The sequence below is a fragment of the Lygodium microphyllum genome, chromosome 16 (assembly GCF_053477565.2).
Source record: "Lygodium microphyllum isolate KBCC chromosome 16, Lygodium_microphyllum_v1.1.10, whole genome shotgun sequence".
NCBI classification, from domain to species: Eukaryota; Viridiplantae; Streptophyta; class Polypodiopsida; order Schizaeales; family Lygodiaceae; genus Lygodium; species Lygodium microphyllum.
Genome location: NC_141150.1, coordinates 120,066,686 through 120,138,774, shown reverse-complemented (window position 1 = coordinate 120,138,774; position 72,089 = coordinate 120,066,686). Strand labels below are relative to the sequence as shown.

General features: G+C 43.0%; 1 protein-coding gene across 2 annotated transcripts; it reads right to left on the bottom strand.

The window, feature by feature from the left end:
- Positions 1 to 15,670: 15,670 nt before the first annotated feature.
- Positions 15,671 to 68,293, bottom strand: LOC148023308 (ETO1-like protein 1). 2 transcript variants are annotated; one of them, XM_087696347.1, is made up of 5 exons: positions 67,714 to 68,293; positions 65,550 to 67,253; positions 65,176 to 65,467; positions 64,713 to 65,022; positions 15,671 to 16,628 (listed from the first exon to the last, which is right to left on the bottom strand). In XM_087696347.1, exons 1-5 carry the CDS (start codon positions 67,857 to 67,859, stop codon positions 16,414 to 16,416), a joined length of 2,667 nt encoding a protein of 888 aa, XP_087552473.1. In that variant the 5' UTR covers positions 67,860 to 68,293; the 3' UTR covers positions 15,671 to 16,413. The 2 variants fall into 2 exon arrangements, with proteins under 2 accessions (XP_087552473.1, XP_087552474.1); XM_087696348.1 differs by having other exon boundaries at positions 16,477 to 16,628; positions 64,727 to 65,022.
- Between the last annotated feature and the right edge of the window lie 3,796 nt (positions 68,294 to 72,089).

The following is a 72,089-nucleotide window of genomic DNA, read 5'->3' as shown; positions in this document are numbered from 1 at the left end:
CCAAACAGTTTTCAATCCACTCCAACATTGAAAAATCACACCCGCTATCATGGTGCTATCATTTTGGAGTTTTTGTGGCCAAATAAGGTTAAGAAGAGCTTAATTAAGCTTTATGTGTTAAGCTTAGTTTAAGCTTTAAGAAGCTTAAAGCTTCTTTATGAATTTTGTGGGGGGTGTTTTTTTTTTGCCGCCATCGAGCAGGTCGGTCGATGACATTCTTTTGGCCTACAAAGTCATTTAAAAAAAATACTAAGGCATGCAAGCATTAGTTAACTATCCTCTACTTCATAAACTCCAGGCTTCGTTGATCTGTCTAAATCACAGTTGACTTACAATTCTTGCGTAGTCACTCCAAGATTGTGAAACTTCATCAAAATACCATATAAGATTCCAGTCTTTCTTGCCTATTATGTCTCATAATTTTGTCAAGAAGCCGCTCTTTATTTTGGTGCCTACATGCCAAAATTTTCTCGCCCATGGGTGAAGCATCTCTTTAACTACAAGGTGTCTTTATTATTAAGATCTGTTCACCAAGCCGTAAGCAATCAACATGTCTCATGTGAAGAGCCGTTCGTCACTACAAATTTTCATTCCACATTGCCACTTTCCTGAACCAACCATGGAGTAATGCATGGATTTATTGGCCATGCAATTGAAAGACAAACGCCGACATTGAGTGCAGCTAGAGTAAGAGCTACGATCTCTCAAGCATCCTGCATCCCAAATTTCCTCTACCAACGATGCTTTGGTCTGCACCATCAATGCCACCCTTGAAGCACAATCCATCCACAAAGAGGTAAAGATAAGTAAACACACCTTTGAATTTAACTTATGATGGTCGTAAGGTTCTCTCTTGGCTAAGTCAATTCGACTCATATTTTGATAATGAAAGTTATGCTGAAAATGATAAAATCAAGTGTGCTTCACAGTATTTTATTGACAAAGCTTCTTTATGGTGGAATGTCACACGCAAGAGCACTGACTATCCTATTACGTGGGAGGCATTCCGTAAGTTCTCACTAATTTTCTTCCTGCCCAATTCAAGCTTTGGGTACAACAATAATGGGATGCCTTTATGTAGCGAGAGAGTGATAGACCATTCCTCAGTACATGGAAAGGTTCTAGAGCACTCTGCAACAACTTCAAATGGTTGAGCCTGTAGTCAAATCAACTTTTAAAAAGAAGTATATATCCAGCCTTATTTCATTTTTCCAATATGTAGTCAACATGTTTAAATCCAACACATTGGAGGAGGCTATCTCTTTGGCGCATGACACTGAAAAGAAACAAACTACGGCAACAACTTTTAGCTTCCACAAGAAATGATATGGGTAACAACTCTCGTTTTAATTCTTTTTGTGCCTCCAACTTTCAATTTGGAAAGAATCGTCCTAATTTTCGACCTTGGTTGAGAAATTTTATAATAATGTAGATCAATCTACTTCAAATTCTAATCCCAATATTTCTAATCTGCCTTCTAATTTGCATCTCGAGCATTGGGAATCGCTTTATCTCTTTCTTATCATGGGAATCCTTTCTAGTAGCTTGCCACAGCTCTTTTCCAATGTTGACATTATGAAGCTCTTGGAAAGATACACCAAGGACTTATTGGATGCTAAATGGCTCATCACTACATCCAAAGTTTGTGTTTCTATGATATTTGATCCCTTTTGGAAATAGTTGTGTTAGTTCCTTCAAGACAAATTTATGCCTACTAAGACTCCATCTAATGATATGTCCAAGGAACTATTCACTACTTCTAGAATGGTGTTTAAGGGCATAACTATTGATTGGATTTCCTATCTCCTTGCCAAAATAGATCAACACTTTATTAGGGTGACTAGGGGTAATGCGACTAATGTCACATATGGCTCTTACTTGTATGTTTTTTTGACATACTCTACCCTTGCAAAGGAAATTCAACCATGTTTTTAGAATCATCCAGTGGTTTATTCTCCTTCTATACTGAAGATACTAAACCTATCCCTGAAGATCATGACTCCCCTCTTCCTTTAGTCATTCAAAGGAAGCGCTTAAAGCATGTGGCTGAAACAGTTCTGCCTCAGTTCCTCCAATATCAACTCTTGCTATATTAAACAGTACCCTTCTTGCCTTCCTTACATCTCCAAATTTATTTAGGACGCACATAGATGGTAGTTTGGACATACCAATTCCTTCTCTGCATCACCTAATGGTAGGAGACGCCATTCCCTTCCTATGTAAGGACATTCAGAGTTCCATAGAAATATCAGTTATAGCTTGTGTTCAATAGCTATACTCTTTTTTCCACAAGGAGGAGTTAGACAAGGCTACTATTGATCTTGCCTCTGTTAAGGAATCTCTTTCTAATCTTTTTAAACAAATGGAGTCATAGGCGGGATTGTTAGAAGACTAGAAAGTGGAAATATACTCTTTATATGCCAATTTACTAAAGCATAGGCTCAAGTACCTACTATAAATGAGGATAAGGACAATCTTTTTAAGGAAAAATAAGAGGTTAAATATTTAATTGTGCTACCTAAATAGTGGACTTACAATCCGCAAATTATACACTTGAACATCAGAATACCCAGATTGAGGAGCTAGAAGAACAATTGGCTCAGTTATGTTCTATTCCTCCAAGTCCTAGTGTACTATAAGTACTTTCTTTATTAGCAGTGGACTTGGCTACTCTTCAACGTAATGCAACCTTGTGTTTTTTATTCCAAGCTAAGGTGGAAAGGCTTCAATCTACAATGGATCTTTCGTGGTCTTGTTTCGAGAAGTTTATGGAGAGTTTATGGAATATATCCCACTAGATCATTCTTTCTTTGTGCATTATCGACTGCAAAAGTTGGCCTTTTATATGAAGTTATCCAGAGGATGGATGGTTAGTAGCCACTCAGATTTCAATTTATAGATACAAAGCCGAAGAGAGTGGAGCCAAAACTAATTCATTGACATGACCTTATATTAATTGGCTTATGATTCCAAGGGATTGACATACTCCTATTAATCCTATGAGAATTATTTGCAGTTTGCCTAGATCTATCACCAATCTATTAATCCTTCAATTTTATTGACTTCTTATTTTTCTTGGTACCTAGCATATATGCATCGTCATTCTCATAATGATCAAAAGCAAGTACCAAATTTGTGCATGAATACCAATGTGGATGTTAATCCCTGTTAGTTGGACATTTTATATTTCCATGCTCTTTGTCTTTCGAGCAAATACATTGTCCTTATGGAGAGGATGTGATGTTTACAATTCTTTCAAAATCCTCCCAAGATATTTATGGATGAATTCCTTTCCATGGATAGTTTTTGAAATCATTAAGCCTTTAAAAGAGAACATATTTATTGATGATTTCTTTTGGGATGTAATTAATGGATTGAGATTTATCTTAAGTACCACTCATAGGTCTCTGTGAGGGGATCCTCATGCTCATGTTATTCACTTCATGAACAACGAGCCCCAAGTGCACCAACAAGATGTATGCAATATTGATGATTTGTTGTATCATATCTTTAGTACTCTTATATTTGTTGTTGTATTATTCCTAGTTTTTCATATATAAGACATTCAATATTGAATTGTATATATTTTCCATCATCATTATTCAAATAGTAATATAGTTAATAGAGGCAAAGAACGACTCCATGTTTGACAAAATAGTAGACATGGACAATTGGCGGGGGGAGATTTCTCCATGCTCATCAATATGTTTATTGAAATATTTCTCTATAAATGTTGGTATATGCATTGGTATCTACATCAGTATGTGTATTGATGTATTTCAACAGTCATATTGACACACATTCTAACCATCTTTGCAATGCATATATTAGTGTACCTATCCTGATGGACATATGGATGTACATTTCGATGGGGCAAGGTTTGAGATTTTAAAACCTTTTCATGACTCTATCAAATATTTATCTGGTAATACCCCTCATATGCTATAATGATCATCATAATACTTCTTACTATCCCCATCTTCAATCACTAAAAGGGATTCTCTCCTATATTGTTTACAAAAGAGCTAAGAAAGAAAGAGTTGGGGACTCATCCATTAGAGACACCTTAGCTTTCAATTGAACCTTGAGACATGAAATTATATAATATTCCCAACTTTTAACATAATTTTCAAATGTTATGAAATAGATGAAGAAGAATGCAATCACTAGGTCTGAGAAGAAGAGCATGAAGCATATTGTTTCTACATTCCCAAGAAGAATCCAATTGTTGTCTCCCTAGCACTACCAAACTCTCCCATAATTCGTGCAATACTTTGTGATTGCCTACATGTGGTTGTCCCACCTCATAATAGAGGCCACCACTAGAATAAGAATTTGTAGATTAATAATCTCCCTTGACTCCCTCAATGGATCTTTAATATCCTAGGAAGTTAAAATTGAACTTCAATGGTGGTGTGCCATTAAAGGTCCTCCTTACACAGACAAGTTTGCATGAAAACATCATAGGGACATGATTTGACACCAATATGTCAACTAATATTTGATATCCATTAGGAGGAGCCTATGAGTCCTCATCCAAAAAAGAAAAATGGTCTACCCAAGCCCCCTATCCAAGTGTAATCCTATGATTGATCTTTTCCATACCTATGACAAACACCTACAGTATAGTTGGTAATCAAGGATTTTTCCCTCACTTCAATCATGCCAGATTTCACATCCATATCTCCATTAGCACTTGGCTTCTGCACTTTGCATCATGCAAAGGACTCTTGCTCCCTCCTTCCCTAGCCCTCTTGGCCTACATTCATGCTAAAGAAGCATGAAATGTTGGGTTGTATTTTTCATGCATTCACTTGTTTTTGCTTTGTGTCTCTCTAATGGAGGATTACTTACGTGATTATGCATGAAGTAACTTGAGTTCTAGGACTTATATAAAAGAAAATCACTTTGTTAAGTTGTGAAATGCAATACATGTACAACATTCAAGTCAACTAATAAAGGGATATGTGAAAATTATATTGAATGCTATAGTAGATTAGATGGATAAATTAGTATAGCTACACAGTGAGGGTTTGACATGTGGAAGCTTGAATTCATAGTTGATCTTATCAATGTATTTTGGTGTTAGATGTATATACACCTTATATTCACTTTTTAAAAATGGGGAATTTTTACTTTCTATGAGCACCAATTTTTTAATATCAATGGTTTCATATGTGTAAGCTTGAATTCATGGTTAGGATTTTACATGTGTTTTGTGTAATATATATGTAGATCTTTGAAGTCCACAACCAACAATGGATACTCTTTAATTTCATGGGGAATTAGTGCACCAATATACAAATGGATTGATGTTTGGAAGCATGCATTCACAATTAGCATTGTCAATGTATTTTGTGCACTATGCATATACACCTTATATTCTTCACTTTGAAGACATGCAGCATTAATAATTGCATAGACGCTTGTTGCTTCAATGCACATTGATGTGCCCTATAGATTTGCATAGTGGCATACATTACGTCACAACGAATGCCACTCTTCACACATAAAAGAACTCATGTGGCAACTTTGTTCAAATATAAACAAAGCATAAAGTTTAAGAACTATGACATCAATGTGCATATAAGACACTCATTGCTATGATTAGCATACACAACACATTAGGCTACTTTAGTGTCAAGCTGATTAGCTCCTAAGGGTCAACATTGTGATCATCTTCTCATGTTTATTATACTGGGTTAAAATCACTTTTTGGCCAGATGTAAAGATTTTGTAGCTCTCTTTTCATTTTGAAATGCTAAATTACTATTTTCTTTCTAATTTTATGCTTGGAATGAGAGTAATGGCAAGGCTTAACAAGAATATTATGCACCATAAATGCGTATCATACACCAAAACCTACTTTCTAACATTTAATCACACATGAAAATGAGAATGGATTGTTTTAATGCACAAGTAAATAGGCCTTGCTCCTTAAAATAGAATTAGACATGATGCTCTTACACACATCTAAAAATTTTGAATTATCAACAAAGCTTTAGATATCAAAAACCCACAAATTTCGGTGTTTGCATCTATTAGCTTGCAAGTAGTTGAATTTTCCTATTGATTGTGCTTCAAGACTATCCTAACACAAAGAGAAACTAGAAGCAAGGAAAGAAAGCTTATTGAGTTCCATCCTAAGGCCAAGTAGCTTGGGAGCCCATCCTAAGTAACTTGGAGTTGCATCCTAAGCCAATCCTAAGTAACTTGGAATTATGCCAATCCAAGAGTGACTACTTGAAACTTCTTACATACTCTCCAATATAGTAGGGTTGGATACCACAATGCTTCATTGTAACATTGTCATAAAATTATTCAATATGTGCATAGTACATAGAGCAAAGAGAAGACAAAACAAGGGAGTCTAGAAGAGAAGAAATGGGCTCCATTATCACTTAGCATGCACATGCAAAAACACACACCAACTTCATATGTCTCTCGCACGGTCAAGAATTGGTAGACACTTTAATGCTTCATGTGTTAAAATACCAGAATGTTCTAGTCCCATTTCCCTTCTTATGATGAACCTTTTGAAGCCTCTAGCCTTTGCAGCACCCCTTCTAGGCTTCCCCTCTACTCTTTATGCATGATCAAGTTGGAAACATTGGTTGCATGCATTCTCCAAGCTTAGAATAGCATAGGGACATGCATTCTATGTTGTATATTCAAGCACAAAGAGCAACCACTTGAGGGTCACAATGTTGCTAATGTCTAACTTTAAACTCTATTTATTAATATGGCCTCGGTGTACCCCTCTACACACATGAAACAAATGCTACACTACAAAGGTAGCTCTTAAGACTTGGAGATTTTGCCAATGCATATGGTGGATTCCTTCTAGTGTAGGAGGCAAAAGTTGAGCCAAAAAATGCTCAATCCCTCACATAAATGTATATTTTGATTTTACCTTGGACCTCTTGTGAATTAAGATTCTCTAGATGAAGAATTAAGAAACAACTCACATCAAAGCACTCTATGGCTTCCTCATGGTGCCACTCAATGTGAGCTTCACCTTTACCTAATGCTTCTTTCAAAGCAAATGATCCAGAGCTTCTATGAATACCTAAGAACATAGGTTAAAAGGAAGAATTGGAATACAAGAAGCTCTCCATTTTCGCTTTTCACTCTAAACTCTCCTCCATTTCCCCCAACCTATTGCTCAAGCTCATAGGAGAAGGTATAAGGCTCTGACTCAAGAAGAAAATGCTCACCAATTTCCAAAAAGTCCAATGAACAATGAGAATGAATATAGTGATTAAGAAAACATTTCCATCCTCCCTTTTCTTAAAGTTGTTCTACTTTTTGGTGGTCGTTTAATCAAAATGTGGTGTATAGGGATATGACAAAAAGGCCATCATTGCATTGTAAATTGATCGTAACTATTAATACAATTATTTTTCGTGAATGTGGTCACTTGTATCAAAGTAAAAGTGTTAGATACATCACAACCTCTAGTTAAGGAGAAATAATAGAAATCTTAACAAGAATATTTTTCACACAATTATCCTTTCCCAAGACAAGCAAGCAACTCAACACACTAGTTTTAGTAACCACAAAAAACTTATCATCCTAGTTGGCTAGCACCCAAGTTGTGCCCTTAAAGGCCCTATTCCTAGCTTCCCATAGAGTAAGAAATTACATTCCCCTAAGAACACTCCAAAATGGAATAAATACAAGGGCCTTTCATATCTAGCAAGGCCTACTTCCATGCTATTACATTGTGGAACACTACTCTACAACAATCCATCTTTGGACTTTAGGCAAGCAAGCAGCTCAAGACACTAGTTAGTAACCACAGAATCTTATCAACCTAGTTGGCTAGCACCTAGGTTGTGCCCTTAAAAACCTTATTCCTATCCTCCCATATAGAAAGCAAGGTCATTCCCCTAGGCACAGTACAAAATGGAATAAAGCCAAGAGACATCCATCCTTTCACACCTAGTACGACTTGCCTCCATGCTAGTACATTGTGGAACCCCACTCTGCAACAACCCATCTTTGGACTTTCTTCCACTACAATACACAAACACATCTACACCCCAAAAATAAATGAAACATGGTCTCCTCCTTTTTGCCATGGCATAGTGGGCACATCAATGAAATTAGGGCCCATTTCCTTAGTTTATCCCTCGTGGCTATCTTCTTCATCACCACTTTCCAACAAAAAAAGTTGATCCTAGGAAAGGGGGAATAAGCTTATACTTTCCTAACCACCTTCCTCATCGCTTCTTCAAATCAATTGGGATCCTTCTACTTCCACTAGTCATGTATAGTTCTAAACCAAGTTATATTATCCTTATGCCTTTTGATCTTGATCTTTGACCAACAAGGGGGAATCTTCAATCTTGTAGAACAATCCAAATTTAGCTATGAATCTAGGGGAGAAAGGATAGTCCTCTCTTAGCAATGAAAAAGTTATTTCCATCCAACTTACTTCTTTGGGCCAACAAGTCATCTTGGATGGGGAGCCACTCTAGCTTGTGCATGTCCCAAGCATCTCTCCATTCTTTGATCCCTCTTTAAAACATTACTTTAGAAAAATTGGTGTTTACAAACACTAGGGATGTGTAATCTTAAATAGGTAGATTATTACACCAAATTGAAAGAGTCAAGCTTGAATCTAGCTTGCCTACTTATCCAACCCATTTGACTTTAAGAAAGACTTTAGACTAAGCATTGAATATATAATCTGCTACTTTACACTAATTTATTTTCAATGAAAGAGGTTTTGAGATCAGTCAATCCCACTAGGGTATAGAGATGCCAGTGACATTGAATGGCTTAATCCAAGCTCTGATAAGGGTAGCCTGCGGTTGGGGAGCTCCAAGCTACTAAACCATTTGTAGGAAAAGGTAATGGCATAATCAATGAACCTCAATACTCCCATCCCACTATCTTCTTGTTGTGTGGTCACTCATTCCCAACTAATGGAATGCCAATACTTCCTATCTCCATTAGCCTAAATAAAATCCTAAACAATTTTCTAAATTAATACCAAGTAGATTTGTAGAAAGGGAGGATTGAAGCCACAAAAACTATCATAAAATGAAGAACATGGTGAAGAACAATCGTCTTTCCAATGAAAGAGAGAACAAAGGATTTCTAGTAACTATAGATATACAATATTTGGAAGTATGGGGCAATACTTGAGTTTATGTACATATTGATAAAATATTTGGAAGTATGGGGAAATACTTGAGTTTATGTGCATATCGATCCATTATATAGTAATTGACAACAAATGAATCACACCTCTTTATGAGTTTTTGACTACTAAAATTTATTTGACAAATAACTTATAGTGTTATCAAGTGCTCATTAGCACACAAAATAGCATGATTTGTTGAGGTTTGTTGGACAACTAAGGGTATGATTATTATTAGGATAAGAATTGTATCCCTTAATGATTTTCTATGAAGGAGCATGACCTTGTTAATAGAAGTGCATCCACACACATTGGTCACATCCTATTTAGGGGTTGAAGAAGTGAATAGATGTTGGGTCCTCATAGGATGTTTTTAGGGTAAGTTGTACTAATTTAGAGATGGAAAATCTATGCTAGGGGAGTTTCATAGGAATTTTTACTAGGCAATAAAAGGGGAATCTCATCAAAATTTTTATTCTATAAGACCAAATAGAAATGGAATAACACATTGAGAGATACCCTTTTGTAAGTCTTTCAATTCTACATTACCACCATTGACTCCCATTTCATTGAGCATTGAACATCCATGTAAGCTTAAAAATGAAGCCTTGATGTTGATTGCACTTTCATTTGGAAAGACTTTCATTTTGCCTAAAGATCTTGGTCCTTGGTTTGTGTTTGGGCAATTAGAAGATAATTTTGCAAGTGCACTCCACTTTTTCAATACAAGTTAGTCTCTTCAAGTGAGCACAATAGAAATAGGTTTTTTTTAGGATACTATAGGTTCCAGTCCTCCTCGAATGAATGTTAAAGCGCTACCATCACCTACTTTTAAGAAGATTCATTGGGATAGCAATGATCTAGAGGATTGTGATTTGGTTGCAATTTTTTGTTATTCCACATATTCGCTCATGTGAAGCTGGCTAAGGATGATTGGGATATACTTGTACATTTATATCAATGAAGAAATGAGACTATGTTGCTTACCTACATAAGCAGTTAGATAGTGAAGATATGGATGAAGGTGACTCCATGGATAGTTTTTTTGAACAAGATCAAAGATCTTAAGGAGCAGATGATTGCCCTAGATGAGATTTTTCCAAACAATTCACTTGTATATATTGTTGTCAATTGTCTTCTTGATTATTATCAAACTTTTGTATCTACTATTTGCTTGATGATGAAAGGCAATTCGAATGATATGTCATTTGATGAGTTGTTTCTTTTTTGCTAGAAGAAGAACACTTTAGGCAAAATAGGCCCATTACGCATGTGGCATATCAAGTTTTCGTGGTGTGGCCAGTTAGAAATATAAAGAAAAAACTGCCTTTTCTACTATTAAGCAAGATTTTGCAAATGTTATTCAAACAAAGAAGGATGATAAAGATGAGAAGCAAAATGAGAATAAAATCTATTTCAAGTATTGTAAGATAAAGTATCGTGTCATTAAGAACTCTCCTAAATTGGCTATTTATAGAGACCATGCAGAAAGAGGCTAGGATGGTTGTTGTAAATACTTTTCCTTCTAATTCTAAATCTACAAATGTTGTGTAGGATGTAGACTTGGTATTTAGTGCAAAATCTAGTTATCACCCTTGTCTACATGATTATTGCATGTCTTTTGTGGATTCAAATCTATAGTATTTCAATAGTAGTGCGACAAAGTATACTACATCTCTACCCCTAACAATAGTACTATGACATATGCAAATTTTTCCTCTTATCTTATTAGAGGAGTTGGAAACATTGCTCTAACTACTATTAATGGTAGTACTTTCACACTTAGAAATGCTTTGTATGTAGCAGAGATTTAAAAAAAATTGTTCTCAATTTCTGTACTTGCTAAGATTGACTTGATTTTGAAGTTTGTTCATGACATATGTACAATTCATGATCTCTCATATGGTCATACAATTATCACATCTAGTTGACTATACGTGGGTTGTATAAAGCTCAATAATTATGTTAAACATGTGAAAGATATGGCAAGTATAGTTGCAAATTTGCAAATAGTTTTAGATCCAAAACTTTAGCATATGCATTTTGGTTATTTGAATTCTGTTGCTAAAGTTTGCTACGCCTATAGAAACTTGATCTTGTATCTTCATTACCTAATCTTCATGCACTTTTGATGGTTGCATATTAGGTAAAATGCAGGATGCTTCACTTCTGAGAGCTATTCATAAATTATAGCTCGTCACAATTATGTTTGTGGTACGTCCAACTGAGAGTGTCTTATATATCAAATATGAGACTAATGTTCCTCTTATCATTGTGGTTCATGTTGATAACATGCTGCTCGCTAGCCCTTTTGAGACACATACTATTGATTTTAAGCTAAGTTAAATTTATCTTTTGACATGTTAAATTTGGGTATACTACATCTTTATTTGGATATTTAGTTCATATAGTGTGATGGAGATATTTCTTTGTGTCAAACAAAGCATATTGAGATATTATTGTAGAGATTTGGATTTGAGGATTGCAAGCCTGATGCTACTCCAATGGAAACAAGTTTGAAGTTTGGTTGTCATGATGCCGAAGAGTGCTTTGATGTCTTTCTCTATAAGTAGGTTGTTGGATACTTGATTTATGTATGCATTATGAGGCCTAACATGTAGTTTGTAGTCCCACAAATGAGTAGATATGCATACTCGGTAAGTTGGGTTATTTTATTCCAAGGAGGTATCATTATCACCAAATTTACATGCTTTTTCGAATTTTGACTAGGCTATTTATTATGGCACTCGTGTATCCACATGTGGTTTTTGCTTCATGCTTGGTAGCTCATGCATATTGTGGTTGAGCAAGAAGCAACCTACTATGGCCACTTCTAGTTGTGAAGCTTAAGTATAGGGTAGCTTTCACATCTACAATTGAGTGTCTTTGGCTCATATACCTTTTGGGTGATTTAGGTGTTGGGTAGTCATCTACCACCACCATCTTCAATGATAGTAAAAGCGCATTTGCAGTTGCATGAAATCCATTGTTCCATGCACATAACATTGAGTTGCACTATTTATTATAACAGGAATGGACTCTTTGCAAGAGAGATCAACTTGGCTTATGTGCCAACACAAGAAAACCTTGCAACTATTTTCAAAAAGGCTTTGCCTTATAAGAAGTTCAAAGCTTTTTGCAAAGCTTTGGGCTCACTCCCCTTTGTGGATTGATGGTAATCCACTAGGCTTGGCAGTTCCCTAGACATGAGTGCGAGTTCTTGTTCACCACATCACTCCCAAGGGGGATTTGTTACCATATTTCAATATTGATGTGTGTGAAAACAGCTTAGTATCATCATGGCACTTTTTTTCCTCTCCAATAGGTTTTTTGCCTCAACCTTATATATATGTGTATTCACTTTAGGGCCTATTTAGTCTTATAAATATTCTCTATTAATATTTCTTAATACATGAGTTGTGCTCTATCAAGCTGCTTCTTCTCCAAGCTATGTATGTGCATTTTTGTAGCCCTAAATTCAACATCATGAAGTTCTATTACAAAAAAGAAGATTGCATTTCATGCATGTATAAGAGGCCTCCCTACTAAATCTCACAAAGAAACACAAGAGAAACTCGTTGATGGAGAGCACCAAGAATGTTCAAATACATGCAGTCTAGAGACTAAACTAAGGCCAATATCAGAAGAAAAGGAATTTACATGGATGGTACCATGGCAAGTCACTAAGCAAGGAAAGACTTGAGCAACTTTAGAGTTTGCAAATATGGAAGATAAAGTTTGAAGTCTTATAGCAATTTAAATGTTTCAAGGGAGCCAACATATGGATCATATATGAACTTAAACTAGCACAACTCAAAACACGACCAAACAAATTACTAAGATGAAGGCAACTAGAGAGAAGGGAAAATTGGCAATTTGTCAAGGTGGCAAAATCATCATAGAGGAGTTCAAAAATCCTAGGCATGAAGTTATTTTAGGAAAAAGTGGTAGTTTATCAAGGTAGCAAAGTCATCATAGAAGCACTAAGTTCCTATTGGTTCATAATGTATTAATTGTGATAGTGTTAGCAATTGGGTTTTCTTTTGTGCTAATGGTGCATTGTCGTGGATTTCTTTTTGTGCTAATAGCTCCCTGAAGTGGATTGTAACTAAAACCTTTGGTTTATGCATTTGTCCTATATACCTTTGAGGCATTTAAAAGGATGTTAATATAACTTTCTCTCACACACACATACAAAGAAACCTACTTTCACAAGTGATTGAAATACAATTACGCTCAACTATTATTATTAAATTAAAAACAAACTCCACATGGACAAGATGGTGATGTGATAGGAGAATTTAGTTGATGTTTGGAGAAATTCAAAAATGACCCTCATACTCTGTGATCAAGGTCTTGAAGAAGCAAGAAGATTTAGTATTTAATAATGATTGTAAAGACAACACACCAACTCGATGTGGGAATTTAAACTAGTGTTATTCGAGCATGGAAACTTAAAGAATGAGTCAAGTGAACATTTTTGTATGTGGTTGGCCACACATATCCTTCCATGAGCTTTTGTAGCATTATCTTGTAAGCATATACTAATATCCATGACCACCATCGTGATTCTATTCAACAATTTAATAAGCTTATTACTTGCACCACATTTACCAAAAGACCCATTTTTCTTCTTTCATGAAAGGAAAGGCATTTACTAGTACATATTTGCTTGATTTTTATCATATATGTTTGCTTTTAGAATAGTTAAACACTTGCGAGGATTCTCTCCATGAGAAAGAAATCTTTTGATGTATTTAGCATTTATATTCTCAAAGCCTTTATAATACTAAATGACCTTTATAAATTTGAAAGAATGGAGTAATTACAAATAGCCTTAACAATATAGACTATCTTACAATTGCATTATCAATACCAGAGAAATATTTAATACAAAAAACATATTTACATGAACAAAACTAAAACCTTATTAATGGTGTTATAAAAAGAAATATGGCATGATTATTAGCCCACTCAAAATAACCTCTACTAAAATGAGACCATGTTAGGACATACATTTGTGAGGAATCAAGAGAGAAATTATGATTATTGTAAACTAATCCTAGTTTGTGAAAGAAAATGTGCTTAATGTTAACATTAGATTGTGTCTTAAGGATGTAGTCATCCAATTCTAGAAATTACGTCCTCAACACATTGCAAATCGTGGACTAGAAGTTAAACTTCTTTGTTTTAAAGTTGGCTATTTGACATAACTCTGTATTCAATAAGTGCAACTAACATATGTCGAATCATTTGTGCCTTACAAGTAACCCAAGTGCTGACTTTAAGTGCAAACTAATGTCCATGCATCTAAGAGAAACATTAGAAAAAAATATTGATTAACAAATATGCTAAAGTAAATGCAATCCAATAAGTAGATCTAACAACTACTAGACTATAATAGACATTGAATATTTTGATTGCCAATGACCAATTTCACTAAGAATCTAAAGCACATCTTTTTATTAAAAATATTCACCAAAAGAGGAAAACAAGACAATTGCCTTCTGCAAAGGAATTGATTAGCATTCACGTACTGTGCTAAAAAGGCTTGTATGTATACCAACTACATTGTTAAAAGAAAATACGGTAAACTCGTTCAGAGGTATAAAGTTGATTTGGATGCAGAACAAACTACTCAAACTTGACCGTTGTGTTTATGCAAGAACATTTCCTTGTTCAAACATATAATGTAAACTAAGAATGTTTCTTTATTCAAACATATAAGTAATGGTGTATACTTTGACTTAAACTAATTCTAAGTCATTGTGTATAGTTTCCGTTTGATCAAATCACAAAGCTCGAAGTTCAACTTCATCACATTAATGATTCTTAAGCAATTCAAAAGGGCAATTATTATTCATGATTTAATAAGAACATATTGCACGACTTTCACCATGATATTAGGAAGATTCCTAATGAGAAACCAAGGTCATTGATAAAGAAATTGCACCACTTCAACTTTGTATTAAGAAATTCTTCAGTGCAAGAACCAATTATTTATAAGGTTGTTTATCCGCTTGTAATGTTTATTTAGCTTCTCTCTTAGAACTCCTCCACACCTTTACTTATAAGAACGGATTATTTAAAAGTTTTTTAAGTCAACATTTTAATGTCTATTTAACAATGCACACTGCAGGAGAGAGAGGAATCTTTGGGTTTTTTTTTTTTTAACAAGTTCATATAATGTTGCTGTACTAGCTGTGCCCTAAGACATTATGATATACATAGCACATAGAATAAACTCTAATAATGGCATCACAAAGAAGCTGGGTTGATTAGATGGTCTTTGGAGCATGGCTACAGAAAGAGGCCTTCATCTCTGTGAGAGAAAAGGAGGCTGATAGTGAGTCATGACTAAAGAAAGAGGCCTCCACAACTGTCTGAGAAAAGAAGGTTGATACTGAGCCATTCTTTTCAAAGGACCTAGATTTTCCTGTTATTTTTTCCAACTGGAGATTTCGCACCATTACACCCAACAATTGAGAACAAAAAAGTCCATTAAACTGGATAGTGGTGCCAAAAACAGGAAACCTTTGAAAGGACAGAAGACATGCTTGAGCAGATTAGTGCTACTATGCCTCGGAAAGTTGATTTTGTTAGCATTACTGAACAGGAGGATTCTCATTGTGGATGTCATTACAAGGGTAAGCTTAAATACATATGCAAAGCATGCTACCTGCATAGGCATTGTAACACCCAATTCTAATCATGTCCAAATGCAGTGGCAGCAAGCAGGTCTCAATGCCTTGAACAAATGTGTTGGGCTTCAATTACATATGGTATTTGATGATGCTTGCTAAATGAGTATAAATACATCAAAGAGCTGGCCGTTTTATCAGCAGTTGGCCTTGCTTGACATTTACTGAGACACACATTGTGCAGATCTTTGGTTAATAAAAAAGGTTAGCCCAGAGACAGAAGAGCAATGAACTTCCTATATAATATTACAGGTGATATCTCAAAGCCACTCTTTTAGGAAGAAGGGGCAGACAGATACACCACAGAGCCTGTTACATAGAATTACAACATGATACCAGATTATGGCATGCTAACTTACAACAATGGTACACTAAATGGTGCACTCAAAACTGGACCAGAAATGGTCATTCCTCTAATTCAGAGAGCTCAATAAATGTTTTCTGGAGGCCGCCTCAAAATCAACACTGCATGCACCCTTAGTTTCTGCATGGCAAGAGCTCATTTGAAAGAGCAGCTCCACAGCTGCCTTTGGGAAAGCCTCAAAAAAGGTTAACTAGAAGCTATGTCCTCTGCAGTCGCTCATGCAACTCCTTAGTTTCTGCATGGCCAGGATCAACTGAAAGAGCAGCTCGACAGTCTCTTACAGCACTCCTAGAATCCTTACAGCATTCATAGAAAGCCGCCCGTAAGTGAAGCAGGTGCAAGTCAGCTCTAAAAGCTATAGCTTTAGAAAGCTCAGCAATGGCTTCCTTCTCTCTATGGCTATCCATTAAAACTGCAAAGTATTCAAAACAACATCCAGTGTCTGAGCATTACAAAAATGACTGTTAACAACTTAATTGATTATGCACACTCCAATCTGCTCCCACACAAACTGCCCCGCCACACACCCCCCCCCCCCCCGGGCAAAAAAAAAACACATTTCGCTCTTTAGGCAAGGCTCTGCCCAGTTCTCTACCTATGCAAGGCTACTCCACGATGGGAAGTCTATCTGTGTTATAACCCTCATTCCAGCACACAAATACTCTTCTGAGCAGAGTTTTTTCTTTTTTGGAAAAGGGACCAAGGCTCTGCCCTGTTCTCTACCTATGCAAGGCTACTCCAAGATGGGAAACTGTGTTATAACCCTTGTTACACACAAATACTCTTTGAGCCGAGTTTTTTTCTTTTTCGGCAAAGGGGACCATTTTCAAGAATAATGCACCATTCTTCTCTCTTTAACTCTACAACTCGTGACATGTACAGCAGCAAAGTAGAGGACTTTTAATGATGATACACTGCAGGTCAATACTAATTGCTTCTTGTTATCTTCTCTCTCTAACCCTACAACTCAACAATTCAATCAAGGTCTACATGTTTGTTACACTTATCGTGTTCATCCAAAGTTTTGGTGTGAACACTCCCTTATCCACAAGCCCTTTTTACCTAACCACCGATCAAAGCAGAGGCTGATGAAGAAAAGTACTTAAAACTGAAAATGGCATTATGTAGATGCAAATGCAAATCAAGCCGATGCTGAAAATGTAAGAGTAGTAGGTTGAAAACTAGCACACAACATTCTTTGGGGTCGGAATCAGTAAGCACAGCAATGCAACCACTTGAAGATGATGCAGCTAATCATTGGTAGCAATGGGAGCCGAAATTAGGGTTTTTCTTACGGGATATAGAAACTCTCTAGGATAGTGTACGTTTTAATGAAACTTTTGATAATTTACATGTTTTAGGGCTGTTTTAAAGAGCTAATCAGTTTGTGATGTACTTTTAGCTCAATAACTTGTCTCTTTCAATTCTAGATGCCACATGTCAATTTTCTAGAGAAAGAAGCTTCTAAACCTTGTACTCTAAAAACCTCTCGAATGGTTAAGAATTTGAGATAGTTGTTGAAGAGAAGGGTTTTTTCTTGTGTGAACATACGTCAATAGGTGTGGTACTCAGTACCTTAGGAATTGTACTTTCAGATCATTCGCACATAGTGGATGTGGCATTCTAGCACTCTCTTCTTTCTTGCTGTTCACTTGTTCACTGTGTGTGTGTGTGTATGTGCATGCGCGTGTGCTACTAAATCCTAACCTAATGGTGATATTAAAGCCATACCTCTCAGCCACAGCCACTACTTGAGCTGCCATTTAGCCTCCAGCTTGGCTACTCTCTTCCTCACTGGCTATCCCACATGTTGCTGCCCAACAGTTCCTGCCTGCCTCAACTATACACAGGTGCCACCAAATCTGTCACCAGTGGTCCCGTCTCCTGCACGCCCCATCTGCCCACTAAATCTGTCTCCGGTCTCGCCTGTGCTGAAAGTCCCGTCCTGCATGCCAGCAGCCTGCGTCACCTGCGATAGGTTGAATCCTAACTGACCGGCTGCGTTTGAACTCGTGGGAGATATTCACTTGTGTGCATTAAGAGAAGAAGAAAAATGAAGATGGATTGAACCTCCATATCTTGTGCCATCCCCCTTCCATTGTGCATCTAAATCGAATTCTTTCAGTTGGTATCAGAGCAGGAGTGTAGGAGTTAAGAATTGGATTGAGGAGTACGATGAATTGAGGCCTACATCAGATTGAAAGCTTACTGTCTACAATTAAATCAGGTACAAATCCTCATCTAATCAATCCAAAACAGGTACATGGATTCGAAGACCCATTGTAGCTCAGATTTCGGGCATTAGTGCTCTTTGAATGCATTAAGGAAGCTATTGAAGGCTGGAAATCGTGGATTACAATAATGGTTTGGTTGGATGCCAGAAGCTCGGGGGACTGCTTAAGCTCAAGGCTTGCTTGAGTTGGGAGCTTGCTTGTGTCTGGAAGCACAAGGGTAGCTTACATTCGAAGCACATGGGCTGCTTACTTGCAAATTAGGGGTTTATACCATGACAAACAAAGAAGAGGAAGAGAATATTTTTTTCATATGAAGCTCAAGCATTTAGTGAAAAGGAAGAAAAGGAGAAGAAACTGTAGCTTAAAAGGGGTGTAGAAGGTGTAATTTGTCTCAATGTTGATGGATTGGGACAAATTTCAAAACCCCATATTTATTTGTTGAAATTTGAGCTTGAAGATGAAAAGCCCCAAATTTTTTATGTGAATTTGTGAAAAATTTTGTGCATCGAACACCATCCCCCCAAGGTTTGGGTGAAATTTTGGGTTTTTAGGCAAAAGCCCCAAATATTTTGATGAAATTGAGTGGAAATTGGAGTCAGCTGCAAAAATCCCCAAATTTTTTGCTTGCTAAGAGGGCTGTGAGTGAACAGGGAGCTTGTTTATACGGCTAATGTGTGATTAAGGCTGGAGGCAAAGAATATTTCAATAATATTATGTCGGGCAGATCTGTGAAACACGTGGGCAGGGCAGAAGGGGCTGTTGGCTGATGAATGGTGAACTGTCGGGCTGGAGACTAAACTGTTGGGGCAGAGTCAACAGGTGTGGATGGGCTGTGCGCTGCTGTGGGGGGAGGGGGGGGGGGGGGGGGGTTTCAAACACAGCCAGTCAGTTAGGAACTCTAATGTCCCTGTAGGTTCAAGTTTCGACTACTACTGATGGCGGTCTATTGTAATCTTGAACTAGTAGCTCCCTAAGCTCCCTCATCAATACTACCAAAAACCTCCATGCACGTGCATCATCCCAACACAAAAACCCAAGCATGAGTACCGGACAAGATATTTACTTTGTTGTACCCACCACCTACAACATGTGCTCTCCGTGCATGCCCCTCCCACTAGCAATGTCCAATATCACCCTAAACAAGATAAAGCATGCCTGTCAAGCATGAGCCATCATAGTTCCATGAGCAAAAGTGGTTTTGTGCACATCATTGGATCTCGTATCAAATTTCAGGTTGACACTCTGATACCAATGAAACATCCCTCTAGGATCCAATCTGCACATGATACACACCACAAGCCACATTCACATATAAGGGATTGGAGATCACTCTCACCTCCTAGCCATAAAGCCAAACAAGCTCACCCCCGAGCTTGGGAGCTAGCAATACTCTAAGTCATGACCACATCCCCAAGGGTTGGCATCCCATACCATCAACCCACACCATCTCCGTGTACGAATGTGTCGGTCAACCGGCCATAAGTAGTGATTACACAATGAATGTGCAGAATAGGGACATGAGTCCTATAAATAGGACTCCAATACCATAACCCCAAAGTGTCCTTAGGGCAGTGGAGTCCTATAAATAGGACTCATCTGCCCTAACCCCAAAGTGCCCTTAGTGCATTCGCACTAAGTCACTTCATGACGATTGTGACCAATGCTACTAGCAACCATCTGAATGTCCAAGGATGTAATATTACATGTGTATCCGCAACCATGTTATATTATCTACCTCCGCCTATCACATCACCTACCTGACGTAAGAGCACATATATGTGGGCAATGCCTAGGTGTGTTACATTCTCCCCCAATCAAACTATAGCTAACCCCAGTTGCATAGCCTCCTAGTAGATCCTAAGCAAAGGCAAAGAATCATCACCAAACTAAGACTCATCTAACCAAACTGCCTAATGCACAGGGTGGCCCTGAAACTTCAGCAAATATTGGATCTCCTTCCTCCATATACCCCTTTTGTACCTATGAAGCAACACTTGTTTTGGTGACAACTACTCTCGCTCCTCCTGATCTAGAATTGCAGCAGGGATAAGTCCGCAATACTCTGCAAGATACCTCAAAGGAAACACCAAATGCATCTTCCAATTAGAGGGTACCTCCAATCAATAAGTCACATCACTAAAGTTTCTTAACAATGTGAAAAGTCCCTTCTTCCAAGGTGCAAGCTTAGGGGAAAACTCTCCAAATTGCTTCAAATGCTACTTCTGGATCTTGAGATAGCACAAATGACCTTCACAAAAGATCAACTCATGCCAATGTTTGTAGGTCTCCCATTTGTTGTTGTTGCACCCTCCAAATATTCTCCCGAACCTACTTCACCAACTAATCCATATCCACAATTAGTTGATCTGATGAATAGTTCCTAGTTGAGAACTCCAAAGCATGGTTGAAGGTACTGGTAACCAGTTGCCCATAAACTATCTCAAATGGGGGTCTACCTGGTACACGTATTAACCATATCATTGATCTCATGCTCAACCAATGGTAGATACTCCTCCCATGCAGCCTGATGATCCTAACAATAGATCGAACCATAGCAATCATTGTATAATTGGAATAGGCAATGATTATAGTTTCCCTACCACCTTTAAGGTCTGGTATGCCTAGCATCCCCTTACATATCAATGAATGTCTTCCATGGCCAAAATACATGTCACAAAAGCTTCTAAAGACTGGAACTTCCATCGCAATGCTCCTCTCCTTAGTAGGTAGGTGTATGATGTGCCTCTTGTAGAACAGTAGCCCTATAAGATCCCAAAGCAACATAGTCTGTCATGAAAATGCATCGACCCATTCTTCAACACATAATCTAAACAAAGACCCTACTTGCATTTCTACATCTCAGAACCATAATTCGGATTAACGCCACAGAGGTCCTTCACAAGAGTGAAAAAATCAAACTCCACTGACGTAACCACTATTGCTGCATGTGGTGGTCGGATCAATGCATCCACCACTTCATTCTCCTTCCCATGCACATACTCAATCTCAAGACTGAATTGAGCCACGAACTACCACCAGCACAAATATGAGTCATCATATCTTGCTGCGATTGAGTGAGAAGACAGCATAAAGCTTGTTGATCATGCTCGATACAAAAATCCTGCCCAAACAAATAGTGTTTTAACTTCTTTGAGACACATACAATGGGCCAAGAGATCTTTGACATACGTGAAAATTTTAATTCAGCTGCCTTGAGTTTCCAACTTTCATAAGCCACTAGAAGACCACACTGCTGCAGTACTGCTTCTATACCACAATCATTGGCATCACAAATCACCACAAAAGGTTCATTGAGATCCAAGAATCCTAACGTAGGATCTAAAGAAGACAGCATAAAGCTCGTTGATCACACTTGATACAAAATCTCTGTTCAAACAAAGAGTGTCTTAACTTCTTTAAGTGCATACAATGGGCCAAGAGATCTTTGACATAGGTGAAATAATTTAATTCACCTCCCTAGAGTTTCCAACTTTCATAAGCCACTGGATGACCACGCTGCTGCAACATCACTTCTATACCACAACCATTGGCATCACAAATCACCACAAAAGGCATTGAGAAACCCCAACTTACCAAATGATGCCCCAAATTCACAATGGATGGCCTGGCATCTGAATTCCTTGACAATACCACAAATTGCAAGTGTTGATTTCAATGTATGATTTCAATGTATGATGCCTTCTACTCACGGCACAGGTCCCGTGGTGGCTGTTAAACCCTCATTATTGCCGTAGAAAGCCCCTTGTTGTCCACCAAATTCGATTGTATTCAACTCCAAATGGCTGAGATAGGTTGAGATCTTGTGAGAATGGGTTGGAGAAGGTGAGAGAAAGCTAAAGAGAGAAAATTCAGAGATTCTTCACAAAGAAATCATCAAGAATGGCTATTGCCAAATCTACCCAAGATGCAGTCACATGTTGCCTAGGCTGCCCAAAATGACTATTGCCAGCCTCCAAATACTGTCGCCAGTCCCTAAAGGGCCTTCTTCTATTGTCGCCTAATCTCCTATGGCCTCTTACTACTCTTGCCCACAGCAAATGGCTGAATTCTCATCAAAAATCTAATCTACAGCACCCGTCTCTCTCTCTCTCCCACAAGCTGGAAAACTCACGGGCCCAATGAGGAGGAGGACGAACCTCTCCTCGTCACTCTCCATCTGCTAAAGACTCAGAAACATCCACCGGCGGAAGCTCCTCGAGGGTGACCGGTGGAAAAGAAGACTCTGAATCCGAAGAAAAATCTCCATCAAGAGGCTCTGGCTCCAAAGGAACTATCTCGAGAGCCCAACTCTCCCCTCGATCTCCAAGGATGGGATGCTCCTCACCCCCCTCTGTGGCCGGTACTTCCACGAACCGAACATCTCGGTTTGTGTAGACATATCGCTTAACGGGATTAAACAAACGATAACCTTGGGATTGGGTGCTATAGCCAACAAAAACCTGTTGTCGGAAAGCCACCTCAAACTTATCACGATGCGTCTTCGGAATGTGCACATAAGCGTCACACCCAAAGATCCTAAAATATGAGACATAGGCTTAGTCCCGAAGTAAGCCTCAAAAGGTGTCATCCTGTCAACGGCCGAAGTGGAAGATCGATTAAGGATGTGAACTACAGTAGCCACAGCCTCGGCCCATAGAAACTGAGGTGTCTGTCGGTGCTCCATCATGGTGCATGCCATCTCGATCACACTTCGGTTCTTCCACTCCAAAATGTCATTCTCTTGAGGAGTGTTGGTGTTAGCAAACTCTTGGTGAATGCCTCTATCTGCACAAAAACGAGCAAACTAGTTAGACATAAATTCACCTCCCTTGTCTGAACGCAAGGTCTTCAGTCGCCGGCCAGAATAGTTCTCCTCAAAGAGAAGCCAATCCTTGAAATGAGAGAAAGCCTCTGGCTTCAAAGTCAAGAAATAGGCCCAAGTCATCCTGTTGTAGTCATCTACAATCAACGTGAAGTACAAGCTCCCCTTCAGGGACTCCGTTCTCATCGGGCCAGAAAGATCCGTAGATACAAGCTCCATGGGTAAAGTAGACCGCCTAGAAGCTTTGTTGGGAATCACATCCCAGTGCAGTTTTCCACGAATGCAGGAGACACATGGCTGATGGCTCACCAATATGTCCGGCAATCCTCGAACAAACGACCCTCATGACGCCTTCTGAAGGTACTCGTAGTTCAAGTGGCCAAACCGAGCATGCCATAGCTAGGACTATGTCTGAGAAGTAAGAAGAAGAGAAGTAAGAGCTGAAGAAGACTTCAGTTTGTAAACTCCATTCTCCTCATACCCTACAGAGAGAACCTTCCTCGATCCACGTTCAAGGACTCGAACAGTATCACTGTCAAACTCCACTAAGAGGCCAAGAGCACAAATCTTATGAACCGAAAGTAAATGATACCCCAATCCTGGCACATGCAACATCTTAGAGATGTGGGTACCACCACGTCCATCAAGAATAAGCTGCATCTCATCCCGCGCAACAATAGACACAGAAGAGCTGTCTCCAATGAGAATCTGCCCACGCGAAGGTCGCAAATGGGCAATACCAACGGAAGGAGTAGTCATGTGCCGTGAGACACCATTGTCCACAATCCACTCTCGAGCCTAGGGAGCTGTCATCGCAGCATCACAAGTTGTTGGTGTAGAGTCCTCAATGACTGCTAAGTGTAGAAAAGCAGCTAATGAGGGTGCAGCCACTGCTCCAGAGTCCTTCATGTCCTTCTTCTTGGTATCCTTCTTGTCTTTGTCGAGGCAAACCTTCTTCCAGTGACCGATCTTTCCACAAATATGGCAAGTCAATTCCTTCTCCTTGTCCTTCTTGGATTTGTTGTCCTCCTTCTTCTTTTGGTCCTTCCCCTTCTTCTGAGCGGCTTGACCAACCAATGCCTCCCATTTGGAAGCATTCTGTCCCTTCAAATGTTCCTCATGGTCCAAGACCATAGAAATCAACTCTTCCCACCGAGGAGTCGACTCCTGCCCTGAAGCAATAAGAGCGGGATAAAAAGTACCGAATCGTGGCGGTAACAGGGATAGTAAAGTGATCGCCATGTTTTCGGAGGAAATAGGCTTCCCCGCATTTTGAACCTGCATCTGAAGCTGCCGAAGCTTGTTGATGTGTTCCCGAAGCGAAGAAGACTTATTTACGAACAAAGTCCGCATCTGCACCTCCAAAGAAACCCTCTTCATCAGGGTCATCCGGTTGTACATCTGGTCGAGCTCCAGCCATATCTCACGAGCCACTGTCAAGTGCTCGATGTGAGCTATCGCGGCTGTGGTGCAAGACAGAAACAGAAAAGATTGAATCCTGGCATTCAGTTTGTCCCAATGAGATTGGGCCTTGGTCAACTCCGCACGAGCATTGAAAGAGAGTTTGGACTCATCCCTCACCGAGGGCCTGTTAATCTCCTCCATCACCAGTTCCACCAAATCATAAGACTCCAAAATGGCTAACATCATCACGCGCCACATGCAGTAATTGTCACCATCAAGCTTTTGATCCGTTGGAAGAGCTGGTAGGACAGGCACCTTCTTGTCCATGATCGCCTGAAACTCCAAATCAGTCTCTGTAGACATGTTAACCTGCAATACCTGCACAAAAGCAAAAGCAGCCCCCTCTGACTATGAAAACGCAGCCTTCTAGGACTGATTCCTCCGCTGCCCAAACCTTCTTCACCCGTCGGAGGCGATAAAAAGGTAAAATCTGCAATGGAAGGCCTCAAACGCAGGCTTCCTCCCCTTCGAACAGCAATAACCTGCAGCAAATTCACCGATTAGATTCCTTTCCCGCACGCCCACGCTCGCTTCAGCCTTCATCCGATGCGCAACCCTCCCGCTCCCCCTCGAAACTTGGAAACGCAACCTTGTGTCGCACTAAAATTTCCTCTTCAGATAGGTTCAGCCCTCAGCCAGTCCATCTTCACCGCTCTGATACCATGTCAGAGTGCAGCGATGCGGAAGCGTAGGACAAAGACTGAGAGAGAGTGAACACAGAGAGGAGAGAGAGAGAGAGAAAAGGAGACAGTGTAAACGCAGAAAATCTGCGGTGTAGTATGCTGTATAAGAGTGCAGAAATACACAAGGGGCCAAAGGAAATATCTGCGTATGTCTCCGACTTGATGACCTTGATCTCCGTCAGCCCGAGCACAGTCTGTCTCAACCAACAGATCTCAAGATCAGAATCTGAAATCACTGAATAATGTGCCAACAATGTGCTGGAGGACTGCAATAAAATAATGCCAAAAAAACTGTCCGACTGCACTGCAGGCTGCCACGTGGCACCTGCGCAGTCTGCTGATGTGGCTGGCTGCTGACGTGGTACTGTGCTCTGTCTGTTGCTGACGTGGCTCTGTAATCTGTCTGCTGTACCAAACCCTAACTATGCAGAAACCCTAACACAGCCTGTCTAGGGGATGACTCAAATGCTAACAACTACTTCTCAATCTTTTGAGTTTACTTCCTCTTTTTTGCAAGAAATTGGTGATGCTCAAGATGAAGGAACTCTTCATACCAAGTATTGGTTCATAAGCCCTGAAGAGGAAGGATAGATTTTTCTTTTTGAACTCAAGAAAAGGTAAACAAAAATTGCAATAATCTACTGTGAGTGCTCCTTCATCTTTTCCTTCCACATTTACATCTGATAGTTAATTGGACTTTGATGATTCATCTTTTTCATCATTTGCATTTAATGGACAAAAGGAACCCAACACATTTTCCACGTCCACCCAAATGACAAATCCATTTAATCTCCCACCCATCCCACCCACTAGTTCCCCTACACCATCCTTTCAGCCTCCATTAAGTGCACAACATGTTCCACCACACATCACCCTAGGGGGTTTTACACACTCACAGCCTTTAGGCCACCTCCTTACACCTATCTGAGCAATGGACCCGTGATGGAGGCTCGACTCGGCCTCCCCCACACACTTTCGGGCTATCCCTTTGGAAATGCCTCTTAAACATGCCCAAATATGCCCCAATTGGTACCCCACTTTGCCTCCATGGCATTACCTAGTGGACTGACTGGTCATTCTTCTATTCCGCAACCGATGTTCAGACAAGACTCGCATGTCCCAGTGCCGCCACCTCCACCATCGGCACCTTATGGAACATTCATGTTCCAATGCCTTCACATCAATCAATACTCCTTGGGAACTCACAGCCTATTTCTACCTATCCACCTAATCCATCACTCTCTTATCCACCACCAAATCAACCTTATCCACCTCCATACCCTACACCACCCACCTATCCCCCACCAACATCTCATTTATCCTCATCAGCTAAGCATGCATTTTCAAACAAGACTCATTTTAAGGGGCCAAATTTTACCACTTGGTCCAATGAGTGAGCCATGTTTTGGATTTCCAAGGTTTGTGGAAACTTGTCCTCAAACAAGAATCCCAACCTGACCCCCCTAGTTTCCATATGATGTTTGTCACTCTTGGAAGAGCCGAAATGCCATAGCCATAGTCAAGTTGATGCAAGGTCTTCTTCCCGAATTCCATTCTCAGCTCCAACACTTTGACCTTGTCTCTAAGCATTGGGCCCATCTCATTGACTGCTATGTGACACAAGATCAGACTCATTGCATCAACTTAGACCATGAGCTGTAAAACTTCACAATCACTGATAAGAATGACTTGAGAGTCAAGTTGGTTGAGTATCAGCATCTCCTCACTGAGTTCTCAACCACTAAGGTCCCTAAGTCCCTTGATGATCAAGTTACATTGTTTCTTACTAAGCTACTAAGGAAATATTTCCATTTTGTGTAGCAAGTGATCTCACAGCCTCAAATGCCCACATTCTATGAATTGGAGTGTCAACTACAGAGGGGGCCTTTATTGCATCTTCTCAAAAGAGGCAACAAGGAAGGGGCAAGCAAACTCAAACTTCCAATAAAAATCCAAATCAAACCTAAGCTAGTGAATCACAAGGAACTTCCTGATCAAAACTCAAACCTAGGTGGAAAAATGTACCCAAGGAAAATAGGTATTGTGAACATTGTCAGAAGGCTGGTCACCTTGACGATAAGTGTCATTTCAAGGCTAAGGGCAATCCACCCAAGACCGTCTTGAGCATATCCAATAAGGGCACTCCCACCCCCCCCTCCTCCTCCACAACTGAGATAGCAAGGTAGACCCACTGCTCACATGGTAGCTAGTTCTTCTGCTCCCTCTTTACCTGAGGAGTTGTCAGAAATATCTGCCCATCCTACTGTTGTGGCCTTCAATTATCCTCAGACACGAGTTGTCTCTCTTGAGGACAAACTTGATGGGTCCCCTTCTTGCTCAAAGTTGCCCTCTCCTTCAAGTTTGCAGCCAAAAGTACTTGAGCCCACTTTCTCTCGAGACCCTTCAGCCTAGCAGATTATGGAGTCTTCTCTTTTCCACTACACATTTCTCCTTTTACTTTCTTACATTCTTAGTGTATCTATCTTTTGATAGTGTGGGTCTTTTCACATTTGTACATCGCACCTACTTGTGCCTTCAATTGAAGTTGAGGTCTGCATGTTTTATGATCTCATGTCATTGTTTTTGCTTCCTTTTGCAAGTTCACATTTGCTTCTATAAGATCTACCGCCTAGCTCGGAGCGAAAACTTGGATTGTTCAGTACTCCTCATGGTTGCATCTTTTGGTGGCGCTTCTTTTCCAAGATTCATCATTGCCTCTTAGAAGGACACCTTGGAGGCTATTCATTTCACGGGTTTTTAGTTGGACATGTGTCTCACTCTTCTTCTTTGGGTACTACTATTTTGCCCCATCGACATCAACATCTTGGGGACAAAGGGGATGCTTACTTCTCCTTCCACCATTCAATGGTGAGACGGGGCGGTCTATAACTTTCCCTTCCACTTTGAGAGGGGGGGACTTCCTCTCTTGATAGTGACAATGACTATGCTTACAGATTTTGATTCAAACATTGTATTTATTGCACATTTTTTAACATTGTAGCTTCATCCGCATTGTAAGGATGACATGATTTTGCAAAAAGGCACTTGGACAACTGAACAATTTCCCTACAAGGGCACTATCCAAGTGGCACTGTTGCATAGCATTTTCCATCAACATGATCTCACCTACATTGCCTCTTGCATACCTCCAATGCATTGGCATTTTGCTCTTAAACATGCATCTGTGTGCATTTATCCCTTTTCGGTCTTTCTAAGTGGTCAAAGCTCTAGGTCCACCATATTCATAGCATTGCACATGACAATCTCCCTTATTTACTTAGCCTTGCTAGCTTACCATCCTCCTTTTTTGCCTCTCCACATACACACCATATGATTGCTACACACTCCACAAGCCTATTTTTTCATCGACAACATCCAGCAGTAGTAGGGACGGCTTGTATATTTTGTGAAACCCTTTGGGTTTTGCTACTAGTCTCCTGTCCATTACTTAATCAGCCACTACCTCCCTTTTTGAAACAATTATTATCAAACCAAAAAAAAAATTCACTATGGTTCCACCCACCTTTGCAGGACTTGGTAGGCCATTGGACAGCCAATGTGCACCCTTTGTGCGATGCCCTGGCCTCTCTAGGGTAACCACTTAGACTCTCTTGGTAAGATAGCCATCGCCTCTATAGTCTTGGTAGGCCACTAGGCAACCACTAGGCACCCTTTGTCTAATGCCCTAGCTGCTTTGGGGTGGGACACCTTGGGGTAAAACATCTAAATTCAAAAACCTTCCAAAAATTTGGGTTGGTCTTCCTTTCTATCGCAGTTTTTTGGGCTTGAGAGGGGATGTTGAGCTAACAAAAGCATTACATATTGAATTAGCCACTTAAACAACCCCTAAAATGTATAATCAATTAAAACCCTAAAATGGTGCACAATTCGAGAGTTTTAAAACGATGCATTGTACGAAGTCCCGAAACATACTATAAATAGGCATGCTGCCCTCCATTCAATCCAATCTTGTTTTTGCAAGTTTTAGGCTCTCTAGCTTCACTACCCACACCCTATTCGCAAAGGACATCTCAACCGAAGCTGCCCATTACTAGCCTCCATCGCGCAACCTATATCGATTTCTACTACATTTGTTGATCAACCACATCATCTACAGCTGGCGAACTACTAAACTGCTACGTTTGCCACATCATCATACATACGTTTTTACCACCATCAGTCTACCACTCCATCCTACTGCTTGCATTTGCACTCCTCTTTTGTCGCCCAGTTTTTCTCTTTCCTCGATACTTGCGTTTTTAGTATTTCTCTCTCCTCACTACTTGCCTGCATCAAATCTAGCTTCCACAACTACATTTGCTGGTGTTCAATCCTTGGAGGCTGCCTTGCTACGTTTTGGGATCCGCTAGGAGTATGATATACTCTCCCACTCAGCACCTCTGCCTCTATCCTTGAGACACAAGAGTTCATTGTACAAATTTTATTCTTGCATGGTTTGTTTGCTACATGAGCATTGTACATTCAGCATTCAATCATTGATTCAAATTTCCACTATATTCATTGTCTCTCAATTACCCTAACCCTAACAATGTTCTATTGAGTTTATGCTTTGTCGTAGCTTTCATTTCTGTTTCTACATTAGGGTATTTCTTCACACATACTTCCTATGGTAAGAACGTAAACTAGAAGCTAGGGATCTCATGCATATTTTTAAAACGTGGCCATGAACATATTACTTCAACCTTTGCAGGATTCATAAGAACACCATCAACCGATACAATATGCCCCAAAAAGTGAATCTCATGCAAAAAGATTTCACTTTTCTTATAATTAATGACCTGCCTATACTTACGTAGCTCATTGAACATAATGTCCAAGTGCTTTCTATGCTCTGTCTCACTCTTTGAATAGACAATCATGTCATCAAAGAAAGTATCCACAAATGCCTAGAGATGTGATCCATCATCCGACAAAGGTGGCAAGGGTATTCGTAAGTCCAAAAGGCATGATAAGAAACTCATCACGCACATTCTCCACTCTAATGTATATCTGATGATACCCACTTTTCAAATCGATATGGCGGTATATGGCTACCCCTTGCAATCTATCCATGATATCATTGATCCGAGGAACCGGAAAGCAATTCTTTATTGTGATTTTGTTTAAAGTACGATAGTCAATGCATGTATGCCAGAAACCATCCTTTTTCTACACCAAAAGCATTAGAGAACAAAAAGAAAATGAGGTGGGCTAATAAATCAACCCTTTTTCTAACAACTCGTTCACTTGAGTCATTATCTCCTCCTATTGGGTTGTACGCACTTACTCTGTAAGGTGGCTTATTAGGTGGGCTACTTCTAGAAATAAGATCTATGCCATGATCTTTTGGCCTTTAAAGCGATAGCTGCCCTTGAAGTGATTGAGAGAAGCAATTAGTATACATTTTCAAAAATGACATACTATCCCTTTCTAACTTAGACATATTTCCAACATTCTTACTATCATCCTTATCCTGAATAAAAACCGAGTATGTTGAAATATGATTTTTCATTACTTTAGAAATAGCAGCTTTGCAAATACAACAAGGGCAAATTCCCCTTTCAACTTTACATCAAATGTGAGTGCCTTTTCCTTATGTTGAATAGTGATCTATTTTGCACGTGAATCAATCACTGCATACATACAGTGACAACGTGGTATACCAAGCAACATATCACAACCCTCAAGTGGAGCAATGAAGAACTCTTCGCTATCCACATATCCCTGTATATGCAATCGAAGCTTTTCAATAAAGAACTCTTTGCTATCCATATATCCCTGTATATGCAACCAAAGCTTTCCAGTGAGCAATGTGACGGGCTCTGCATGACCTTTACATGCCATTCCAACTTTCCCCATGGGTCCCATCTCATCTTGTCTTGCGCCCAGACACGGACTATCATATCCACATAGATAAAGTTGACTCGTGCACCATTATCAAACAATATCAATGCATACTGATCTCTAATTTTGTCCCATGCTCTGCATAACTCAAGAGTCAATACCATCATCACTAGGTTGATTACTCACAACATCGGGCACCAATTCCACAAACATTTTGAGCTTTTTTCCCTTTAGGATCTCCTTATTTTCTGATTTTCTAGCTTACTTTGTATTGGGACAATCCTTTGCAATGTGACCCTCCTGTTCATAAATGAAGCATTTATTTGCAGCCATCAATTCCCTACATTGTGCCAATGTTTCAAGTTTTTTCTTTGTTGTTTTGGCCTCTTTTCAAGCTGATTTTCAGATCTACCTGTTTCTCAGCCTTACACAACTTTTTATTTGGCTTTTCCCCACTCTCTGGGAAGCCCAAATCCTTCCTTCATAGCAAAGCATTTGCTATAGATGTTTTGCTATAGTAACAGTCTCTATGATCTAAGACATTGGACACGGTGGATTTTATGCAAAAATTCTCGATTCCTTTAGGCATCTCACAAACATATTTTTCCACTTGCTCATGAAGGGTGAAGGGATATGGGGCAATAAAAAGTGACACGCAACAATGCATCTCAAAACTTCTTATTATATTGCTCCAAATTCTTGCATTCCTTAGCATCCAGCTTATTCCAAGCTGTCATCATGTCCACCTCAAAGGTGCTTATCAACCAATTTGATGCAAATATTTGCTTGTTCAATTGTACCCATGTTGACGTTGCTCTACCTTACATCAAAAGTTACTTATCAACAAATTTGATGCAAACATTTGCTTGTTGAATTATACCCATGTTGGCATTGCTCTACCTTGCATCAAAAGTGTGGACCACCATGCAATGCATTTCCCTTCAAGAAAGTGGTTGCATTTTGAATCTTAGAGAATTCAGTGAAGTTTCCCCCTAAATAGGCTGCATCAAACTGCTGAATGAAAGTCAAAGCTTTCAACCTATTTTGTACACGACTGAATGACTCAAACTTCACTACTTTTCCATCCTCATCAGTCTTTTACTGCCCTTTTGGGTGTCAAGTCCTCATACATTAGCTACTGCAAAAAGGATGCATTTACTATATTTACATCATGACCAAGCCCAAACAAAGCATTTGCATAGCACTTATTCCTTGAGCCCCATAAACATTTGGGGATGCAGATGCATTATCAAACATGCCACTTTGAGCCCCAGGCATTAAACCAATACTACCATACATAGGATTTTGCACATTTCCAACCATATCCGAATACATTGGGCCTTGCACATCATGCATTAGCTACTATATACCATAGGGATTTATGCCATACATTCCCGTACGCAATGGTTCCTATCCAACCATTGTATGAAAAATCATGTGACCACCAAAGTATCCTAGCTACCCCATCATAGCATGCATGCCAAGCTGTCCAAAATCCATTGGATTTGCACTTCCATGATGGCCTAGCATTTACATCCATTGCCCCATAGGTACCAACTATTTTGCTTCATTGACCTTCCTGGGAGCTTCAAATGAAGGCTTTGGCATTACATTCAGTGCACCTTGCTATCTCGAAGGTGTAGAAGATGGCTTTTTCTTGCCCTTGCCGTCCTTTGGAGCATTCAAAATGCAGGTGAACTAAGGATCCTTGGCCAATTCAACAAAGAGTTTTGCGATTATTCTCATCTAATTCTTGAACTAGTCATCAAATTCCTCTTCACTTTGTTGGTCATTAGCCTCATTATGCCTTCAAGGCCTTGCATCTTGCCCAATGGCAACATTTTCAGCTTGATGCCCATGGTCTGAGCCTTGTCCAAGATCAAGCATTGCATTTTCTTCATTCCCATGTGAATGTTCATACTAAGAGGTATCATCGCTACTTAATTCCATTTCACTGTATGAAGACATCTTACTGTAATTTCTCAAATAATCCAAAAAATCAGCACTAGCATAAAGCTTTGGCTTGCAATCAAGTGCCTCGGGCCCACCAAATCAAGGGATTGAGTGGTGTCCTTGCAATGGAACCATAAAATCAGCCTTCCTTCTTGGATAGGGTGGTAATTCCTAATCAAGCACTTAATTACAGCAATCAATAAATAAACATAAACTGAAATGCACATTTTACCTTCTTACTCTTGAACAGTGGACACCCTGTTGGCCCCAAAACTAGCGCCCCTTTCGGTATTTTTTTAACTTCAATTACTTAGGGATTGATTTCAAGCCAAGATTGCACAATCTCCTTAGCGAATCCAAAAGCCCCTTGTTATTCCAACAATTAGCAAACAAATCAGGCAATTTGCTTTTTGATTTTACCCAAGACTTGCTCTAATTGAACCCCAACTAGCCAAATGCTGCCCCAAATTCACAATGGATGTGCCAGCATCTGAAATCCCTGACAATACCACAAATTGCAGGTGCTGATTTCAGTTGCAATGCCTTCTATTGATAACACATGTTCCAAGGTGGCTGTTAAACCCTAACTACTGCTGCAAATAAGGGTTCATAGCAAAAATCCTCTTGCTGCCCACCAAATTTGGCTATGTTCAGCTCCAAATGGTTGAGATAAGCTGAGATCTTCTAAGATAAGCTAAGATCTTCTAAGAATGGGCTAGAGAAGGTGACAACTATCCTAGGGTCCACCAAACTAGCACGAACTTGTCAGAGTGCAGCGGTGCGGAAGCGTAGGACTGAGAGAGAGAGAACGCAGAGAGAGAAGGGAGAGAAAGAGACAGTGGACGATGAAGATCTGCTGTATAAAGAATGCTGAATACAAAGATATACACGGGCGCAGTGCGCTGGACTGCGTGTCTCCACCTCGACGATGCGACGTGCTGTCCACCTCGAAGTCTGCTGCAGTCTGCACTGTCTGCTGTCTGAAATCTGTGAACAGAGACAGAAAACTGCGCGGCACCGGTCTGTAATCTGCGACAGAGAAGAGTGTGTAGACTGCTGAAAGTGTCGACTATTAAATAGTCGAAATCTGCCACGAACTGGGGCGCCAGAAACAGGGCGCAACCTGGAAACAAGTCGGCTGGGCTGCAGACAGTCGGACTGCCACGTGGCAGTCCGACTGCACAGTCCGACTGACTGTGCAGGCTATGATCTCTAACACCCCCTCTCAGAGCCTGGACAGGGCAGAAGCCTGAGGGATCTGGAATGTTGCCGAAGTAGAGCCTGAGGAAGCGCCTTCGTAAACAAATCCGCAAGATTGTCCTCCGTCTTGCAATACTCCACAGTGATGGTCTCATCCAGAAGCTTTTCTCGGATGAAGTGGTACTGAATCTCAATGTGCTTCGTCTGGGCATGAAAAACAGGGTTCCTTGCCAAGGCAATGCAACTTTCATTGTCACATCGCAGCAATGTAGGACGAGTCTGGGGGCACCCAAGCTCCTCCAACAATCTCCGAAGCCACACAACCTCGCATGTGGTGGAAGACGCGGCCCGATACTCCGCCTCAGTAGACGAAAGGGCTACCGTGGGCTGCTTCTTGCTACTCCATGAAATAACACCTGCACCCAAAGTAAAGCAGTAACCTGTTGTAGACCGCCTGTGGTCCACGTCACCGGCCCAATCCGAGTCGCTCCAACCTGCAAGTACAAGATCTGACCCATCTGTCCCTGCAGGGTAATGTATCCCTAAATCAGACGTCCCCCTCAGATACCGAAGTATCCTCTGAGCAGGCTGCCAATGCACCGTCTTAGGTTCACTCATGAACCCTGCCAAGAGCCCAACAGCAAAACATAGATCAACCCTCGTGTTGAGAAGCCAAATCAAAGACCCAATCAACTGTCGATAGCGGGACGCATCCGCCAAAGGAGAAGCTGAATGGGAAGTGGCCTTCCAGTTCGGATCCATAGGAGTAGAGAGGGCCCGACAGTCTTCCATCTCAAAGGACACCAAGAGCTCCTGTACATATCTCTGTTGGGAGAGAAAGATCCCCCTCTGAGACTGATAAATCTCATGTCCTAAGAAGAAATGGAGTAGCCCCAAATCCGTCATCTCGAACGTCCGATGTAAAGCTGACTTTGTCTCCTGGACCTGCTGTGCAGCATCACCTGTGACAATCAAATCATCAACATATAATACAAACAACACACAACCATCCTCAGAAGTGTGAACATACAGCTGCGGATCGGCCTTGGACCGCCGATATCCCAACTGAGACTGGAGGAACGAATCAATCTTCTCGTTCCAAGCTCGCGGGGCCTGCTTGAGGCCATACAAGGCCTTCTTCAACCTGTAGACTTTCCCATCTGAAGAACCAAAGCCTGGAGGCTGCTCAACGTAGATCTCCTCCTTCAAATCACCATTCAGGAAGGCCGACTTCACATCCAACTGATAAACAGGCCATCTACTATGGCCAGCCAAAGCAAGAACAGCTCTAATGGTTGCCATACGAGCTGTGGGGGCAAAGGTGTCATGACAGTCAATCCCGGGGCGCTGTGCAAAACCCTTAGCAACAAGGTGAGCCTTGTGCTTATCCAAAGTACCATCACTGAGATATTTGGTCTTGAAGACCCACTTGACTCCAATCACCTTCTTCTTCGGGGGGCGTGGCACGAGTGACCAAGTGCCATTCCTCTCAATAGCCTCCAACTCAGCTTCCATAGCTTTCTTCCATGGGGCGGACTGTAAAGCCTCCTTCACGGAGGTGGGCTCTCGATCCTGCATAACACGGGACATCAAACAATAGTTGGAGCAAACAAGCTCCGAAGAATGCGCCTGGTGCCTCCGTGACCGCCGCGGACCATCCTGCGGTCCCCACTCCTCAGGAACCCCCTCGATCCCTGAATCACAGAGTGTGTCACGGGCCCAGCGAGGAGGAGGCCGAACCTCCCCTCGTCATTCTCCATCAGCAGAAGACTCTGGAATATCCACCGGTGGTAACTCCTCAGAGGGGTCCGGTGGAACACTAGACTCTGTGTCAGAAACAGAATCATAATCAAAAGGCACGGGCTCCAGTGGAACTATAGAAGGAGCCCAACTCTCCCCTGGATCTCCAAGAACGGGATGCTTCTCACCCGTTGAAGTAGCCGGAACCTCCACAAACCGCACATCATGGCTAGTATATACATCCCGCTTGACGGGATCATACAGTCGGTAGCCTTGGGACTGGGAGCTGTAGCCAACAAATACCTGTTTTCGAGAAGTTGCTTCAAATTTATCACAGTGAGCCTTGGGAATGTGAACATAGGCATCACACCCAAAGACCCGAAAGTAAGAAACATCTGGCTTCGTCCCAAAATAAGCTTCAAATTGAGTCATCCCTTCCACGGCCGAAGTAGGGGATCGGTTAAGGATGTGGACTGCAGTAGCCACAGCCTCGGCCCACAGAACCTGAGGGGTCTGTCAGTGCTCCATCATGGTGCGCGCCATCTCGATCACACTCCGGTTCTTCCGTTCAAGAATACCATTTTCTTGAGGAGTATTGGTATTGGCAAACTCCTGGTGAATTCCGCTATCTGCACAAAACCGAGCAAATTCATTAGACACAAATTCACCTCCCTTGTCGGATCACAAGGTCTTCAACTTCCGGCCTGATCGGTTCTCCTCAAGGAGAAGCCAATCCTTGAAGTGTGAGAAAGCTTCTGACTTTAGTGCCAAAAAATAGGCCCACGTCATCCTGCTATAATCATCCACGATCAGCATGAAGTACGAGCTCCCACGCAGGGACTCATTCCTCATAGGGCCGCATAGATCCGTAGATACTAGCTCCATCGGTGAAGTAGACCGCCGCGAAGCTGTGTGGGGAATGGCATCCCTATGCTGCTTCCCCCGTATGCAGGAGACACATGGCTGCTGGCTCACCACTATATCCGGCAACCCTCGAACAAGCTGTCCACGTGACGCCTTCCGAAGATAGTCATAGTTCAGGTGACCAAACCTAGCATGCCATAACTCTGACTGTGACTGTGAGGTAAGAAGAAGAGTAGAGAGGGCGGTGGAAGACTTCAGTTTGTAAATGCCGTTCTCCTCATATCCAGATGATAGAACCTTCCTCGATTCACGATCAAGGACTCGCACTGTAGTACTGTCAAACTCCACCAGAAGACCAAGGGAGCAAATCTTATGAACTGAAAGGAGATGGTACCCCAGTCCTGGTACATGCAAAACCTCTGAGGTATGGGTACCACCTCGTCCATCCAGAATAAGCCGCATCTTACCCCGACCTGCAACAGAAACTGAAGAACTGTCGCCAATGAGAATCTGCCCACGCGAGGGTCGCAACTGGGCAACACCATCTGAGGAAGGAGTCATGTGCCGTGAGGCACCACTATCAACAATCCACTCTCGAGCCTGGGGGGCCGTCATCGCAGCATCAGAAGCATTCGGTGAAGCGTCCTCAATGACAGCTAGATGAAGAAATGCAGCTGATGAGGGTGCAGCCACGGCTCCAGAATCCTTGGTTTCCTTCTTCTTAGTGTCCTTCGTGTCTTTGTCAGGGCAATCCTTCTTCCAATGGCCAGTCTTTCCACAAATATGGCATGTGGAGTCTTTGTCCTTGTCCTTCTCCTTGTCCTTCTTGGACTTGTTATCCCCCTTTTTCTTCTTTTGGTCCTTCCCCTTCTTCTGAGAGGCTTACCTGTCAGCGTCTCCGACTTGGAAGCATTCTGTCCCTTTAACTGTTCCTCTTGGTCCAAGACCATAGGAACCAACTCTTCCCACCGAAGAGTAGACTCTCGCCCAGAACCAATGAGGGCAGAGTAAAATGTACCGAATCGTGGCGGCAACTGGGACAGTAGTGTGATCGCCATGTCTTCGGAGGAGATCGGCTTCCCCGCATTCTGAACCTGCATCTGTAGCTGCCTTAGCTTGTTAATGTGCTCCCGTAGCGAAGAAGACTTATTTACGGACAAAGTCCGCATCTGTACCTCCAAAGAAACCCTTTTCATTAAGGTCATCCGATTGTACATTTGATCAAGCTCCAGCCATATCTCACGAGCCACCGTCAAGTGCTCGATGTGAGCGATCACGGCTGTAGTGCATGATAGAAAGAGAAAGGATCGAATCCTGGCATTCAGTTTGTCCCAATGAGACTGGGCCTTGGCCAACTCCGCACGAGCTTCAGAAGAGAGTTTGGACTCATCTCTTACCGAGGGCCGGTCAATCTCCTCCTGTACCAACTCCGCCAAATCATAGGACTCTAGAATGGCCAACATCATGACGCGCCAAATGCGGTAATTGTCGCCGTCGAGCTTCTGATCTGTAGGAAGAGCCGGTAAGACAGGCACCTTCCGGTCCATAATCGCCTAGAACTCCAAGTCAATCTCTGTAGACATCTTCATCTACAATGCCTTCACAAACGCAAAAGCAGCCCCCTCTGACTGGGAAAACTCAGCCTGCTAAGGCTCTTCCGCGTCCTGAACCTTCTTCACCCGCCGGAGGCGATGAAAAAGCAAAACCTGCAGTTGTAGGCTGAAAACTCAAACTTCCTCCGCGTCAAACAACAGTAAACAGCAGCAAATCCACCACCTGTACTCCTTTCCTGTGCGCCCACACTCGTTTCAGCCTTGTTCCAAGGCGCAGCCCTCCTGTCTGCCCTTAAACGCAAAAAACGCAAATTTGTGTCGCGATGGAAACTCCTCTTCAGGTTGATTCTGCGCTCAGACAGCCCTTAAACACTGCTCTGATACCATGTCAGAGTGCAGCGGTGCGGAAGCGTAGGACTGAGAAAGAGAGAACGCAGAGAGAGAAGGGAGAGAAAGAGACAGTGGACGATGAAGATCTGCTGTATAAAGAATGCTGAATACAAAGATATATACGGGCGCAGTGCGCTGGACTGCGTGTCTCCACCTCGAAGTCTGCTGCAGTCTGCACTGTCTGCTGTCTGAAATCTGTGAACAGAGACAGAAAACTGCACGGCACCGGTCTGTAATCTGCGACAGAGAAGAGTGTGTAGACTGCTGAAAGTGTCGACTATTAAATAGTCGAAATCTGCCACGAACTGGGGTGCCAGAAACAGGGCGCAGCCTGGAAACAAGTCGGCTGCATTAAATGCAGCCGACTGGGCTGCAGACAGTCGGACTGCCACGTGGCAGTCCGACTGCACAGTCCGACTGACTGTGCAAGCTATGATCTCTAACAGAACTAACCACCAAAGCCAATCCAACTAGCATAGTTATCACAACTTTTGACTTTGACATCCACTACATCCTCGAGGTCCTTGGCCTATTATCAATGGCCATGAAATAACTGCCATGTGCAACACATGTGCTTAACAACCTTGCACATTTGATTAGTAACTGAATCAAATGTTACTAGCAAGATTAAGCATCTCAAAATTTCACATCCCGTGATATTTTGCCTTTTGTGTTTTGTGTTTTATGTTTTTATGTTTTGTGTGTGTTTGAGTTCTCTATGTTTCAGTTGTGATCATACACTGTGTTTTTTTTTTTTTGGGAAACCCTAGCATATCTCCAAACCACCAAGCACATGTGATCATAGAGCCATGGATGATGGCTGACCTAAAATCAAGCCAATGTTGAAAAGAGGAGCCACCTTCACAGTATCCCGAACCTCAAAATCTTCTATCTAAATAGCTACATCCTCCACTTGCTCCCTTAAGTGGTAGTTCTCACCTTTGGTCTTCCTCTTAGACTTAAATTCCTACTCCATAGATTGTGCCACATTAATGAGTATCATATGGAGATGATATTTCTTGACAAACCAGTTTTGAATCAAATTCTTGATCCATCTTGAAGACTCTTCTTCTAAACATGAAGAATCTTAAACCTCAATTGGTACAGCAAGGTGAGCACATGACCCACCTCCTTCACCCAAGTGTAGACAAGCTTTCCATCTCACTTGCCATTGAACTTCAAAATGGTTAATTTCTTTGCCATCACTTCCCCTATTCCTTCTCGATCAAAGAGGTACGAAGACCCACTAAGCAGTTGGGGACAAATGTAGAAGATGGTTTGAAACACTCAAGGTGGCCCAAGGCACCCAGTGGAGAAGACTTAAAAGTATCAAAAATATGAATAGGAGCAAGTGAGTGCTCCTAACTAGCATGTTTCAATCCTTTATGTGAACTTCGCAAGGGAAACACCCAAACCGTGCTAGCCCTTTTCATTGCTATCTAGTGGAGAGTTGCAACACGAGCCCACAATACTAAACTCCTCATCAACTAAGTTTGGAACCATCAACCGCTCCTACTTGTGCTCTATATGCCACCTAGGAGACCATCAAAAGAGACGAAGTCAAAGTTTGTAGAATAGTGAGCCCTTGACGAAGCTGGATCACCTCTAAGCATGTCACCTCTATTGCAGCTCTTACTACCTTCACTTGCATGGTGAGATCTTTTTTTTGCAAATAAAGTGTGGCTAATTATATTACTTCAAAAAAAACCTAAGTACAAGGAAGTGCTCATGCTCAACACACTAGCTGGAGCAGATCACAGTCACACATATATCAAGTATACAAACCTCTCAGGGCGGTCTAGGGGGAATGGGGGCAAGAAGCCATGGAGATTTGGGCTGCCTGCCTGCATCACGAAAAATGGGTCCTAGCCGCCCCAAGTGCACATGAAATGAGAACGGAGCTCCTGCCGAGCTCAAGACTCGCCCTACACCTTGTCCCATCGACCACGGAGGGAGTGGATGATGGAAGTCCAGAGCTCTGCTAAAGTCGACTATACTCAAAGTCTCTCCTCGCCAAAAACCTCCTGACACCGCACCTTCCAGATATGCCATCCAGTAAGACTCCCAATGATCTCCCATTCCTCAGAGCGGTCTATTGTGGACTCCCGTACCTAGCGGATGGATAGAGCCTCCAAACCGACCACTGCGCACGACCCTGCCTCAATAATGAATATCGTGTCCTACATCCCAGCCTCATACAGAAGGTGACGGCCTTGGCTGACTACCTACCAGCAGAAAGCTCTCCATGAGACATATCCAAGACTGGGTGCTATACGGCAGAGGATGCGGCATGCTCCTCTCCACATGAGCTACGCCGCCTCACACAACCTAAGCCAGTGATTTGGGACTCCAAAGGCTGCTGTGTGCAGTGTTTACAACCTCCCTCCTGTATCTAGGCTAACCAACTCCCCACCGCCAGGCCTCCATGTGCCACCAGCCATAGGAAATATGATATCCTCCTTAGCCTCTAGCTATCCCATAGGCAGTGCCAGAAGGTCCGTCGGAAAGCCTTCGTGATGCTGTGCTCCGCCCAGTGCCTGCTGCGCGATGGCACCCAATCCATGTCCTCCTGCATCAGTACGTGTCTGCCAATCCTGGTTGTGTACTCCAGGAACCTCGGTGGCTTCTTGGCAACCGCAATGGCTGGTCATACCCATTCTCCTGGATCCCACTCTAGCTCATCAAGTGGCCTACCCTCCCAATTCCAGAGGCGCCACTCCTTGAGCTCCTCCCAAAAGACATAAGGTTCCAGCCGCCATGTCTTCCCCAGAAGGCCAACTACCTAAATCCTCCTCCATGGAAGGACAACTATCCCCTCATCCTATTGCCCTCTGTCAAGAGCCAAACGCCCCCCCCCCCCCCCTGTACGGTGAAGAAAGTCCTATGTGGGGCGCCTCCCACTCTACCTGCCACCTGTAGGGGGGTACCTGCTGGTGAAAACCTGGCGGCCCAACTCCCCAGGCTCTACCAGCTCTCATCTCGGGAGGGCAAGCCACTCCTAAGGTATAGCTACGTCTATCTCCCTTCTCCTCAGCTCCACTCCTCTTTGACAACCTAATGCCCGTTGCAACACCCCCACATCCATCATCCTCTACACCTCCCACCATGTCCTGATTGTATGCACCGGGCCGGCCTCCCACCCAACCCACTAGACGTGGGGGCGCTCATCAATCTGTATCCCCTCCCGATCTTTGACCTGGGGATTCCAGATCATCGGCTGGCGGTCTATCTCCTCCTGGCAACCTAGGGAGCTCTAAATTAGGGCCTTACGGAGGCCCTACCACACACGAAGCAAACTGCATAGAAAGGGGGATCTGGGAGGGGGGGGGATATGGGCTATCGTGAAGATCCATCTCAGGGACGGCCTCGAATCACCACCAAGCATCGGTCTACACTCCTGGAGACCCTCTTGCAAAAGGACTTTCCAGGTCTGCCCTCCTAGTGTGAGGCCGCGAACTACTAGCTTGCCCAAGAGGGCCATACTTAACTCTGGATCTATGATCCCCAGCCCTCCCTCTGATCGATGCCGGATGATGGTCGCCCACGCCACCTTGGCTTGGGAATCCCTGGAGCCGTTTAACCCAGCCCAGAGAAAGTTTTGCACTAGGCGGCAAAGTTGTACTACACAAGACGAGGCAAAACCACAACACGAGGCGATATACCAAGCCGTCGCTAGGAGGACTTTCTTAACCACTGGGGCTCTGCTTGCTAGGGAAAGGCGAGCGGTACTCCAATAGGTAAGCTTCCTCCGAATAGAGTCAAGGACTGGAAGAAACTGCTAGGCAAGAGTGATGTCGAGTCCCACCTCGAACCCTAGGTAACGGACGGTCTGCCCTCTGCACACCCATCTAAATCCCAAGTGAACGCCCCACTCTGTGCTAGAGTCCCGGTCTGTAAGGAAACCAACCGACTTTCGCCGGTTGATTTTCGCTCCTGCTGCAATTCAGAACACCTCAAGAGCTAGTCTCACTCTCTCCAGCATCAACTCATCGTTCTCTACATAGAGTGTTGTATCATCAAATGCATACTCTGAGTCTAACAGCTCCCCTCTCTCACTGGAAGTCGGAGGCTGCATAACCCACTCACACATGACCTGAGGAAGTGAGACATCGCCTCTGCAAAGAGAAGGAACAGGTACGGGGCCAGGGGACAGACCTCTCTAGTTGAAACTACTCCTCTCGCCTGCCACCTATGAGAACCCTGTTGGTGGCGAATCTGTAAAGTATTGAGACCCCTCAGATCTGGGGGAAGCCCGACCTCACCATAGTGCCCTCTAAGAAGTCCCAATCCACCCTGACATAGGCTTTCTCAAAATCCAAGAGTAGTACAGCCAACCCCTGACCACTGTGTTGGGCCCACTTTGTCGCCTCAAAGAAAGTGAAGACATTGTCAAGGATACTCCTATCCTGGACAAAGCCTCTCTCTGTGTCATGAATGAAGTCTAGAAGCATAGGGCAGAATCACCTACCAATCATCTTTGCCAATGCCTTATAGACCACTGACAAGAAGGTGATCAATTTCCACTGGGATAGCTCCAACCGGTCTTCCCCTTTGGGGAGACTGATAAGACCTGCCGAAAAACTCCCCGGCATCCATCCAGAAGTGAAAATCTCCTGGAAGGCCAGTAGTAAGGGGTCCTTCACCATCTCCCAGTAGGTAGTGAAAAAGGCCTTAGAGAGGCCATCCTCTCCCAGGCATTTCTGCCTATCCTGTGTATGAAAAGCCTCCTCTAGTTCCTTCTCTGTGAAGGGGGCTAGGAGGGAGCGTCCCATCTCCTCTGTGACGAGGGACGAGATGTGGTCCCAGATCTGCTGTCTACATCGTTGTCCTCTAGCTAAAGCTGTCTCCTGCTAGAAAAGGCGCCTGTAGTAGTCGGTGGAAATCTCCATCACCTCGTCTGGGCTAGAATAAGTCCTCCCATACCGATCTCGAAGAGACTGCGTATCTGCTCTCCTAAAGTGCGGGGCTGATGCACCTGGAAAAATTCCCTGCACATCGTATCTCCTTTCCACGCCCAGAAGGCTGTTAAGGTACCGAATGAGAACTCCGAGCGCCTGTCCTCTAGGCCGGCAATGGTTGCTCGTGCGCACACCTCCTGTGCGTGGAGGATGGGATCCCCTAGTGCCTCCTATAGTAATCTCTCCATGGCTGCTAGATCCTGTCGGAATGCTCTCTCCTCCTCCCAGCTCTGTTGCCTAGCCTGTAAGGCTGCCTCCTAGCAGATATTGCTCAACTCAGCTAGGACCTCTGCAACTTCCTCTGCGATCCGGTCCCTCCTGCCCCACTCCCTAGTCCAAGTTTGCTCAATCTGTCTCTTCATCTCCTCCTCCCTCCTATAGATCGAGTTAGGGATCCGACAGGATCGTGTGTCTAGGGTAGATGGTGGGGGGTCAAGTGTCAAGAGAACTGGGCAATGATCGGACAAAGTGGTGCCCGCCAACTGCCCTACCTGGCCTCCGAAGAGCATCCCCACTCTCCCACATAGAACCTGTCCAGCTGCTCCAGCAGAACTCCGCCTAGCCGCCTGTATCCCCAAGAGAAGTCCAACGAACTCTCCCTCCTCTGGAAAGCTCAGTCTCTCCAAGCATCGTGAGCTCCTACTACCAATAGGAAGACCTCCCATGCCTCCTGCTCCTCCCTAGAGATGCCCTAATAGTTTCTGCCTCTGCCCTGCTGGTCCTCTAAGGCCTCCAAGTTGTTGAAGTCTCCTCCAACGATCCAAGAGTCCACCTCTAGGAGTCCTACTGCGATCTCCACCCAGAACTTGCTGCGTGCCCTAACCTCAGTAGGGGCATAGACATTGAGGACTCCAAGGCATGAGTCCCCAATATCCAATCTGATCCATAGAACCCTCCCTGCCACGATCGTCCTGTGGTCTCGTACACAGGTGGTGAGGCTTGGGCCAATAGAGGTGCATACGCCTCCACTCCTGCCATAGGCACTGATAGCATGCTCCCAGTAAGTATGTGAATGGCCTGGGAGTATCTTCCCTACCCGCTCTGGGCCTGGGTAGGAGTGAGCTTATGCTCCTGTATAAGTAAGATGTCGATCTGTCCGGCAAGGGCAAGCCGCAGCTCCTGCAGAACAATCAACTTCCTCGAATCACATGCTCCACTATAGTGGAGACTATTCACATTCCAAGATGCAAGATGTAAACTCATGGGGATACTTGTGACTGACCGAACAAACATCTGTTCAGTGTGGAAGTTGCTAATGAGGAAGAGGAGCTATGAGGCATGCGGATACGCTTCGCTGCCGGCCTGGATGGTGAGCTCCATTCCCCCATGGTAGCCCTCGGGCCATGGGGGTGATGGATGCGCCTGGTGGTACCACCAGGGCATCTATCAGCCAAGCTGAGAGGCGAGACTCTATGCACTAGTAGAAATGGGCCACTTGTACCAAGGGCCACTCGATCACATCCATCGCGGCCCTCCACTGTGCAGAGGGGCTCAAAAGATAATGCTCAGATATGGAACCTCAATCCCAGCCTACCAGTTAATGTCCATCATGCAACCTGGCCATTGTTGGGAGAAGAGTGCCAATCCACCTTCTTCCATCCACTGGGAGATGTGATCTACCACCTGGCTCTTCACCTCCTCCTCTATCTCGGTCGATATCCAATCTCCTGTGTGAGACGTCTGAAGGAAAAAAGCGTAGTTTGGCCCATCCGATGGTGCTAGTAAATGGACCTTGCCGCTCCTTGACTTGCGTACCATGAAGATTCCCACCTCCAGGGATAGTGGGAACTCTCCGCGCTCCACAACTCTCAGGTAAGACCACAGCCCACTACAAAAGAGCTCCTATGGTAACAATTGCGCCTGTCTCAGAAAAGTGTGACGGGCAGCATGGACGGAAGAGCTGGTGGGTATGGGGGGGGGGAGGCGCTAGATTACCGGTGAGTGGAGAATATTGGTGTATGGGGGTCCTCAACTCCTGTGGAGGGGGGGGGATGGTCAGAGGCACACGGCAGGTGTGAGGGAGGGCCAATAGCTCTAGAGGGTGGGGGCTATGGACTAGGGTCGAGGGGAGGCACCATGGGGAGGGGTAAGGGGTAAGGGGGTGGGGGATGTGGGCCCTCGGGTGAGGTCGCCTATGACGCCTCTGTGGAGGGTGGATGTGTAGGCCTGTGTTTCTGCCAGGTGGGGTGAGGAGGGGTGGGCCGCGTGGTGTTCTGTCGAGGGGGCAACGCTCGCCCTCTTGCTCCCTGCTGCCACGACTGTGTCTGAGGGACTGGCTGCAACCCCCCTGCCGTCTCCCTCTCTATCATCTCTGGACCCATGTGAAGTCGTCCACATCCACTAGTGGGCCTATCGGCAAAGCTGCCTTGGCTCCAAAGCATGTGCACTCTGCTGCCAAATGCCCAAAGTCATGGCAATGCAAGCAATGCCCAGGCTGCCCCGTCCACAATAACCTATTGCCTAAAGGAGTGTGTGCCTGCCTCAATCTCTAGAAACTGTGGTATGTTCTTTGTCTCTTTCAATGCCACCCGTACCTTTGGGACTCCTGCGGCTGTCACTGCATCCGCAAAAGAGGCGGAAAGGACCGTGCCGAAGAGCCATCCAAAGTCTTCCACAAGCTGATGATACTCTATCGCCAGTTCGGGGAAGAGTAGGGTGACAGGGTGTCCAAGGAAACTGTTGTGGAGCACGAATGCCTCCACTGTACCAACGGACTATGTAAATGACCCCCTTCGTGGAGACATAGGGTGAACTTGCCACTAACTCTTGGGCTGCGTTTGCCGAGGTGAGTCATACCATGAAGATCCCTTGCCCCATGAGAATCGCCTCCATGATCTGCGCCGTGTCGATACGCAGTGTGGAGTGAAGCTAGCCCTGAAGCTGAGCCCTAGACGAGGAGTGTCCTACGACCTGACCAAAGATCGTTGTTTCTTTTAGCTCCAACTCTGTGGCCCGGACTGCTAAGACTTGTTCCTCGGAGAGGACTATGCGCAAGGTGTTTGACTGGGGGGCACTCGCACAATGCACCGGCGTCTGACCAGAGGTTTCCATTGCACGTTTCTTCTGAGAACCTACCAAACACACTGCTATACTGCTGGAGGAGGGGGTGTTGTTGCTACAAGTGGAGGGAGCAACACTTTTGGGGGGGGGGGGGGGGGGGGGGGGGGAGAGGAGGTGTGATAGCAAGGATGGGGGGGTTCTATTTTGCCAGCACTAGAGGCACCGGGCACCACGGGTGATTGCGTTAGGCTGGAGCCACACGGTTGGGGGGCCTGGATCCACAGGGTAAAGACCAATGCGTGCCAGGAGGTCAAAGAGTCGTCGCTGAATGTGGAGGGGGTGGAACGTTTGCCTAGGGCAGCCAAGGAGAGAAACCGAGGGTGGGAAAGGAAGGGGGCAGCGCAGATGGATGCAGGCGGGCAAGGGTCACCCTGCAAATGAGGTGCAGGCGGCGGGTTGGGGGGGCAAGAGGAGGGGCCAACATATTGGTGAGGAGGAGGGGTGCATGTCCAGCGTGGTGGAGAGGAGGGTGAGGGACAGTGAAGTGCCGAGAGGGTGTCAGAGTGCAGCGATGCGGAAGCATAGGACAAAGATTGAGAGAGAGTGAACACAAAGAGAAGAGAGAGAGAGAGAAAAGGATACAATGTAAACGCAGAAAATCTGCGGTGTAGTATGCTGTATAAGAGTGCAGAAATACACAAAGGGGAAAAGGAAATATCTGCATATGTATCTCACTTGATGACCTCGCTCTCCGTCAGCCCGAGCAAAGTCTGTCTCAGCCAACAGATCTCAAGATCACAATCTGAAATCACTGAATAATGTGTCAACAATGTGCTGGAGGACTGATATATAAAGCATAAATAAAAGGCATAAAAATAACCAGGTCGGCTGCATTAAATAAAGCAATGTGCTCGAGGACTGATATATAAAGCATAAATAAAAGGCATAAATGCAGCCAACTGCAATAAAATAATGCCAAATAACTGTCCGACTGCACTGCAGGCTGCCACGTGGCACCTGCGCAGTCTGCTGATGTGGCTGCTGATGTGGCACTGTACTCTACCAGCTGCTGACATGGCTTCTGCCCTCTACCGTACTGCTGTACCAAACCCTAACTATGTAGAAACCCTAACACAGCCTGTCCAGGGGATGACTCTACCACTAACACCCCCTCTCAGATCCTGGACGAGGCATCAGACTAAGGGATCTGGAATGCTGCCGAAGAAGAGCCTAGGGAAGCGCCATCGTAAACAAATCTGCAACATTATCCTCCATCTTGCAGTACTCCACATCAATGGTCCCATCTAGAAGCTTCTCCCAAATGAATTGATAGTAGATCTCAATGTGCTTCGTCTGGGCATGGAATACACGATTCCGTACCAAGGCAATGCAACTCTCATTGTCGCACCACAGAAGAGTAGGACGAGTCTTGGGGCAGCCAAGCTCCTCCAACAATCTCCAAAGCCACACAACCTCACATGTGGTAGAAGATGCAGCCCGATACTCCACCTCAGAAGAAGAAAGGGCTACTATGGGCTGCTTCTTGCTACTCCAAGAGATAACACCTGTACCCAAGGTAAAACAGTAGCCTGTAGTAGATCCTCGGTGGTCCACATCGCCAGCCCAATCCGAGTCACTCCAACCTGCAAGAACCAGATCTGAAGCATCTGAACCTGTGGGATAAGAAATCCCTAAGTCAGAGGTCCCCCTCAAATACCGAAGAATCCTCAGGGCAGCCTGCCAATGCACCTGTTTGGGTTCAGTCATGAACCCTACCAAAAGACCCACAGCAAAACAAAGATCAACACGAGTGTTAAGAAGCTAAATCAAGGATCCAATCAACTGACGGTAGCATGAAGCATCCATCACGGGAGAATCTGAGTGTGAAGTGGCCTTCCAATTCAGATCCATAGGGGTAGTAATGGTCCGACAATGAAGAATCCCCAAATCCATCATCTCGAATGCCTGATGTAAAGCTGTCTTGGTCACTCAGACCTTCTGTGCATGATCCCCTATCAAAATCAGATCATCAACATATAACACAAACAACACACGACCAACCTCGGAAGTGTGCACATAAAGTTGCGGATCGGCCTTAGAGCACCTATATCCCAACTTCAACTAAAGAAACGAGTCAATCTTCTCATTCCATGCACGTGGAGCCTGCTTGAGGCCATACAAGGCCTTCTTCAACCTGTAAACTTTCCCATCCGAGGATCCAAAGCCAGGAGGCTGCTTAACATAGATCTCCTCCTACAAGTCACCATTAAGAAAGGCCGACTTCACATCCAACTGATATACACGCCATCGCCTATGACCAGCCAAGGCAAGAACAGCTCGAATAGTCGCCATACGAGCAGTGGGGGCAAAAGTATCATGGAAATCAATGCCTAGGCGTTGAGCAAAACCTTTAGCAACAAGGCGAGCCTTGTGCTTGTCCAAAGAACCATCGCTAAGATACTTGGTCTTGAAGACCCACTTGACACCAATCACCTTCTTGTGAGAGGGACGAGGCACAAGAGACCAAGTGCCATTCCTCTCAATAGTGTCCAACTCAGCTTCCATGGCCTTCCGCCAATGATGAGACTGCAAAGCCTCCTTCACTGAAATGGGCTCACGATCTTGCATAATACGGATCAGCAAACAATAGTTGAAGCAAACAAGCTCCGAAGTATGTGCCTGGGTCCTCCGTGACCTCCGTGGTCCATTCTGCGGTTCCCACTCCTCAAGGACCCCCTCGATCCCTGAATCTCGGAGTGTGTCACAGGTCCAACTAGGAGGAGGACGAACCTCTCCCCGTCGCTTTCCATCTGCTGAAGACTCGAGTACATCCACCGGCGGAAGCTCCTCAGGGGTGGCCGGTGGAAGAGAAGACTCTGAATCAAAAGAAAAATCTCCATCAAGAGGCTCTAGCTACAAAGGAACTATCTTGGGAGCCCAACTCTCCCTTGGATCTCCAAGGGCGGGGTACTCCTCACCCCCCCCTATGTGGCCGGTACTTCCACGAACCACACATCTCGGCTTGTGTAGACATCCCGCTTGACGGGATCAAACAAATGATAACATTGGGACTGGGAGCTATAGCCAACAAAAACCTGTCGTCGGGAAGCCATCTCGAACTTATCACGCTGCGTCTTCAGAATGTGTACATAAGCGTCGCACCCAACGATCTTGAAATAAGAGACATCATGCTTAGTCCCGAAGTAAGCCTCAAAAGGTGTCATCCTGTCAACGGCCGAAGTGGGAGATCAATTGAGGATGTGAATTGTGGTAGTCACTGGCTCGGCCCACAGAGACTGAGGTGTCTGTCGGTGCTCCATCATGGTGCGTGCCATCTCGATCACACTTCAGTTCTTCCGCTCCAAAATGCCATTCTCTTGGGGAGTGTTGGTGTTGGCAATCTCCTGGTGAATGCCCCTATCTGCACAAAAATGAGCAAACTCATTAGACATAAATTCACCTCCCTTGTATGAATGCAAGGTCTTCAGTCGCCGGCCAGAAAAATTCTCTTCAAAGAGAAGCCAATCCTTGAAGTGAGAGAAAGCCTCCGACTTCAAAGTCAGGAAATAGGCCCAAGTCATCCTGCTGTAGTCATCTACGATCAACATGAAGTACAAGCTCCCCTTCAGGGACTTGATCCTCATCGGGCCACAAAGATCCATAGATACAAGCTCCATGGGTAAAGTAGACCGCCTAGAAGCTTTGTTGGGAATCGCATCCCGATGTAGTTTCCCACAAATGCAGGAGACACATGGCTGATGGCTCACCACTATGTCCGGCAATCCTCAGACAAACGACCCTCACGACGCCTTCCGAAGGTACTCGTAGTTCGAGTGGCCAAACCGAGCATGCCATAACTCCGACTGTGTCTGAGAAGTAAGAAGAAGAGAGGTAAGAGCTGAAGAAGACTTCAATTTGTAGATGCCATTCTTCTCATACCTTGCAGAGAGAATCTTCCTCGATCCATGATCAAGGACTCGAACAGTATCACTGTCAAACTCCACCAAGAGACCAAGAGCACAAATCTTATGGACTGAAAGTAAATGATACCCCAAACCTGGCACATGCAACACCTCAAAAGTGTGGGTACCACCACGTCCATCCGAAATAAGCTGCATCTCACCCCGCGCAGCAGCAATAGACACAGAAGAGCTCTCTCCAATGAGAATCTACCCACGCGAAGGTCGCAAATGGGCAACACCAACGGAAGAAGTCATTTGCCGTCAAGCACCACTATCCACAATCCACTCTCGAGCCGGGGGAGTTGTCATCGCAGCATCAGAAGTCTTCGATGTAGAGTCCTCAATGACTGCAAGTGTAGAAAAGCAGCTGATGAGGGTGCAGCCACCACTCCAGAATCCTTCATGTCCTTCTTCTTGGTATCCTTCTTGTCTTTGTCAAGGCAATCCTTTTTCCAGTGACCGGTCTTTCCACAAATATGGCAAGTTGATTTCTTCTCCTTATCCTTCTTGGATTTAGTGTCCTCCTTCTTCTTTTGGTCATTCCCCTTCTTCTGAGAGACTTGACCAACCAATGCCTCCGATTTGCAAGCATTCTGTCCCTTCAATTGTTCTTCCTTATCCAAGACCATAGGAACCAACTCTTCCCACCGAAGAGTCGACTCTTGCCGTGATGCAATAAGAGTGGAATAAAAGGTACCGAATCCTAGCGGCAACTGGGATAGTAAAGTGATTCCCATGTCTTCACAGGAAATAGGCTTCCCCACATTTTGAACCTGCATCTGAAGCTGCCAAAGCTTGTTGATGTATTCCCGAAGCGAAGAAGGCTTATTCACAGACAAGGTCCACATCTGCACCTCCAAAGAAACCCTCTTCATCAAGGTCATCCAGTTGTACATCTGATCGAGCTCTAGCCATATCTCTTGAGCCACCGTCAAGTGCTCGATGTGAACTATCACGACTGTAGTGCAAGACAAAAACAGAAAAGATCGAATCCTAGCATTCAGTTTGTCCCAATGAAACCAGGCCTTGGTCAACTCCGCACGAGCATTGGAAGAGAGTTTGGACTCATCCCTCACCGAGGGCCTGTTAATCTCCTCCATCACCAGTTCCGCCAAATCATAAGACTCCAAAATGGCCAATATCATCACCCGCTAGATGCGGTAATTGTCACCATCAAGCTTTTGATCCGATGGAAGAGCTGGTAGGACAGGCACCTTCCTGTCCATGATCGCCTGGAACTCCAAACCAATCTCTGTAGACATGTCAACCTGCAATACCTGCACAAACGGAAAATCAGCCCCCTCTGACTGTGAAAATGCAACCTTCTAGGGCTGGTTCTTCCACTGCCCAAACCTTCTTCACCCGCCAGAGGCGATGAAAAGATAAAATCTGCAATGGAAGGCCTCAAACATAGCCTTCCTCCCCTTCGAACAGCAATAACTTGCAGCAAATTCACCGATTAGACTCCTTTTCCGCACGCCCACGCTCGCTTCAGCCTTGATCCGATGCGCAGCCCTCCCGCTCACCCTCGAATCCTAGAAACGCAGTATTGTGTCGCGCTGAAATCTCCTCTTCAGATAGGTTCAGCCCTCAATCAGTCCATCTTCACCGCTCTGATACCATAGTGCAGCGATGCGGAAGTGTAGGACAAAGACTGAGAGAGAGTGAATACAGAGAGAAGAGAGAGAGAGAAAAGGAGATAGTGTAAACACAGAAAATCTGCAGTGTAGTATGCTATATAAGAGTGCAGAAATACACAAGGGGGCAAAGAAAATATCTGCATATGTATCCGACTTGATGACCTCGATCTCCATCAGCCCGAGCACAGTCTATCTCAGCCAATAGATCTCAAGATCAGAATCTGAAATCACTGAATAATGTGTCAACAATGTGCTGGAGGACTGTTATATAAAGCAAAAATAAAAGGCATAAAAATAACCAGGTCGGCTGCATTAAATGCAACCGACTGCAATAAAATAATGCCAAATAACTGTCCGACTGTACTGCAAGCTGCCACGTGACACCTGCGCAGTCTGCTGGGGTGGCACTGTACTCTGTCTGCTGCTGACGTGGCTTTTGCCCTCTGCCGTACTGCTGTACCAAACCCTAACTGTGCAGAAACCCTAACACAACCTGTCCAAGGGATGACTCTACCACTAACGGGGGGGGGTGCCAGTCAGCGGGGGAGGGAGGTTCGACGGTTGTGATGGCGGGGGCGTGGGAAACAGCGAGTCAGTTGGGAGCTCTCTTTTGATATGTTAGTGATACTGTGACTATGCAAATGGCATAAAAGTTCTACTCCAGATGCCAACATGCCCTCACCGCTTCCTTAATTTGTGGATAATGGCACACATAATCATGGCTGTCATGGCTTGTAGCTTGGCCTAGGTGCGGGATGAAAGTATGAACAAAGCACAGTGTGGGTGTTGCATGGTGAGATCTATATACAATACATTTTTATACAACACATCCGTGGTTAGGAAAAAATCCCCTATAGTCTATTGTAGAGAAGCAAAAAAAATTTGACCTTTTTTATCCAATCACTCCTTACCCATCCTCAAGAGTTGGCTCTAATACCAATTGTAAGGCTCATAGTCCTGATTCAACTCAACAAAAGAAAAGAGAATCCAAGAAAGGCAAAAGAGCCCCTCAAATCTTTATGACAGCAATAAAATAGAGATTTGTACAATTATTAGGTCTCCAAGCCCAAGCTTTGTCTAGTATTTCAATTCCACATACTCACCTAACTAGAATAGCTCTTCACTCCATCTTGATCTTGAAGGGGAGAGTACGCAATGGAGTGCAAGGTCAAGGTGTGATGAGGAGCAGAGCTGAGAGTTAGGGAGAGTGAACGCAGAGATAGGTGTACCGTTTGTGATGGTACACAAAGAATAAAAGAATGTATTTATATATTAGGGTACATTAAGGGTGTGTTCAGACCCATAAGACTATTTACATGGAGACGAAGGGACTTTACATCCAACAACCTCCCACTTAAAGGCCCGAAGTGGTACCTTTAAGCCAACCAACCCCCACTAAACGAATGCAATGCTCATGCTGAGCCTTTGCAAGACACTTAGTGAGAACATCTGCAGGGTTCTCTTGAGTTTTGACCTTAGTCAGTGTGACAAGACCATCATCCAAGACCTGTCGAATAAAGTGATACCGAACATCTATGTGTTTGGTACGTGCATGGAACATGGCATTCTTAGCCAGACATAGTGCACTCTGGCTATCACAACCAAGCACTAGAGTACGTGAAGAAAGACCAAAATCCTTGACTAGACGGCCAAGCCAAATAATTTGCTTAGACGCTTCTATGGCTGAAATATATTCAGCCTCTGCAGTACCCAATGCTACAATTTTCTACAATCTTGAACACCAAGAGATAGCCCCACCAGCCAAAGTAAAAACATACCCACTCGTAGATTTCCTAGTGTCAAGATCTCCTGCCATGTCTGAATCACAAAATCCCTGCAACTCTAGTGTATCCTTTCCATAGCATATACACTTTTCTTGTGTACCTTTCAAGTATTGGAAGATACATTTCACTGCTTCCCAATGTGGCTTGCCAGGGTTAGACATGAATCTACTAACTCCTCCCGCTGCATGGGCAATGTCAAGGCGAGTTGCAACCATGGCATACATCAAAGATCCACAAGCTGATGCATAAGGTATACCCTTCATGGCACTACCAGCTGCATCATCCTTGGGGCAATCAGCTTTGTATGTGGCGGTAAAGGCACACCAAGAGGCTTAGCATCAGCCAGATTAAACCTGTCAAGTACTTTGCTGATATACTTGTCCTGTGAGAGAAACAACAAATGCTACCCTCTGTCTCTTTTAATGCACATGCCCTAAATGTGTTCAGCTGCCCCCAAATCTTTCGTGGAGAATGCTGAACTTAGCTACCTTTTAAGAGCATTCAAAGTACTCTTATGCTGTCCTACAATCAGGATGTCATCCACATATAAAACCAGCACGATAAGGTTGCCATCATAAGCCTTTTTAGTGTATAAGCAGTGATCTGCATGACTGCATTTAAATCCATGGTTGAGCATAAAGATATCAAATTTTTTGTACCATTGTCTAGGGGCTTGTTTCAGTCCATATAAGCTGTGTTTTAGCTTACAAACCAAATGCTCTTTTCCTGGAATAACAAATCCTTCTGGCTGCTTCATGTACAACTCTTCATCCAAGTCACCATGAAGAAAAGCAGTCTTCACATCCATCTGATCCAACTCTAAATCCAAGGATGCAATGAGAGCAAACAAAACACGGAGCGTAGTCATCTTCACCACTGGTGAAAAGACCTCTTGGAAGTCTATGCCTTCCTTCTGTGTATAGCCCTTAGCAACCAGCCGTGCCTTGTACTTGGGCTTCCCATCAATACATTTCACTTTGTAAACCCATTTATTAGGAATAGCTTTCCTATCCTTGGGCAAAGGTACAAGCTCCCATGTGTTATTTGAATATAGAAACTTCATCTCTTCCTACATAGTAAGCTCCCATTTTCTCTTGTTTTCACATGACTGTGCCTCTTTAAATGTCAGAGGCTCACCCTCATCGGTCACACAAAATGCAATCCAAAGATGGCTGAAATCTCTCTGCCTGCCTTCTAACACATATAGACCGTCTTACCCAATGATCTGTATCATCAAGCAGTGCGCCTACATCCTGAGAAATGTGCACACCATCACCAGGTGGCTGATTTTCAGCATTTTCTCGCTGCTGTAATCTGTTTTCAGCATGTTCTTCTTGTTGTCCTATTTCATCCTGTGCATCTATTTGCTGTCCATGATCTTCTCGCTATAGCACAATAGGTTGCTGCTCATTTTCAGTATCAAAAGGGACATAAATGGTTGCTGAATGGCTGGCTGTTCGTGCTGAAATTTGACATTCTTTTTGTCAAGATCACCATGTGTAGCATTTTTCAACAACTTTGTCTCATTAAATACTACGTCTCGGCTGCGTACTATCTTCCTACCTTGAGGAAGCCAAACTCTATAACCCATCTCTCCCTCATCTCCATATCCCTTGAAGATGCCCTTGATGGATTTCATGTCTAGTTTGGTCCTCTGTTCTACAGGTACATGCACAAAGGCATCACAGCCAAAGACACGCAAATGGTCAAATGAAGCAAGTTTGCCAGACCAAACCTCTTCAGGAATGCCATTTTCCAATACACGATCGGAAAAGCGATTACATACATGAACTGCAGTTTTAAGAGCCTCTCCCCAAAATTGCTACAGGAGATTAGCTGTGGACAGCATGCATCTGGCTCTCTCACAAAGTGTGCGATTTCAGCCACGCCATTTGATGCAGGATTATAAGGGGCTATCAACTCCCTCTTAATGACATGCATCCCACAAAACTTATTATTCATTTGAGACGTACTCACCCCCATTATCTGTTCTTATGGCTTTCAACTTAAGCCTTTTTGTGTGGTAACAAAAGCATGAAACTTTTTAAAAGCATCCAACACTTCCTTTTTACTTTTAAGTACATACACCCATGACTTTCTACTGAAATCATCAATGAAAGTAACAAAGTAGTGTGCATCCCCATACGAATTAACAGGCATAGTGCACACATCAGAGTGTACTAAGTCAAGAGCATGAGACTTTTTAACCACACCAGAGTAATAAGGAGACTTCACTTGTTTTCCATATAAGCAATCATTACAAAATTCAAGACCATAGACTTTTACATCAAATCTCCCTAAAGAGGAGAGAACCTAAAGGCCTTTCTGGCTCGTATGACTAAGTCTTTTGTGCCAAAGCTCCATCTCTGAATGGGCTTCACCCACATCCAAGAACTTGCCAAGTAATGCTTTACAATGTAAGTAATATAAAGTCCCCCTTTTGCAGCCTTTAACAATCAGCATAGAGCCCTTATGGACTTCCAAGATCCACCACCAAAGGTAGTAAAATACCCTTTAGCATCAAGCTACCCAACTGATAGTAGACTTTTCTTTATGCCAGATACAAATCTGACATCCTACAAAATCAGCTCTTGGCCATTTTCAAGAGCCAAGTGAATGGTGCCAACACCCTCTATCTCACATGCATAGTTATTACCCAAGTAAACCTTGCCTAGACAACCTGCAATGTATTCAGAAAATGACTTCAAAGAGGGAGTAGAAAATGACTCCAAAGAGGGAGTAACATGAAAAGAGGCATCACTATCCACTATCCATGATTGTGACAGCCCATCATGAGCTGAAAGTAAGGCATCAATTACCTCCTTTTTGGTGATGTGCATATCACCTGTTGCTGTCATAATATCTGCATCATTACATGAGGCTACAACAAGTATCTCTTCAGTGTTAGGAAACTCTTCAATAACCACACTAGATGCAACATTTGCCTTTGCAACTTCTTTTGAGAAAGAGCTGTCATCATCTTTCTTATCATCCTTCTTTTTCTTACCCTACTGTTTCTTTCTTTCTTGCTATTTCTTGAAGTACCGAAAATCGGGCTTTTTATGCCCTTTATGCCCATACTGATAGCATTTGACATCCTGTTGTTTGCCCTTGCTTTTGCTTCTGCTTTTACTTTTATTGGTTACATTATCCCTCTTTTCAAACCTGCCTCTCACATGGTAAGCTGAACCACTGCTTTCGCCACTAGACTTTCTTTTGATTTCTTCATTAAGCATCGAACCTCTTACACTATCAAAAGTCAAAGAAGGATTGTTGCTAACTGACACAACCAAAGATTCCCAACTGTTAGGCAAAGTCATCAATAAGAAAATAGCTTTCAATTTATCATCAAAAGATGCCAAACCAGAGTCCTGCAACAACTGACTCAAAACCCCTGTGAAAGCACTCAAATGCTCAGATGCTAGCTTAGACTCATCCAACTCCATGTTCACAAGTTTATGCATAAGATGCATTTGATTCACAAGAGTTGTATTTTCATAAGTATCCTTAAGCTTTTTCCATATAGCATAACTTGTATCAAGACACTTGATGTCTGTAAGTACATCATCAAACATTGCCATCTTAATGTATGCAATGGCCTTCTTATTAAGTCTAGCCCAATCCACATTTGTCATTGATGCAGGCTTAGTCTCCAAGAGAGCATCTTCACAGTCCTTGAGAAACAAAATGCCTTGCATCCTATCCTTCCACAAGTCAATGCCAGTACCATCAAACCTCTTGATTTTAGAGAGGGATTTAGTGTCACTACTGCTAGAAGCATTTGCAGCCATTTTTCAACAATAAACCAGAAATTCAATGCTGCAATTTATAACAGCAAAAATTAGCTGAATTTTCAGCTGATTTCAGCCCAATTTTTCAGCAAATAATAGCAAGATTCAGTCCAAGTACAAGTACAGCAGTAGAACGAATGACTTTCAGCAGTATGACTGCAATTACAGAATACATTAAATGCATACATCACTACTAGGTAACTCCCACTTCAGCAATATCACCAAAAATACATCTGCAACAATCCCAAATCTGCAAATGATCACTAAGACTGCTGCAACATGAATAATCAGCAATACATCAACTCAATGGGAGCTGTCCAACATGTGTACTACATACATATGTGATCGTATCATCTTCTGATACCCAAAACACCAAGAAATCTCTGCAATTTCTCCAAAATCGCACAAGCGGGAGATAAAAATGCTCAAATCACTCTACTTATAACCACAAGATTTCTTCAGTAATATTCCCAAAGTGCATTTCACACATTAACTTTGCCAGAATCCACAGATTTCAGCAAAAGCCTTTCACTGACCGATCTGCCCTGATTGCATTAATACATGTTCTCGAAAGCATAAAACAGGAAAAATTAGTAAAATTTCACAAAATTTTGCAAAAGCCCCAAATTTCTCAAGTCTAATTGTGCACCAATGTCAGCCAATCTGACTCAGCTGAACAAAATTTCACCAATACAGCAAAAGCCCCAAATTTTATGGGTCCAATGTTGAGAAATTTCACTCAAATGAGCAAAATTTCAGTAAATTTGGCGAAATCCCTGATTCAAACGTGCACAATGTCTGCAATTTCTGATGCAGATGCCTCAATTTTGCATGAACAACACTCAATCTCGAAAAGCCCCAAATTTTTGGGCATAAATATGCACAAATCTGAACTCTCTGCTTGTGCATGCAAACCCCTGTCAAGCCAAGGGGAAATTCCAAGAGAATTTTAAAGAAAAAAAACGAATTTGTGGCCCAAAAAAGGATGTCCGCGCTGGTCACAGCTCCGTCATGCCTATCACGCCCATTTGCCGGCTCATCACGTAGGTCACACCTCGACTCCCTGCAGATGTCGCTTGCCGCTGGTCGTTGCCCGTAGCTGGTCGTTGGCAATCGCCCGTCGCTGATCGTCAATCAGTTGACTAGTCACATCTCCCATCTAACACCTTATCGTGAAGCTGTCTCCTGTCGCCTGCAATTGTTTCCCCTCGCCTATGACTACTTCCTCTCTCCTGTAGCTGTAGTTATCACCTACACCAATCGACTGTGAGTGCTAGCTATTGCTTGCACCTGTCTCATCTGCGAGCTTGGACCGTCGCGCTCTCATACCAATTTGAAGGGGAGAGTGTGCAATGGACTGCAAGGTCAAGGCGTGCTGAGGAGCAGAGCTAAGAGTTAGGGAGAGTGAACGCAGAGATAGGTGTACCACTTGTGATGGTACACAAAGAATAAAAGAATGTATTTATATATTAGGGTACATTAAGGGTGTGTTCATACCCGTAAGACTATTTACACAGAGACGAAGAGATTTTACACCCAACAAATCTGCCTTGAATGGCCTTCAACTCGATCAAGCCCTAACACTCCAACTCAAGTCACTCTCACATGCACTCCAGCACACGGGTAGACTCACTACTCACAACTTCACACAAACAAAAGGACAATTGCCACAATGATCTCCTCAAGTCGTCCTCTATCCATTTTATGCTACATGAAAGATGGTGCAACCAATGCCATTCAGCCCAACTTTTATTCGTAGTTGTTTTCATTACTTTCAAGCAACCATTAAAAAAGTCTCATCACCTTTAATTTTAAAAGGTTTAATTAATTTAATATGGTACGTCACCAACAATTTGACACCTTTTCATAAGATCAACCTGCACGATCTTTGCTACCCATGGCCTACAATAAACATCGACCAACTCAAATCTTGCTCACACACGTCTCACCTCTCACACAATCCTTCTCATGCATGCTCGTCATCCTTCTCGCACACACAACCATAATCATGACATTTGCCTCCACCTATCACATCATCTACCTGGCATAGCACGTGTATGTGGGGGAGTGCCTAGGTGTATTACAACTATTGATGTTTCGGGATGCATGGATTATCATGACTACAACATGCTCTCAAAGTTGTTCTCAACATTTCTGATACCACTCTCAACTGAAAAACTTATCCCTAGTCCTCGAGACACGGAAGTTTGAGGCCCCTATTGTATCATATTCACCATCCTCATTATTTATTCATTCACCTTAGCATTCTACATCTTGAGCTTCATACTATGTTTGTTTGCATTGTCTACATTTTTTAATCTATGCCCAAGCATTTCTTTAAAGAGGTGTCTAATGAGGATCACGGTGAAGTTTAGACACTATTCAATCAATGCACAGTGAACAAAGAAGGTGACCATTCTTATCTAGTGACTTTTAGAAACTATTTAACTAATCAATGTGAAGCAGCATATGAAATAGAGTAGCTTAGCATATTTTGTCAGAAAAACGTGGAGCAACAGAAGCAAAGAAACAAAGCTATTGTATATATAGAGAATTGAACAAAAGAACATGAATATATGAATTCAAAAATAATAAACTCAAGAAACGAAATCCATATACCAAAGCACAAGAGTGTGTATAATCACACTCCCAAACTCCCTCTCTTCAATGAGAGGGGTGGGTGGTTATCAAACAATAATGACAAAGAGGAGAGTTGATATATAAATAGGCATAAATAAAGGAAGCAATGATCAAGTCAGCCAGCCATAAATGCCACCACAAATGTTGACCAGCAAGCCAAAATATGCTACCCACTCAAAATGAAATGCACCCAAATAACTTGCCCATATATCCCATGATATATACTACACTAACACTGTCACGGGGACGTGAAATTTTGAGATGCTTTAATCTTGCTGATAACATTTGATTAAGTTATTAATCAAATGTGCAAGGTTGTTTATCACATGTGATGCATATGGCAGTTATTTCATGGTAACAAGCCAAGGACCCTAAGGATGCAGTGGACGTCAAAGGAATAAGTTGTGATAAGTTATGCAAACTCAACTTTGGGGGTTTTGACCCTGGGACAGTTATTTGACCAATAAGTGTCAGTGATAACACTAGGGACCAGCATTGATTAGCTAATGCCAGTCTAAGGGTCAACAGAGGTTGGGGACCACTTCAGGTTGCAAATGGCCTAGCCAATTTAATTATGGATGGGTGCATTTAATTTTGGGGCAAGGTCAGAAGGGCTGAATTTAATTTTCAGAATTATTTAATTTTGAAAGTTAATTAAATAGCTGAAAAATACTAGAAAATGGATTTAGAATGCTACCACTTGGCAAAAATGCCCATGCAAGACTGAAAAACGTCTTTAGAGGCTAGAGAGAGACATTCAGTTATTCAACCTGCAAGAGAGAGGGAGGAGATGTTGTTGGTCTGATCTACAGCCATTGGAGGACCTTGTGAGGCAGCCAAGGGCAGGAGAAGACTAATCTACAACAAGCGACAACAATTTTGAGGCCTCTTCGCAACTGGCAACAACATTAAATGCTATCTGGTACAGGCAGCAATCAAATTTCAGGCCTTTCTCGCGAAGAATTCCTAAATTTCTCTCTCTTCTGGCATTCTCTCACCTTCTCCAGCTTGTGCTTAGTCAATCTCAGTATTTCTCAGCCTTTTGGATCAGATTTCAATCAAATTTGGTGGAGAGCAAAGAGATCTCTATTGTAAACCCTAAATTTCTGCAAAAATTAGCATCATCATACACTGAATTCAACACCTGAAATTTGTGTAATTGTCATGGAATTCAGATGCCAGCCCATTCATTGTAAATTGGGGCAGCATTTGGCCAGTTGGTGCTTCCATTTATACAAGTCCTTGGTAAAAAATCAAGGGGCAATTGACCCTAATTGATTTTGCTGATTGTTGCTACAACAAAGGGGCTTTTGGAGCAACAAAGGAGACTATAAATCTCAACTTGTACTCATTCCATTAGCAATCAAGTTAAAGAAATACCGAAAGGGTTGCCAGTTTTGGGACCAATAGGGTGTCCAATGTCACAGATTATTAAAGTAATTTGTACATTTCAAATTATGTTTATTTGCTGATTGTTCTAATTAAGTGCTTAATCAGGGAATTACCACCCTTTCCAAGAAGGAAGGCTAGTTTCAAACACCCTCTCTCGAATCATGGGTAACAAGTATAATGAAATATACAATGATGAATGGCCCACCATATTACATACAATAATGACAACCAGATAGAACCATGGATACCCATGTAGTGGGTGATCAAGCCACCACCAAGGTGCCTCAGAAAGACATTGATGTTGATGTCAATCATACTAATCTCCAACCAACAAGAAGTAGATATAGTTGAATCTTGATGCCTACCATAAACCAGCTCCATCATGACCATGGATTTCTCGGCCTTAAACCGCCAAAATGTCCCCTCATGTAGAACCTGACTAGGTGCACAAATCGCCCTCTATCACACCTTCCATCAAGAAACTAAAAGGCAAACCAACTCCAAGATTTGTATCTCACAAACTTCATCGGTGCATGTAGAAAATCACGCTCAGGGTCCAACAACCTTGCGTGTCAACGAGACTAACATACCCCACCACCACCCCCCACCTTCTAGCACTAGAGAGTTGTCAGGGATGATAGCACCACCAGGACTAGAAGAACAATCCCAAGCCATTACAACCTTCGAAACATGGCCCAAATCTATGTCACAATCTAAGGATGGTGAACAATCAGAGGAATCCTTGCTCTTCTCCTTCTTCACCTTTTCTTTCCACATTGTCACTCGCTTCTTGCAGTCCTTGCAAAGATACCCCTTCTTACCTCGAAAGTAGCATTTGACCCTTCTTCTATGTGTCACCCCTCTCTAAAGCAACCAAGACACTCAAATGAGGGCCACCAAAACGAGATGGCAATCTCCCCTATAATCGTAAAAAGCAAATCCATGCTCAAGTAGAATTGATGTTGGGTTGGAAACCAATGGGATTATTAGATTTTGAGCTCATAAGACATCTGCTGCAGCACGAAACTCCAATGGCACTTTGTAGAGAATACACCCTACCAAATGAACTTCGGGTAGAGCAAATTGCATGTTGAGAAGCTGATTCCTAGATCTGTGTCACTCAAAGAATGAATGGCTAAATCATATCACTCACCTCAAGTTGAATATTCTGCAACTAGCCACAACTGGCCATGAATGGTAATAGCCCTCATGGTCGATGGAGCCTTCTACATAAGTTGGAGCTTCTCCCACACCTCAAGAGATGTCCCACACTAGGTAACCATCGGTAGAACATCCTTTGACATACATTGAAGAAATGCTGAGTATGATTTGTCATCATTATTTCCTATGTATTGTGACTTCATCAGAAGAGGAGAGGGTTGTCAGAGACACAAGGCAGAATCTAAAACAATGTACCATGGAGACTTCTGCACAAAGCATGCTTTCATTACTGTACTCCAAGTTAGATAGTCAAGGCCTTCATGTGAGCCTTCCCTCAACTGTGTAAATCAAGATTTAAGCAACCACAGAAGGATGAAACACAGGCAGTCAAAGTGAAAACAACTACAAAACTGAGAAAATGTGACCAGTCAAGTGAAAACAATGGTTGGGCTGATCAGCTTTCAAAATGCAAGGTTCAGCAGGAGAAACGCAAATTAGACAGGCTGCCCAATAGCTGAAAATTGCCACCCAGCTGAAAAATAAGGTGCTCAAGCCAGTTTTCCACGTGGAGACTGGAATGACAATCATGGATTGTTTTTTCCATCATGGTGGTGCTACAAGGAACGTGGAAGGTTTTGGAACTTTTGGCTACTCTCTCGCCGCTGTAAGCTGCATGTCTAGAGATCTCGGACTACAGTGCTAGCTGTGTTGACAAAGGGTGCTAGTTTCACACATTTGTGTACGTGATTTGGAGCTCTTCTGTGGGCATCAAGGATTGCTCATGCAGGATGCAGGAACATGCTGCCAATGTTGAAGACTTCCAATGTCATCTCATGCACTTGATGTTATTGAAATAAAGATAAGCAGGTACCACATGGGGTACAAAGGTCTTTAGGTAAATTATGCAATTGTGTAAGGGCGATCTAGCACTGGTGTTGTGCTATCTAATCCTGTTTCGAGTATTCAACTTGAACTATGGTATTAATTGTCTTTTGTCTTTAACTACTGAAGACTGGTGTCATTACCCTACACAAACCTCACAACATATGACTGCACAAATTTCACATTTCATTCTTAAAGACATAGTAGTGCTTTGCTTACTTCTATTCATTTTTTAACTTGGACTGCACTCCATTGCTACTCCTATAAGTCTAGAGACCACCCTTGAAAAATCATCTTGTACCAGAACATTTACTGACCACTTTTTGTCATTTAAGCAGGCAGTCAATCACAATTCCCCCTTCCTCTTTTTCAAGAAGATAGGAATATACTCGATCATCAATCCATGCTGATTTTGCAAGAGTGGAAGGGGCAGTAGGTGTCTAATCAAACATATGATGACCTTAGATAATAGATTCCTGACTAAGCTGCAACCTACAAGACCCCTCTTTAAACTTAATGTTGGCAATTCATGTATTTACCTGCAGCCCTGTACCTGTAAGGATATGTACGAAGAGGGTCCAACTGGGTGACCATGGCCAAATCTGCCATGCTCTTGTCACGTTCACAGTATTCAGATCGTTTCTCATAAGCAGAGGCATTATTTTTAGCCTTCTCAATTAGTTTTGTCATTTCCTCATAAGCAGAAGCTCTATCATTTTTCAAGAAGAATACTCGAGCAAGGCCTTGGTGTGCTCTTGTGTGCCGTATTTCCAAAGCGCTAATATAGCAATCAGCAGCTAAATCCAGTTTTCCACAGTCAACATAGACACTTCCCAAGTTGTTCAAAGCCTACAAAAAAAAACTCCTACATGATATACATGCATTGCCGTTTCATATAAGCAGGGAGACTCCCACTATCTACAGGAGTTCAAATTGCAGAAATGAACACCGAACACTTATCATAAACCCTACCCAGTTAGTACACTTCCAAAGGATACTGACCTGGCCCTTGCGAAGCCCATCTGATGGGCATTTCAGAGCTTCTTTGAGAATTTCCACCACTTCTGCAGTAGATTCAAGATCCCTGCTTGTATCAGCTAATGCATATGCCTTCAAGAAAAAGGCTTCAAATGAGCGTTGTATACTGATTGACTCCTGTGCTTTTGCAACGGCTTCCTTTCGATGCCCTGTGTCATAAAAAATCCATCCTTCATACACAAGACGCTCATGGTCACTGAGTGCATTATCACGAGCAAGCTGAAGACTTCGCATAGCTGCTTTGGAACAGTTTAACCTGTTGTACACAAGAATAAGATATCCAGTCCAAAAAACTAATGACATCAACTGTTGCAAAACTTTCTGAACTTAAAACACACCGTAGAAGAAGCAAAGACTGTCTGAAAAACAGTAAAGCCTTTCCAGGATCTGACTCTAGCATTTGATGGACAACAGCTAATGAACCAATGTCATCCACCGAAGACCACCGATCGTAAAGCTGCATCCAGCAGTCTGCCATGTTCCATTGATCAACATGGGGAGACAATAGTTCAAGCAATTGCAAAGCACGTACTCGCCCTGAATAGAGAGTATACTTTGGGTTAAGAGTGAGTAAGGCACGGACATCCCTTATGGCTCCAGCATAATCCTGGCCAGCTAGACAGAGATAGACTCGCAGCTCAAGGCAATCAATGTACACCTTAAAACCAAGAACTTGATTTATCTCTAGAACTGCAGCATCAACTTTTGATTCATCCATAAGCCTTGCTGCCCTGTACTTGTAAGGGTATGTTAAAGTTGGATCCAGTTCAGTTGCAACATTTAAGTACACAATCTTTTCTTCATCATCTCCATAGAGAGCCTTTTCAGCATAGAGCCATCCAGTTGGTTTTTGAGCGCGCATGACTGACTTCAATGTAAAAAGAGCTCCATTCCTATTCCCAAGCTTATACTTAGCCCGGGCCAGACCAGTAACAGAATACACATGACCCTCCATGAGAGCTTCTTCAAAAAGATTATGTGCATCACTATACTGTTTCCTTTCAAGCATCACACAGCCAAGTTGGTGAAATGCTAAGGCTTTCTGTCTCCCAGGTGCAGCACTTTCCTTCATGTCCTGAAGCAAAAGCAGACAAAGATCTGATCTCATGTCCTCCTCCATTGCAACTTGGCTCAGCAGACTGTAAAGAGCATATGCAGCATTGAATTTTGCCATAAACATCCTGGTATCAGCCCTACTTAGAAGACCTGCTATGTGAGGATCATGCAAGATGCTTGGAAGCCCCCAGAGTAGAACATCTAAGCATGAGGCCATGAGTTCTTTGGCACCCTCTTCCAGGCCATACTCCAGAAATGTGACAGCATCCTGCATGCTTTGAACAAATGTTGCCAATATACCATCACAAGCATCCTTGACATTCTCACAACAGAACCTGTTTGCAAAAGCAAGTACTTCAAGAAGTCCATCAGGCTTCAAAGGGGGCAAGGATCCTGTCCTACTAAACTCATCCACAGCTCGCATGGCTTCTGCAGATACATTATTACAAGAAAAATCTATTCGTTTCATTCTCGACTCTGTGAAGCACCCATTGAGCATGGTATCAAAGGGAACTGAAAGAGAGGCGATCCTTTGTCGGCCACAAAGAACTTCTTCACTGCCTATCGAGAAGGTAATTATTTCATCTAAAGTGCCAACAGAGGAGCAAACTTCAGCATCACTGTCATCCCTGCTATATTCAGAGTTGTTCCCATCATCTCCTTCTGCGTACCCTCCTGCAAATAAACCTGATGAAGAAGATAACTCGGTTACCTCTTCCCCCCTTCTCTCCCAATGCAACCAAGCTTTATAGACCACCTTCGCCTGTCGTGTGGTGGCAAGGTCCATAGCAGCTCCAATACTCCGACGGACCAATTTCTCTTCACCCAAACCTTTAAAGACAAAGGCCTGAAGCAAATGCAAGCTGGATTTGTCCTGCTCCAGAGCTGTATCAAGCTCTTCGTGTATCCCAGCAAGCGTTTCCACATAATCCACTGGTTTGAAATGAGGTTCAATTGGAGGGTCAGCGAGCTTGGAAGCCAAAGAGCTGTTCAAACAGCAGGAAAAAGTTGTGAGAGTGAGAAACACTGCTGTGAGTTAGACATCTCATTGAAATGCATGTGTCGGAATGCTCTAAACTAGACATCTTATTGAAACGTGTGTGTTGGCACAATCTAAGCCAGAAAACTTATGGGAATGCATGTGTCAGGTGGTTATCAGAGCACGAACTGAGTTTTGACAAACTCAAGGAATGTGTCATGACAGGCTCGATAATGGCACTCCCTAATTTCACCCAAGCATTCAAGATTGTTCCCAATGTAAGTGGACTTGCCCTCGGAACACACTCTTGGTGAGTGCTTCACATCAGAAACTGTATGCACAGTTGTGCTAGCGCATGCAAGAATTTGGCTACATGATCCCTTCCACTGTCAGGCACAGTAAATGATTGCAATAGAAGATATAAACAAGAACACCAAAATCAGTTATGTGATACAAAAAATAAAAACCTGCGTGCAGAGTCCTTCTCTTCAAGGCCATGCTTCCTGCATTTGCCTCTCTCCACTTGTAGCCAGGATTGAGGCACTTTTTCTATCGGGGAGACTGCATGCACTTGGCTGCCTCTACATGAGTCTGTCATCCAGAGGCTTCTCATCTCAGCATGTGCGTGAATTGTTCAAATTCCAGCTAAATTGGTGTGTTAGAACGGCAACCATGACTGTCCACGAGCTCAGGAGTTAAGAGCTACGATGTGGTCGCAATGCCCATACCAAGGTACTTTGAGAGAGAGAGAGAGAGAGAATGTGCGTGCGCACGCGCGTGCGTGTGTGTCTGACATGCGTGTTTATGTGGGTATTTTGTCTGTGAGGACCAGGATTGGACACAGAGAGAGAGAGAGAGAGAGAGAGAGCAGGGCTATGCGATGGGGAGCGAGAGTAATGTATTCTTGCAAAAGGATTACGATATAAAACAAGATGTGTATATAGCAGGTGAAGTTCCAGTGTCGACAAAGGAGAGTACATTGGTGGCCGTGACTCTCTCCCTCTCTCTGCTGTAACGGTCCTAAGGAGGAGACCGGCAGCAGGAAGGCCAAATGATATCAGCAGAAACAGAGGCAAAAGAAGAGGCAGGGTGGCCACATGGACGCCCAATTAGGTTGGTTACACACCGCCATTGCCTGCCCAATTTGTGCCCAGTTGGTGGGCATAAGAAATTGACTTGGGCGGTCGCCACCTGCTTATACATTGGGTGCGGATATTTTTCTCGATCAATAAGTGTCTATTCATCTTCCGTCCTCAATCATTTACACACCGGCCACCATCTATACACTGGACACTTTCCTAAATTATCCCCTAATCACATGTGAATGAAAGGATGCTATGGATGTTGATCATTATTGACATAATAATTAATATTTGAATACCTAATTGAATACAACCATTGATGCTAGATAACATAAGTTCATGTTATTGATGAGGATAAGGGGACACAATTCATCAAACTAACACATATTACTGGCATACTAATCTATGTTAATTGTTATTGGCAAAGGAGAGCAAATTGGTGGCCATGACTCTCTCTCTCTCTCTCTCTCTCTCTCTCTCTCTCTCTCTCTTTTGTAACAGTCCTTAGGAGCAGACCGGCAGCAAGAAAGCCAAATGATGTCAGCAGAAATAGAGGCAAAAGAAGAGGCAGGGTGGCACATGGATGCCCAGTTAGGCTGGTTACACACCGCCATTGCCCGCCCAATCTGTGCCTAGTTGGTGGGCATAAGAAAAGCCGACTTGGGCGGTGCCACTTGCTTGTACACTAGGTGGCGGATACTTTTCTTGGTCAATAAGTGTCAGTTCATCTTCCGTCTGCAATCGTTTACATACCGGCCACCAAATTATGCCCTAATCACATGTGAATGAAGGGATGCTATGGATGTTGATCATTATTGACATAATAATTAATATTTGAATACCTAATTAAATACAACCATTGATGCTAGATAACACAAGTTCATGTTATTGACAGGGAAAAGGGAATATAATTCATTAAACTAACACATATTACTGGCATACTAATCTATGTTAATCGTTATTGGCAAAGGAGAGTAGGTTGGTGGCTGTGACTCTCTCTCTCTTTGTTGTAACGGTCCTTAGGAGAGCATACTAGTAGCAGGGAGTCCAAATGATGTCAACAGAAATAGAGGCAAAAGAAGAGGCAGGGTGGCACATGGATGCCCAGTTAGGCTGGTTACACACCGCCATTGCCCGCCCAATCTGCGCCCAGTTGGTGGGCATAGGAAAAGTGGACTTGGTCCGCCATATACACCGAGTGGCGGACACTTTTCTTAGTCAATAAGTGTATGTCCATCTTCCATCCTCAATCGTTTACACACCAACCACCATCTATACACTGGACACTTGCCAAATTATCCCCTAATCACATGTGAATGAAGGGATGCTATGTATGTTTATCATTATTGACATAATAATTAATATTTGAATACCTAATTAAATACAACCATTGATGCTAGATAACACAAGTTCATGTTATTGACAGGGAAAAGGGAATACAATTCATCAACCTAACACATATTATTGACATACTAATCTATGTAAATCGTTATTGGCACTTACGATTATCATTGCAATTCACAAATTGCACAATCATTGGCTATAAGTATCACGAATTGATGTTATAAAACAAAAAAAAAAAGTAATTAATAAAACTAACACAAATTAGTAATGAAAAGGAGAGCAGGGGAGTTGAACCCCTTCACCATGCTATTGAGGCATGGTTTTACCCAGCTCTCAGTAGAAAGGTGGAAAGAAGGATATTTTATTAGCACACCACCCCTCTTTCCACCTTTCCACCTGCAATGCTGCAAATGCTACAAAAGTTTAACTCACCATTGTCATCGTCGTCGATCTCCTCCGCAGAGTCAAAATCTCCAAAGACTATTCTCACATTTGCATTCTCCCTCTCTCGAAACATGGCTCAAGCAACGTTGTCTCTTCGAGTCACTCCCCCAAGTTGGCTTGCCCCCAGTGTTGGCTCCGCTAATTGAGCTATTTGAATTGCTTGAGTGGTACCTGTGTTTGTTAGCATAGCAACCTCTACTAATCTATTCCTCAAACTATTTTGATGGTCCATGTCTTGACGAGGTGCATTACTTTCTCTCTCAAGTTCCGCTATTGCTTCACATATCCATGCATCATCAAAACTATCTCCGTGCACAATGCATATATTATGTAGAACGAGGCATGCTGCCACCACCTTCGGGACATTTTATAAAAGCATGTCACATCTCTTCAACAATATATGAAATCGCGCTTTAAGGATGCCAAATGCTCTTTCAACTAGCATACGAGTACTTGATTGTATGTAATTCCAATAATAATGTTTCGGAGATAATCCATCCTTACTACCCTTGAAAGGAGGAAGCATTCAAAAGTGTGTTGGATAAGCACAATCGCCTAGTAGACAGTATTGTCCCAAAGCTTTGTTTGTGCATCGTTTTCCTAGATCTGAATGTTGAAAAACATTCCAATCATGCATAGAACCTGCCTAGCCAACATCATAGTCCCAAACAACACAATTGGCTGCCACATTGATCTACAGAGTAATTGAGTGGAAGCCCTTTCTATTAAAATAATCTTTGTGGTTTTCTCTTGGGGCAATGATGGGTATATGACTACCATCTACTGCACCAACAACATATAATATACCTTGAAGGGCTTGAAATGCATCCGCATATTTTCGCATTTGTTGTGATATTGGCCACTTTATATGCATACCATGCAATCCAAATGCAGGCAGTGCATTGCAAAAGTCCAGGACAACCAACTATGTAAACAAAGTTGAGACCCCGTACAAATCAACTATCAGTCCCAAATTTGAGCCGCTCGCCAGGCAATGCAGAGCCACACTTACCTGCTTCTCAACAGGTATTGGTCTTCGATAGTTCATGTTTTTGTGTCGCATTTGTGGTGCTAACTTCACGACGAGATATTCAAATGTACTCTTGCTAACTCGTAACCTACTTTTAAATATTTGATTTGAATAACTCCCCGGAAGCCCTTGTTCCATAAAAGTTTGTGGTCTAGGATAAGCCTAGCATGATTGTTGCGATCATGCCTTTGATGATCTATCCTAGCTTGGCGTGCAACATAACCTCGAGCCATGCACTCCATCAAAGTATGCAATTGCATACTATCATCGTCCCTATCATCGAAATCACTTAACGATGGTTGAAACGTTACCATGACAGCAACTACAACACCGATGATACATATTATCAAAAGACTTTCATCGTTCATTCGTGTGTCAAAAGATACGATGAAACTTTATGAGACAATTGAAGAGAGATGTATAAGTAGACTTTAAAAATATACTTTTTTTAAAAGTTCAAGATTCATCAACTGTTGAAACCATCATTCCTTTTTGAGACTTTTGATTACACCTAATAGACCGAATATAGAGGAGGCAAGTGTATCCATGATAACAAGCTTTGTGCTCTTTAAATGTTTTTTTTCCTCTGAGTTTGCTTTTTGGTTGCCTAACATTGATTGGGTAGTGCTAGCCATGTCACTAAGAGACTCCTCTATCTTTCTACCCTTCTTATTGCATGCTCCTTGGCTGGTCGTTTGATCTTCAAAGGCTCATTAGAGCCAATGTCTTCTTGGGTGTGGTCACTTGGATCATTGGAGATTGATGTAGTGTTTTCTTCTAGAGAAGACAACCCACCAACAGATGAGGAATGTGCATCGCAACATTGGCACAATTCCACGTATATTCATCCACAAGATCATACCATTGGCAAGTGATCTCACGATCATTGCTATGGCATTGTGGGCCTTATCATTTCTATATGACTCATAGATGTGTCCCTAAC

Excerpts from the sequence above, each read along its gene's own strand:
- LOC148023308 (XM_087696347.1), bottom strand. The coding sequence starts at position 67,859 with ATGAGAAGCCTCTGGATGACAGACTCATGTAGAGGCAGCCAAGTGCAT. Across the intron at positions 65,468-65,549 it reads CAGTCTTTGCTTCTTCTACG|GTTAAACTGTTCCAAAGCAG; the intron begins GTGTGTTTTAAG and ends TGTGTACAACAG. Across the intron at positions 65,023-65,175 it reads ATGGGCTTCGCAAGGGCCAG|GCTTTGAACAACTTGGGAAG; the intron begins GTCAGTATCCTT and ends TTTTTTTTGTAG.